At 43.9% G+C, this 72,089-nt stretch overlaps 1 protein-coding gene and 1 long non-coding RNA gene across 4 annotated transcripts; both read right to left on the minus strand.

The window, feature by feature from the left end:
* Positions 1 to 9,705: 9,705 nt before the first annotated feature.
* LOC134483215 (uncharacterized) lies at positions 9,706 to 52,164 on the minus strand. Of its 3 annotated transcripts, none has more exons than XM_063278489.1 (6): positions 13,522 to 13,684; positions 12,330 to 12,489; positions 11,718 to 11,861; positions 10,918 to 11,084; positions 10,094 to 10,199; positions 9,706 to 9,975 (listed from the first exon to the last, which is right to left on the minus strand). In XM_063278489.1, exons 1-5 carry the CDS (start codon positions 13,646 to 13,648, stop codon positions 10,135 to 10,137), a joined length of 663 nt encoding a protein of 220 aa, XP_063134559.1. In that variant the 5' UTR covers positions 13,649 to 13,684; the 3' UTR covers positions 9,706 to 9,975; positions 10,094 to 10,134. The 3 variants fall into 3 exon arrangements, with proteins under 3 accessions (XP_063134559.1, XP_063134561.1, XP_063134560.1); XM_063278490.1 differs by lacking the exons at positions 9,706 to 9,975; positions 10,094 to 10,199; positions 10,918 to 11,084; ... (1 more) ...; positions 12,330 to 12,489; positions 13,522 to 13,684 and adding exons at positions 48,394 to 48,495; positions 48,614 to 48,719; positions 49,431 to 49,597; ... (1 more) ...; positions 50,843 to 51,002; positions 52,035 to 52,164; XM_063278491.1 differs by lacking the exons at positions 9,706 to 9,975; positions 10,918 to 11,084; positions 11,718 to 11,861; positions 12,330 to 12,489; positions 13,522 to 13,684 and adding exons at positions 49,431 to 49,597; positions 50,231 to 50,374; positions 50,843 to 51,002; positions 52,035 to 52,164 and having other exon boundaries at positions 9,982 to 10,199.
* On the minus strand, positions 21,241 to 28,435 carry LOC134483216 (uncharacterized). Its single transcript, XR_010060081.1, has 2 exons — positions 28,253 to 28,435; positions 21,241 to 21,473 (listed from the first exon to the last, which is right to left on the minus strand). It is a non-coding gene; the product is annotated as an uncharacterized LOC134483216 (long non-coding RNA).
* Positions 52,165 to 72,089: the final 19,925 nt, after the last annotated feature.

The following is a 72,089-nucleotide window of genomic DNA, read 5'->3' on the forward strand; positions in this document are numbered from 1 at the left end:
TTTCTCCTGATGGATGTTCTCCGGAGATGAAGGAGGTGTCCTCCATTACTGAGGCCCTGGCTTCTCTTAGTGTCGACCTACGACAACGGAGAAGGATCGATGCAGTGACAACCCCATTACCTAGGTGAGGCAATTAAGTACTGAAAGGAAAACTATGTTGTCTCCTACAGGAAAGTCCTTTACTGCTGAGCACGTATTCTTAGCAGTGTGTGCTTTACTCACGGTTTCTTCTGTTGCGGCCAATGCGAGTTTTCAGGCTTATATTCCTTGTCCACCTTTATTTGAACCTGCTACTTGGCGGGGAAACAGATGTGGTTTTATACACCACCCCAAGCATTTTATCATCTCTTTGGAATAATTTGACCTTTTGAATAGACGTGATGGAGCTTTGTATAATTTTCCTTATGCTGGATTAAAGATGCCTTTGTGTTTAGGAAAGAGACCAGGCCTACAAATGGGTTATTAAAATTGGCGATTACCAGGAATAATTGTTACAGGCTCCAGGATTGACAGCTTGGTCTATAACCAAAATTGGAATAACATTACATTTGTTAGCGAGCCAGTATATCCTATTTGTGCTTGGTTTACTTATGTAGGCTTAAAATATCTCCCATGCAATTGGAAATACTGCCCTGGCATATTTCGAAAAATTATTCAAGATAAATGAATAAATTGGGGTCCTTATGGCCAATTATTAATACATGTTCAGAATGGAATGTTACCACTTGTGATTTGTCAAATGTTACCAGGATGAACTGAGAGGAGAATGAATGCCTTAATGGATGCTTGCTGATGGAGTGTGGAGATGGAGGCATTGCTGATAACCGACTGGCCTCTGTGGAAGATCCTACTGCGTTTCAAGTTCATTTGTGGAAGACTGCCACTGCATTAAAAGAAGTTGTGCTTGCTAATGAAAGCTTTTCTGGGACTGCTCAATCTGCCTCTCAGTATAATTTTATGATGTTTAAGAAAGAAAAGGTTACTACTTGTATTCCTATGCCATATTTGTTTTTAATAGGTAGATTTAATTTTAATAATGGATTTCCTTATATTAACTGTCATTTGTATTCATGTATTAATTCATCTGTTCAGTTTAACATGAAACAAAATTCTATTAATATATGCAACAAAAATATATCTATGGATGCCTGTTAATTTGGGACGTCATTGGTCTCAAGAGCCTCTTAATCATGTGATTATTGTTTTTTTTTTTTTTAATAATCTGCTGAAGAGAAGTAAAAGAATTCTTGGAGTCATTGTAGCGACTATTTTAAGCCTTATTTCTGTTGCTACTTTGGCAGCGATTTCCAGCATAGCATTAAAAACACTTATTGAGACAAAGCGTTTTGTTGAAGACTGGCTTAAAGATTCACATGAGTTATGGATAGAGCAAACTAAAATTGATACTAGACTTCCACATCAAGTAGATGCTTCAAAACAAACAGTAGAATGGCTGGGTCGAATGATGTTATCTATTGAAAAATATGAGGATTTAAGATATGATTGAAATTCCACTACTTTTGTGTCAATAAATATATGGATAATGATACAGAACATGATTGGAAGTGAATTCAAGCCTATATAGAAGGTAATGAAAGTGCTACAAAAGTAAGTAATGCCTTGAAATATGATGTGCGAATGTCTTTTGGTAAACAGCTAGAAGATACTACCCCTATGGAAATAGCTAAATTATTGGCTGATCAATTGACAGGATTAGATCCCAAGGCTTGGCTTCAAAGGATTTTCCATAGCTTGGGAGGAGCTAGTTTTGCCATAATCTTATGTACATTATGTATTATGTTGCTTTATTTTTACATGATTAAACCCCTACAAGGACATTTGGCTATGTTATGGAAAGTGTTTCTTTTAAAACAAAAGAAAAAAGAAGGAATTGTTAAGACATAGAGATGCAGCTCCCAGGCAGGGTCAAGAAAGGCCTGGAGACAGGTGCAAGTAGGGGCTGGAATGCCGCCCTAGAGAAGAAAATGTTTCTCTCACTTGGACTTAAGCTATGTTCTGCTGTGTCCTGTTTCTGTGCAAGTGGTTTTAACGCTGTCTTGGTAATGGTGAGTATATTTTGATTATAATAAGAGAGGTGATTTGTTATATGAATATTTTGAGAAGAAGCTTTTGTTTATTCGTATTTCTTTGTTTAATCTTCCCTCAGTTGTTCCTGTTATCCTGGGAATAATGATCTTATGGTATCTTGGCAAGATGAAAATAGTAGTTATTCATATTCCTAGCTTTATAAGGATTAATAAAGCTTGCAACTGCGTGCAGTTTCTTATGCCTTTGCTCTGCACCCCCTGTGTCCTGGGGGTATGCGACCATACCCAGGGCCCCAACTCACTACACATTGACAATGGGTCACCCCACAAAACACAGAAGCATCTACCTTAGTCAAAAATGTACATTTTATTGAATGCATACACTAATACTGATTGATCATATCCATAGCTAAGATATTATGGGCAAAACTGTGGCCCAAAGTACATTCCTCTAAACTTATAAAGCGAGAGAAAGAAAGAAAGGAAGGAAGAAAGGAAGAAACGAAGAAAGAAAGAGAAAAGAAAAAGAAAAAACACAAAAAACTTTAGCTTCTCATAGGAACTTCACAGGAAGTGTTGTCTGGTGATCAGTTCTGATTGGGCCATTTTAGATAGAACAGTGCATAGTGACACTTAATATGTTGGGTCCTATAGAAAGCTTTCTGCAATATAGGAATTTTAATGAAACTCATACAGAACACAGAGAACAGGAAAGGATGTGATCACCATGTCCTTCCTCTCTATCAGGTTATTTTTCTGTGTCCATGATTGTCCGGCATAGAACAGCAACAATCTGAAATAGCTGGTAGACATGGAAAAAATTGACTAAAATTATAGTTGTGGGTTACACACCTCAACAATGGCTAATGCTGTCCTCAGAGTCCTCGGAGGCTCCTCTTATAAGCCTATCTATTGGAAAGTGGAAGCAGGTTTATCTGAGCTCAAGGTGAACCTGGCCAGCCAGGGAGAGGGCAACATGGGATACTTGAGACCCTCTCTTAAACCAGCATAAAAACCAACCCTTCATTCAAAGCATCATCTATTAATTCTTTATTATTTACCACTTTCTCCCTACCAGTCTTTCGGTCTGGAATGGTAGAAAAGAACTGGGAATGATTTTCAATTCTAATGACCTTGATCTCTCTTTCCTTAGGTGCACATTAAGAATGCATGCAAACGGGTATCACCATCTGAACAACTTAGTATCATCTACTCAGTATATCTAGCCTAACACTGTGCTATGACAATCTCAAGCTTCCTTGAGTTTCGCTGACCTAGCAAGAAGTATGAAGTACTGAGGTCACACCCCAGGGATCCTTTCAAGGGGTTAGAAGAAAGCCATGAGAGATGCTCCACTTCTTTGTCCTTAGATTAAATCACATTGACACAATGTGGGTGGACTATTTAACCAGACATCTTTCTCCCAACCCCACCTTTCTGAGTTCACACCATGGCAGAATTCATGCCACACCACCCTAGATATTGAGTTTAGTGATATGTAATTATTATTTAAACCTATGTATTAAATTTTGTAATTTTGTTAATTTTTGTGGTTTTCACAGTCTTCTTTGATTAACTTTCCTAGTTTTATTAATTTATCTCCTGTGTTCTGTGGTATTTTATCCTTCCCTTCAAACTAAAGTATTCCTTTTAGGATTCTCTACAGAGCTGCCTTACTGGTTATACATATTTTGTTAAATTTATTTTTAGTATGCATTAGTCAGCACAGTAGCTGGGCAGCTGCCTGCCCTCCATGGTATCAGATCTACTTTCCAAACAATAGCACTCAACTCTTACTGACTGTAGCATCTTGGCTGCTCTTTGTTCCCCTTGGACAGCCCTCAGGACCAGGCTCTCCTCTCCCTTAACCATGGCTGCTGTCCTCTTCCTCTCTCCTCTCCATCACACTCGTTCTTCCTTTATTCTCTGGCAGCTTCTTCCTCCTTCTTCCCTCCTCATGATCCTCTCTAGCAAAGCCCTCAAAGCTCACCTCCCCCATCTCTGCTGTGCAGCTGTTGGCTGTTGGCTTCTTTATAATCACAGTTAACCGGGAGCAGGGTCAGTTTTGGGGGGTTAGCCAGTAGTGAGTTCTCCAAATTAGAATTAAAATACAAGAATTAGGCCAATACACTACAGGGGATTCTTTTGTTTTGTTTTGGTTTAATTTTTCTTTTACCTTTTTACTATTTATTTTATTTTTGGCTATTTTATTAATTTGTTATTTTATTTACTTATATTTCAACTGTGGCCCCCTTTCCAGTATCCCCTCATCAAACCGTACTTCCCATTTCTGCTCAGCTTTGCCTATGTGACAGTGCTCCCCGACCACACATATCCATTCCCACCTCACACCTCTAGGATCCCTATTTGGTGGGCAACAGGTTTCACAAGAGCCAAGGGCCTACCACTGCATTAATGCCAGGGAAGTCAATCAATCCTCTTCTACACAGTGACCTAGAACCATAGACCCATCCTTGTATACACTTTGGCTGGCAAAAGTGGTCCCTAGGAGCTGGGGGATTGGTGACAGACAGACTAGTTAAATATTAAAGACCAATGATTGCTGCTTTCCCTTCTTTTTCTGATTGTGGGTGAAATTATGTTTGTGTGCTTGTCTTTTTTTCTTTTTGAAATTATTTCGAGGTGATTAATTTCTTGCTTTTTGGGGGTATAGTTTAGCTCATTGTCTTTGAGTTTTCCTCCTATTATCATCTGTTATGGTGTCTTAGAGAAAAATATTGTTTAAATTTGGATTTGTCATGAAATATCTTGGTTTCTCCATTCATGATGATTGAGAATTATGCTGGGTATAGGATCCTGGGTCTGCATTACATCTGTCCAGGATTTCCTGGCTTTTGGAGTCTCTGTTGAGAAGTCTGGTGTAATTCAGATAGGTCTGAATTCATTTGTTACTGCATATTTATACCTTACCCCTTTTAATATTCTTTCTTTGATCTGTGCATTTAGGGTTTTAATTATTATGTGAATGGAGGAATATTTTCTGGTCTGCTCCCATCTGTCAGATTCTATGGCAGTGGTTCTCAACACTTCTACTGCTGCACACCTGTAATACAGCGCTTCATGCTGTGATGACTCCCACCATAAAATTATTTCAGTACTACTTCATAACTAATATTGCTACTCTTATAAGTCATAATATGCAAGGTATCTGATATACAATCTTTGTGAGTGGTCGTGGCCCAGAGTTTGAGAAACATTGCATTATATACACTTTTATTTATTTATTTTTTTAAAGTGAGGCCTTCATCTAAGAAGGTCCTGATGCAGGTGTAAGAGCAGAGACACCCTGACGTAGTGACAAGTTAGGAGGCCCAAGGCCACTTGCCTTAATGGCAACAGAGATTCCTGGCTAAAGGCACAATCTGAAATCACTGTCCCCAGGACATTTCTTACCTCAGTTTTCCCCATTATACAGTGTGTCTGCTTGGCCATGTCTGTCCAGGAAGCCAGTCCCCGTAGTCTCTAATACAGACAGAATGCTAAAGGCAAGAATGTTTTCCCTCTGTTGGCTCCCAGTCACTTCTATAGAAGTAAGTTCAAATCCCCTGTGGGTAAATGTGTGTCTCACATAATGTGTGATACTTGAAATGTTATCCATTTGAGTTGACAAAAACCAACTCTCACTTCAGATTTACAGCTGACCAACACTTAGTTTCAGGAGAATGAAGAAGCTGGCCAGGCCTGCAGAGTCAGATCCCCTCCCTGCCTGGGACAATCCCACCCACAGCAGACTTCAGCTTCACCTAGCAGCTGTTATCAGAAAATCTGACCTTAAGGTTCTGAAGTCCACACATGCACAAACCCTAACGTTGTCAGATGGTGGATATGGGGTTTTCTCCAATTTAAAATCATTCAGGCCTCTTTTCGCCCCTGGGATGCCCCCTGTTCTCTCTGGTCTGTTCTTCTCCAAAGTCACCTCTCAGAAGGGGCACTTTGCTCTAACTCCTCCTTGGTACCCACCCAGCATTGTGACTGGAGGATCCTATGGAGTTGTAGCTCTGAGCTGGGAGGGGCAGGTCTCACCCTGACTTGAAGAAGCCTGTTTTCGCAGCTGAGCTAGATCTGAGGAACAGGTGCTTTTAAAGAAGCATGTGAAAGTATCTCCTGCAGGAGAGCCCACCCTGCAGGGAAAGTCACACAGGACAGGGAAAAGTGGCTTCCCAACTTTCCCAGGGCTCTCAAACCAGGGAGGGTACCTGATTTCAGAGAGTTAGAGAAAGGCCTCCATCTCCCTGAAAGACTTCCCTCAATCATAAGTCCCACCACTATCCCAGGCTCAGCAAAGCCCTCCACCTGCCAGTTCCCTGCAAATGAAACCCAGTCTGGAGAATTGAGGATAACACTTCTAGGAAAAGGGAGACACAAGCGTCTGGGGGTCCTGGCCTGGAATCTGTCCCTTAGGCTCTCCTCACTTCCCCTAGGTGCCTAGGGCAGAGGCAGGGTCAGGAGAAGGGGGAGGGGTAAGTTCATGGTCAGGGGCAGGGTCAGGGGCAAGCTGTGACCTCCAGCCAAAAGATAGGCTTTGGGTCCATGGAACAGGCAGCAGCAGAGCTCGCCCTGCCCTCCTCCTCTCTGGAGTGGGAAGGCATGGAGACCTGAGTGGTTGGGAAGAGTTGGGGAACTCACAGCTGCTTTTCCTCTGGCTGCAACTGCAAGTGCAGGGCGAAAGAAGCCAGAGATGCTTAGGGGATCCCCCCATTTCCTGATTTCATTGTCCTTGTGGATGTCCAGGATGAAGGCTCTGCTTGGCTGGGCCAGAAGCCCCGCAGACAGGTAGAAGATGCACAACTGGCCTGTGACCTCCCTGGGCACCTACTGGGACCCAGCTCAAGTGGCCACAGACACTCACCACGCACCCTGCCCCAGCCCTAAGCCTGTGCACACCAAGGCCACAGCACCTCTGCTAGTCCCTCCCACCATGAGCACTCACCCTGGCCCCCTGGCTGGCTTACACTCTCTGTAGGGAGCTCCTTGTGTGGTTTAGACACCAGGTTGATTACGGCCTCAGAGAAGGAGCCTAACAATGTTCCATCTCGTCCAATATAGTGGAATAATTGAAGCACTATTGTTATTAGGTCTTCATTAAAAGTCTGATAGCATTCTGCGTTAAAGCCATATGGCCCAGAAATTTTGCTTTTTAATTTTGGGAGGGGCAAACTATACTGACAGTACCTATTTTCTTCTGAGAATTATCCATGTACCTTCCCAGATCTGTGTTTATGTTGGTAATTGTTATCTGTCTAGAAAATACCAATATCAAATAGATTTTCAGTTTTCTGGAGTAAAGGCCTCTGAGGTAAGACCTAATGGTTGTTGAATTTGTTCATTGCCTCATGTTAGATTCCCCCATTCATTTCTAGTTGTGTCAATTTAGGTATTGTCTCTGGTGTGCAGTTTGTTTGAGGAAGGGGTTGCCTCTCTGGTGGATCTTCTGAACAAAAATACAAAAAAAGAAACAAAAAAAAATAAAACAAACAAAAAACCCAACACACAGGACTTGGTTCTCTTGACTCTTTGTATTTTTCATTTTATTTGTAATTGAATGATTTGATTTGAGCCCTGAGTTAATTTCCTGCCATTAAGTCGTACCTGACATTCTATGGGATGAGGTTTGGCCTCATCTTGTTAACAGCAACATGTAACTGCTGAGCTGTTTCTGCTCTCTGTAGTGGTGATGACATCAAAATCTTACTGAAAACCATGCATAGCCTGGTTTAGGCTGTCATAAAGTAGCCCACCAATTCAGTGTTCCCCGCAAGGTGCTATGGGACAGTAGTAGCATGAGTCTGCATGCACCTGGACAGTTTTCACTAGGGAGTACACACACACACACACACACACACACACACACACACACACACACACACACACACACTTTACTGACATGGTGCACATTCTTTGCACACAAAGAAGAAAGTGAGTAGTAATGAAAACACACCAATAATGGAATTGATGGAGGGAGTTGTGGGGAAGCTGGGGCTTAGAGTTACTTAAAGGCCCTGTGCAGGCTCTCCTTTTGTTGGAGGAGAAACTTCAAGTGCAATGTGGTTCTTTATTTTCTTTCTCTAAAGCACAGAGGGCTAGGGTGAAACATAGGGCTTTGAGCATGTTTGGCAAGTGCAGTCAAACTGAATTAAATCCTAGGGCTGGAACCTATTAATCTTCTACAGAATTATAGAGCAGCCTGGATGAAGACTCTCAGCTGAAAAGGTGGACATCTCAAGACAGGCACTGACAATGGCTGACAGACTTGACTGAAGGCTGGAAATGTTTTGCTATCTCATAGGAAAAGAAGGCCCCTCCTACAACACTGTACTCTAAGGACAGTTTATTCAGGTTAGGATGACATGAACTATTGTCTCATGTGACAGATGTCAGCACAAAGTATCCAAGGTATTGTATGCCAATGGTAGCATTAACAGAACAAAGCACACAGTGTCATGAAGACATAAATCATGAGTTTGTGTAGCAAGACCCAGGCCTCTTCCAGGGTCTTAGATAGTAACTGAGAACCTCAAATGCGGTAGTGATGTGATAGTGTGGTGTAAATCTAGTTACAACTAGTTTCTATTGTGACACAGATGACACTTTTTGTGTCATGGTCAGCTTATAATGAATGACTATACCTAAGCTTGAGAATAAGCAAAGACTACATTGCTTCTCTAGCTGCTAAGCTTTTAAAAGCCCTGGGGTGACAGCAAGCTTTTGTGGACATTCTGGATTGGTCCTTCTGTACTTTAACTCTCTGAGTCACCTCCACTCTCAGCAGGTTAGATCAATTCGACAAATTGGAAATCAGTCACCTGGAAAAAATACATTCTCAATACGATCCCAGATTGGCCATGGAAAAAGGGTAGCGTGAACTGTCCCACCTAGGTTCTGGGATTGCACAGGCCTGCTCTCCAAGAGAAACCTGTGTTCACAGCTGCAGGGTACATTTACTATGGATGCTCTGGAGGTTCCTTCCTAAACTGCTTAGATTAAAATAATTTTCTTGCTAGCAATCAAAAAACTGATTATGCCAATTTGGCCTACAAGAAGCTAGTTTCTATTCTGTATTTTATCAGATGTGTATAATACATATGGTCATCATTGATATTAGGTGAAAGGTCTGCTCTAATAGGGACACTAAGTGATGCTGGAGGATGATCCTGACCCACACTGAGCAGTGGGAACACCAGAGCCCTGTAGGGATGCCTGGCAAGCTAACACATTGAGCACGCGCGGCTCAGTAAGTTACCTGTGAATACACATCTCCTGAGATCTCTCTATTTAATTGGAGGTGATCCTGTCCACCTAATACAGCACATCATGTGGAATAACAAGAGCCACCTGCAGGAGCTGTGGTGATGACTCACAGGGTAGAGCATCTGCTGCTCTCTCAGAAGAACCACATGGACCCTAATAATTGGGTAAAGTGTGTCAGTGATTATATCACAAATTGTGTGTCCGAGACACAGCCACATTCTCCACACAAAAGACACTATCACACTGGGTACCCCTTGGTGACTTTGAATTCACTTATTAGCCCAGGCTCCATGGAACATGCAGAGATCCATCTGTAGCTGTCAGTTCTAGGTCCACAGGAAGGGACAGAACCCTTGTGTAAGAATGATGGTCTTAAGAGTCAAGAGATAGAATTCAATTTTTATTCATAACAAATACATTTTTACAACAAAACAGGATTAAAATGAATAAAAATATTTAAAAATATTTGAAAGTAAAAATAGTAACAAGAACATATAAATATGAAACAATAAAAAGAAAACTTCAATTAAAATCATAACAAAAATATTTCTAAAAGCATATTCTTAACGAACATTTAGAAGCACAGACGTATTGCTGTTTCTCCTCTAGCACACATAATGAAAGGCGGTCCCCCAAGTTGTCTCTCAAGTGCTGTGTTCTGAGAAGAAAGTAAGACCTCAATCAGTCAGGCTGGCTTAGTGGTATATAAACTTAGGGTCTCTAAGAAATGACAAATTAACTCTGAGGAAGAATACTCATCCAAAAAATGTTGTTACCATTCAGGATATTTGTCATCAGGGACTCCTGAGAAAGCAACTTATTCTTCAGGAAGCTCTCTTACTGGGGTGTGTCCAATTCCAGCTCTCTTGCACTTTCTGAGACCTGGGAGAGGAAGGGAGTTTTTCAGACACTGATTTGGTGGGGAAATGCAAGCCAGCTGTCAGAATGCTGCCTTCTACCACCTCAGTTCTATTGGACAGTCGACATGGACAGTTTAAGTGATATCATTTTTGCTAACTCTGTGGGCAGGGCAAAATCTCCAGAGAGCCTCACAGTAATGTGGGCTGCCAATATGGGACCAGACTTATACCAGTGCAAACCAAGAACAGGGCAATGGCAAGAGACCTCATCGGGTTGCAGGAAGAAAGGAGATGTCCATATGTCAACAAGGATAAAGCCAATGACAAGTACTAATTTGACATTTGCACTTGGTTCTTATCCCAAAGGTGCTTCCTACACAAGAGGTCACATGACCACAGAGTGTCATTTGTCAAAGAACCAAGAAATTGTTCAAAACTCTACATAGGATCCAATGTATCACATGGAAATGCAATAATGAGGTATGTTATTCATCTGTCACCATTTCTAGACTGCAGCTTCAAAAAGAGCAGCAAAATATGCTTGCACAATAATTCAGTTTCTGAAAAGTGGTTAACTTCCCAGAATACTTGTGCATAGGCAGAGCAATGAACAATTCCACTACATGAGGTGGTTGGCTGGTTGTGAGTGTAAATTAGAAAGGTGGTAAGAGAAGCAAAGATGTATCAAATTGGCAAATTTTATCAGATATTGTTAATCTAACACATCTGCTCGTCCCTACCTGATAATGCTGGTTCTGGCCGTTGATGGTCTTTATCTTTCTTGTTGAAGTCAACCAAATATTTCTGGTTCAGTGCACAATCAAGATGTACCTCCTTGCTCTCCTGCTTCAGTGGGAACAACTTCTTCCTACATGTGTTCTCCATCAGGAGCTGGCTGAGCAGGTTTCTGGAAATACAGTCTGCATAGTAAGATCATGCTGCCCCTTTCTCCCATTCCTACTCCCAAGTCCCACTAACTCTACCAGGTCCCAGATACCCAGGAAGACTTAATAAAATGCATCTTGATACATATAAGGCTGCTGCACAAACCATAAAGAGTTAATTCGGGGAAGAATAAATTGTTTGCTTGGCCTGACACCAATTAGTGTCCACACCTCTGAGAAAGAACATGGATCTACAACTATCCATGAAAGCCCAATGCATGGGGCCAACATCAATTAGTAGTGGGCCAAGACCCTCAAAGGAGGTCAGTAGAACCAAGAGAAGGTCATGCTAACCATGTGGTCCACGCACTGAGTTTTGTAAAACCTGGTGTGACACCATAGGTCCAGGTCAGCCTAATAACCTTCTGCTGACTTCAATCAGTACTGTTCTCTCTAGAGCCTTCTGAAGATGCCTAGACAATCCTGGGATGAGTAACAGTGTTTTGTGGAACTGAAAACTGAGTCCTAATGACCCTGGCACACTGATGGGTAAATAGCACAAGAGATAGAACCAGAGCTGAAGACCGTCCAATCCAGAACAAAGAAAGTCAGAAATGGCCATTCCACAAGTGATAGCCTTTCTGACCAGGACTTACCTAGAGAAGGTCATCTCCTTCTTCAGCTTATGGTTGTTCTCATGGACCTCAGTGTTCTCCATCTCTAAGTTGTGCAGAATTGATATGACCGCCTCCTCCATTCTCTCCAGGTCTTCATAATATGGATTTGGCCTGAAGTGTGGCCTGGCCCCAAATGATAGAATACAATGAACATCGGCATTTAGGAATATATGAACTCAGGGTGTGTCCTATATTACCCCAGGCTGCTGCCTGGATCTTCCAGCACTCAGTCCCCTGCCTAGCAAGTACAGAGACTCACCATAAACTCACTGCAATTACAATCTTGCAAAGCCACCAGCTGTCAAGGGCTTTGCAAATGCACACTGGGAACTCACTCTCCCTGACTTTATCCCTGAATTCTTTATTCAGACCACAAGTTCTGCTTTTCAATAAATGGAAGCAGATGAGTCCATTTTCAATCTCACTCCTCAGGAAGGGTCAGGTTCTGAATCTCCACTATATGGGAGGTGAGGTTTAGCACAGGGTGGTTCGGGAGGCACAGCTTTCTAGAACCCAAAACCTTAATAGGATAAGAAGAAGGTGACTTTGCAGACCCAGGAATGAAACAGGAGCATTTGGAGCGATTCATACCTGTTCTTCATGGATCTCTCGGTTAGAAACTTCAGGCGATCTCTCAGGTCATTTCTCTCCTCGGTAATGAGCTGCAGCTCTTTAATCAGCCTCTCCTTTTCCTTCATGGCCTGATTCTTGCTTAGGTCAGTGCCAGGGGATGATGTTTCTCTCCCAACGTCTGTAGGTAGAAGAACACAAGTGAACCTGCATGGGGAGAATGCATAGAGTGTTCATAGACCTCAGTGAGGCCTAAACAGGAGAACAAGCCAGGAACCCAGTGTCATTGCTAGGCGATTGGTCTATGCTGAAGAGGCCTCCTCAGTGGATCTCAGTTCTCCCACTACTCTATAGAGACCAAGAGACGTAAGCAGCCAGGTGTTCCCTATGCCGGACATCACGTGCTTACATGTACCACGGAGATGGCTTCTCCAGGATTATTATCAGCTGAACAGGGTACAGCTTGGTTTCAGGACCCTCACCCCTGTGGCTTCAGAACTCAGATGATAAATTCACCATCCACAAAACTTGAGTGATTGGAGACACTCAGATGTCCGACCCTGATACTCTAAGCCAACAACTTTGGATTTAAAACGCATTTCCAGGGAGGATATGTTCAACAGACTTATCAGTGTCCCTATGTGAAATACCAAATGCCCCAGAAGTGCGAATAGGTTACAGGCTGAATCTTGTTCTACACTTTCCAAATAGTTTTGGTATTGTAGAAAAATTTTTGTAACATACAACCTCTAATATATAAAGCAAACGATGACCCTGCCAGTTAGAAGAAATCGGAGAAGGTCTAAGAACATAAGGTTATTGCCTGGAGCACAATCTCTCCCTGTTACTACTGTCAGATATCCACTGTATTTAAAGAAGCAATGATAGTGAAATACATTGCTGCCCTGTCTAAACTCAGAAAATTTGGACCCTCCATGACTACTGATGGTGTTATTATATCAATGTAACAGAACAAATGAACTGAAAAGTAAAGACCAGAAGTTCACAGTATAATAGCATTGGCCTTACCATATCCTCCCAGTGGGGATGGGGAAACTAAAGTTCTGAAATCCTGACTTTAAGGAATTGTGATATTCGTGGATATTCAATTCCTTTTCAGATGCTCCAGTTGCTGTGGCCCATTGCTAGAAAGGTCAGCTTAAGCCTTCATCCACCCTGGCAGGAAGCTCAAAATACACTGCCCAGAACTTACTCCACATTCCCCAGAAGTGCTGTCTTTCTCCATCATTACTTTGAGACGAAAGGCCAGACTCCTTCACTCTAGTCTCTCCAGAATCGACGTTCCCCCTCCCAAAACGCTTGCGAAGATGGGAAAACATGTCTTAGCTTGTAACCGCCAGACTCAGACTGAGAGAAACTAGGGCACTGGTTGTCACTACAACACTGGTGACATCACAGAGGATGCCAGAACTCTCTAGGAGACAATAGAATGTCCAAGAAGGGACAGCAGATGTCATGGGGAGCAGACTTTGCATCCCTGCTAATGTTCTCCCTGTACTGAGCATAAGCAGAGGTGCCCTTTCCAGGAGACTTTCCTGGGGCAGAGCCACTGAGCATCTCCTGCTTCCAAAGCCAAATTTTCCTCAAGGCTTGATTATAAAAAACCTTAGTAATTCCTATGCATCTAAATGAATGTTTCCTTTCAAATCTTGCCCAAAAAATGTCTCATCCTAACTCAAATTGTCCACATTCACCAATGTTAGCCATTAAAACTTCCTGAGATTTCACACCAGCTTGAATATGCAGTCAAAAGTTCTCCTGTCTCATTATGTACAGGTGCTTTATATCACATCAAGAAATAGTCTGCATGGTAGGTTACAACATGCGTGTGTATTAGGGGAACACTCACGAAGTCGTGTGCTTAGCAGTCGACAATTGCCAGAAAATTCCTTAGGAGAAAGAGTTGAAGTCTTTATGGTGCTAGGAAAAGTGTGGAGACCAGTTGGCAGAGGAAAATGCAATATTGGAGACACCAGTGAAGGGAACCTCATGCTGCTTGTGGGGTTCTGCTCTTTGCACCAATGTCGCCAAAGGAGCACTGCTCACAGGCCTGAGTAATATATACCATGAGCTTTTATCAGAGAAATAAAATACACAAGAGATATAGAGGGTGGCACAGAAACGTCTAAAATGAGGCTATAAACATCATTAAGTGTATAGAGCAAGGTCCCAGCACCTGTACACTGGGAAATGGCCACCCCACCAAACACAAAAGCATCTATCATAGTAAAAAATGAATACTTTATAGAATGCACCCACTAACACTGATTGATCACATCTGTAGTTCAAATTTTGGGGGCAAATTCATGGCCTTAACTATCTTTGTCTCAACTTATATAGCAAAAAATAAGAAAGAACGAGAAAAGAAAAAGTCGAAACTAAAAGCTCAAGCTTCTCATATGAGGATTGCAGGAAGTGTTATATGGGAGTCAGTTCTGATTAGGCCATTTTAGATGGACCAGTGCATAGTGACCCTTACTGTGATGGGCCCTATATAAAGCTTTTTGCAATATTGGAATTTTAACAAACCTCATCCAGAATGTACGGAAGAGGCACCATGTGATCAGCATGTGATCACCATGTCCTTACTCTGTATCAGGTTATTTTTCTGCATCCTTGATTGTCAGGCATATAACAGCAACAATCGGAAATAGCTGGTAGACATGGAAAAACATGGCTAAAACTATAGTTGTGGGTTACACACCTCAACTGTGAAAGGCTAATGCTGTCTGCACAGTCCTTGGAGGCCACTCTTTTAAGCCTATTAATTACAAAGTGAAAGGAGGTTTATCTGAGCTCAAAGTGATCCTGGCCAGCCAGGTAGAGGGCAACATGTGATACTTGAGACCCTGTTTTAAAGGAGCACAGAAATCCACACTTCATTCAAAGCATCATCTACGAATTCTCGATTATTTACCATTCTCTCCCTACCAGTCGTTCTGTTTGGAATGGTAGAAAACAACTGGAACTGATCTTTCTATTTTAAGGACCTTGATCTCTCTTTTTTTAGGTGCACATTAAGAGTGCATACAAATGGACATCACCATCTGAACATCTTAGTATTATCTACTCTGTATATATAGCATAATACTGTGCCTATGACAGTCTTAAGCTTCCTTGAGTGTAGTTGCCCCATCAAGAAGTGTGAAGTTCTGAGTTCAAACCCCAGTGATGCTTTAAAGGGACTAGAAGAAAGCCATCAGAGATACTCCACTTCTTTGTCCTTAGATTAAATCAAGTTGACACAATGTGAACCTGGTGGGCTATTTAACCATGCATCTTTCTCCCAACCCCTCTTTTCTGAGTTCAGTCCATGGCAGAATTCATCCTCCACCATCCTATATATTTCTTTGTATATTTCTACAAGAGCCAGGTTTCTTTTTTTTTAATAGAATTAGTTGTAGTCAATCAACTGCTGCCCTATGTGAGAAATGATTAGTATCTATTGCAACTTACCACAGTGTATTTGTGTATACAAGTACATTATTGGAAATCCAGCATTACTGAGGGATTGGAAACCAGTGCTGTGACCTTGCCTTTCTGTGCCTCTTCCTGGCTCACAGGCAGCAGGGGACAGACCTTGAGTTCCTCTGAAGGGACAGAGTGATGTTGAATGGGCACTGAGCAGGCAGAGAAACACAGCTGAGGCAGCTCCTTTCAGTTATCAAACACATCATCTCCTTCCCATCTTAAGGGCTACTGCTGAGGTCTTGCCCCTGTACCTACCTTAATAGCAGCGAATTTGTTACACAGCAGCCAGCTCTTTCCTATTGTTCTGTAATATGCCTCCACATCATGGATGCCAAGAAAAACACTAACAAAGAACAAAAAACTCTGACGTTGAACTGTGTGGTGCTGGTCACATACCCTGTTATGTTCTGTATGTTATGAGGTTTGTTAATCTTAACAAGTTCCCCAAGTGTATTCTTCACATAGGACCCAATAGATTCAAGGAAAATAGGAACAATTATGTGTAAAATGGCCTGAGTCAGGGCCCATAGACCGAAACATTTCCAACACTTGTGCATGAGCCCATGTGGATTTTGCAATGAGCTGGGCCTAGCAATGTCCAGTACACAGTTGTGAGCTGTTGCTCTGGTTGAACTGTATTGGTGTGTGCGTTAATAAACTACACCTATTTAAATGAATTCAGTGTTCCTGTAGTTTGAATCTAGACCCCTTGACACCAGATCTTCCCTTCTGTAGCACTTGGGAAAAAGGCTAAGTTTAGGAAAGGTGACGTCTTGTCATAAGTTATGTGACAAGAGGGATGGTGAATGATCCCTTGAGATAAGAATCAAGGTTTCCTCTGTGGTATTTAGGTCTATACTGGCCCTGTGCAACAGCTTCAAGAACCCATTTCTGATTTTCCTTGGGATTCCCGTGATGATGCACTCAGACATGATTGGAAACAACCAAAACGGTGGTCAGACTTGATTTATAAAATGTAGGTAACATTGCAAACTTATGTTGTAGGATATTTGATCATATTGTCATCCCCAATATTGTGTTATTTACTTAGAAAAATACCTTCTGGCTGTGTAGTTCAGCACTAGCACCAATATTTCACCCTAGAGCTATTTTTGTTTGTTTGTTTGTTTTTTGTTTTTGTTTTTGGATGAACAAGTACTTTCCTATTTTGTGGCCCAGCCCTAGCTCTTACTTCTTTGCACAGTCATAGAGAGCCCTCAAACATATACTCAGACAAAGCCAGGGGAGTGTATAAAAGGGCCTAAGGCAATACCACATAATGACATTGAAAGTGGGCTCTCTTCTTGATCCACGCCTCCAGCTCTCCTGACATCTACATGAATTATAACTCCTAATGCAGTGTAAATGATGTCTGCGCTATTGCTGAAGGAATCATGAGAATAACAACTGTAAACATTCCACCATGGATAGAATTTGTGGAAAGAGGTGACTGGCAGCCAACAAGAGGGCTCTACAGTTAAAGGGGCTTGCTGTCAAGTGTGATGAGCTTGACTCAATCCCCAGGACCCACGTGGTAAAAAGGAGAGAACCAAGGGCCAAGCTGTCCTCTGGCTTCCACTCATGTGCTTACATGTATGTGAGTATGTATGTATATGTCTTATGTACGTGTGGATATGAATGTGTGTATGCATGTATGTGTATACGTGTATATGTATATGTGTGTATATGTCTGTCTATATGTGTGTATAGGTGTATTTGTATGTGTGTATATGTATTGTATGTGTGTGTATGTGTGTATGTATATGTGTATGTGTGTATGCATGTATGTGTGTATGTGTGTGTATGTGTGTGTATGTGTGTATGCATGTAGGTGTGTATATATGTGTATGTGAGCATGAATGTATAGTCATGTATATGCATGTGTTTTCATGTACGTGTATTCCTGTATATGTACGAATGTATGTGTGTATATGTATGTATGGACACACAAACACACACAATGTTAAAACATAAAAAGCTCCTTGGAGTATTCACCGTGCCTGGATAAGTGGTGACCATGTGGGGGAAACACATGTCCATGTAAGCACACCTGTTCACATGCGCTGAGCAATGCCCAGCCTGGTCTTGAGCTCACTACCTGCCCAACGATGAGTTTCTGCCCACCTGGTCTTCTCAGAGCCAGGCGACGATTGTTCCTGCCATTCCAGTTCTGTTCCAGTTTCTCATGTCGCAAACCTTCTAGCTTGAATCTCACCTACTGATGCAGGAACCTAACAGCCTCCAACCCAGTGAAGTAAGTAAACTTCTTCCTGACATCCTCAGGCTTGGTGTCCCCATGAGTCACAGGGAGGAAGGATGGCATGCACCAAGGAGAAGGGCCATGGGCAAGGAAGACAGGATCATAAGTCAGTCATCACTGACACCAGCAAAGTGTGTGCTTCAGAGCTGGCTCTGCTCATTCTTGTCCCAGTGGCAGGACTTAAGAGTGGTGCATACCTGTCACCCAGCACTCAGAGACGTCTGAGGCATGAGAACCAGGAGTTCATGGCCATCTTAACTAATGGTGAGATCAAAGCCAGCCTGGGCTGCATGAGACTCAGTCTCAAAGCAGGCAAGGAGGAACTTGCTATATTTGAGCAAGGAAGCTGGAATCCTCCTGCGTTCTTAACTATCGCTGCAATACAGAAAGATGCTAGGGCTAGTGTGGCAGAAAGTAGGAGACAGAGAAGCCAGGTTAACCCCCACTATTCTCCTCATGCTGTGTGAGCAATGAGGAGAAGGTGCCCTATACACTGTGGACAGGATGGTCTCTCAGACGGTTCAGAAAGCAATGGTGGCCTCCAGCAATTCTCCACTTGGGTGTGACTTGAGTATTATACATGTGTGTTTACAAGCCAAAATATAAAATCCATAGGTGACTGTGTAAATTCAACATGGTCCAGCCATTTGCTGGAGTATTATTCAGCCTTACATAGGATTCAGATTCTGACCCTTGAACAGGAATGAGAATGGTAGCCATTCTCCTAAGTCAGACCTCCAGGCAGTGCAAAGACAAACTAACACTGTATGACACCACTGAGGGCTGCCGTGTCACCAATTATATAAAAACAGAAAGCAGGAAGGTCTATAGAGCTCCAGGGGTGACAGGGGGTTGGGAGGTTGGAGGGTAGGTGTGTAAGTGGGACTGAGCCTCAGAGGAATCAGACATGGCTGCAGAATATGCCTGTGGCTGCCTCCCATACCTGTGGGTCCTGCCTCCTCAGAAAGGCAAATACAGCAAAAGAAAGGACCAGAGGGGACAGGCTCTGACCTCCTGTAGACACACACAAATGACGTGACAGAATGTGCACACTGCTGCCTTGCTGCAGGAGCAGTTGAGCTTCCAGAAGGGTTGAAAGAGCCTGGAAGGGCTGAGCATGGCACTGAGTTCAAGGACATAGCTTTAGGTCCTGGGGAACCTATGGTGCCCAGGTCCCATCCTGCTGATACTGAGGGACACAGCTCACATACATGGTGATGGCTGGGCTGGGCTGGGGAATAGGTGTCCACTCTCACCTGCCTCAGCTTGAAGATGCGCTGGGTGAAGTAGGACTGCAACTACTTGTTGGATTCATTGATGCAAATCTGCTGGAAGCTATTCTGTTCAAAGTCCTCAAATCTGAGTATGGCCAAGACACCAATGGGCAAGCACTGTGAGACAAGGTTTGGTTATAGCCGGGGCCTCCTGGGAAGACCAGCCGTCCTGAGAGGAGTTGCAGCAGAGGGGGGTGTGTTTTCCTGACCTGTTTGGTACCCAGTGTTTTTTTGCCAAGGGTCCCTTTATTACTTCTTGATGGAACCAGGCCTGCACATATCCAGTAAGCATTGGGGTGGAACCTGGGCTTGGTGCCCACATGCTGGCATCGCTGAGGGTGAAGCCTAGCCTATCAAACTTCCAGACACCGAGTACAGATGCCTGGGTTCCTATAGAATGGCGGTTCTTACCCTTCCTAACACTGTGACTCTTTATTTCAGTTCCTCATGTCGTTGTCATCCCAACATAAACTTATTGGAGAGCTACTTCATGAGTGTAACTTTGTTACTGTGAGGAATTGTAGTGTAAATGTCTGGTGTGCAGGAGCTCTGATGTAGAACCCACAGATTGAGAGCAGCTGCCGTAGAGGATCAGAGTTCTCTGCCAGCCCTGGTGTTTGCAGAGATCCCGTGGGTTCCCAGTCTCCATGGCTTTTCCCAAGGACAGGGTTTATTATTGGCCTTCTCAGGGCCCGGAATCTCACAGTAACAGCCTCTCCCATGTCCTTCCTGTTGAGGAGAGCGTGGTTGGTCCTCAGCACAGTCCAGTCAAACAGGGCCCTGTATAGACACTTGGCCAGGGGTCTCCTGCAGTTATGGCCTCTGGACAGAGGGGTTTCTTACCTGGGTGGGGCAGCTGTGCCAGGTACAGACTGTGATGCTCAGAGTCAAGACCTCATTTTGTCTTATTTTCATAGACAAAGTTGCCCAGGCTGGCCTCGAACTTGCCGTGTAGCCAAGGATAATTAAACAACTGATCCTACTGCCTCTACCCACCATGGGCTGAGATTGCAGATGAGTGTCACCAGAGCTGGCTTGTCACAGCTGCTATACGGCTCTAAGTCAGGTGCCTCATGCGCAGGTGTGTTATGACTGTGCTATCCCCACCCCGCAACCAGGGTTTTCACCTTTCTCCTGCTGAAGTCTGCTTAATCCTACCCTGGACCCAGGACACAGCAGCTGTGGGAGACTCAAAGCCTGGGGCTTCAGCTCAGCATGGGTACACAGCATGGCATGCAGGATGTATGGTTGTGAAAAAGCCAAGGAACTGCTTCTCAGCTCACCCCCTGCAGGAGTGTCTAGTCCATCCTTCTCTCCATGGACACAGACATCTGCTTCCAACTGCCCGACATGTCTCTCTGGTTTTGACTTTCCTGGATGCCATGTCAATGCCACCACACAGAGTGCTGCCTCTACTGGGGACACTCACACAACCTCTCTGGGGGACATCTGAGCCAAGCAGGGATTGGGTGCACTGCAGAGAGGTCAAGTCATGTCGTGAAGTACCTTGTCCCACAAAGGCTCACTGTTCAGTGAGTTGACTGGAAAAGTAAGCTTATGCCCCTGGGCAGGGTCCCCATAGGGAGTGTCCCACACCCTGCTATCAGGTCTATTCCTGGTGCCATGCAAATTCAATTTGCAAGACCCAATGCTCTGGAAATGTCAAGAGCTAACGGAAATGTACCAGGAAGTGCACACCATAGCAAAGGGAGAGGATGGCACAGAGACCTATGCTATGGGTTAAGGGGCACAGAAAGGCCACCTCGAGCACAGGGGTCAGTCACCTCTTTCACAAACAAGGCAAAAGGTCAATGCTCTCAGCTCTGGGAGCCTAAAGGGCTCTGTGGCTCCTAAGCCCTGCAGCTGCAGCCAGAAGCAGCACTGAACAGGATGTAAATGCTGAGGATGGCGATGTCAATAAAACTTTATTTACAAAACCAAATTGGTGGTGGTGCTGGTGGTGGTGGTGGTGGTGGTGGTGGTGGTGGTGGTGGTTGCGGACTGGTTCATTTCAAAGCATGCTGGAGTGGCATGGCCACTGAGCATCGGGAAACACAGAAAGGAATGCGACCGGACGAAGGGCTCCCAACACACTAGACGTTGACCTTTGGCACTGGAACAGGGTCCCTGAAGGTAAGTCTGGACAGTCAGATAAGGTAAGTACATTTTATTACAAGGAAATGGGACAAGATAAATCTTCTTTTCATCTTGCTATGCTTAAGCATCTTTAAGAGTGCAGGGAATTCATGTCTATCAGTCTGGTTTAGAAAAGTGTTTAGAGACAGCAAGAGTACACTCTTTGGTTCCCTGACGAGGGTTCCAGGGATTCTGATATCTGGGTCAAAGTGAAAGTTAAGGTGAAAAAGGCTGTCAGGCAGGGCAAAAAGATTCCAATTTCTGGTCTCTTTGGGCTGTAATTTTTACTGTGTTCAAGGCCATGAATGCACACAGGGTAATAACGAACACAGAACAAGAAGCTAGAGCTTCATTAAGACAAAACGAAAGTAAAAGTTTTGCCCTCTGCACCACTGCCTGAAGCAGGTTTTTCTAAGTCGTTTCCTGAGGATGGCATGTTGACCATTAGATTCACACGATGATGATGACAAATTCACCTGCTTTTTCTTTTCCTATACTTAGGCTAGCATCGATTCAAGGTGTGGCCCAACCGACTTATTATAAAGGATGATACTGGTTGGTTGAAAAAGGTAGTAGCTTTCTATGAACCATGTATTAAGTTTTTATGTATATTAAAATTAACATTGGAAAGAACAATGGTAGGAGAGGAAGCTGGAGGACAACTGCTGCAAATGCTTGCTTTTGAAAATGCTAATGAAGAGTACAGGAGAGCATTATTACCTATAAAGGAGGCTGGGGATATTAATGCTTATATGAAAGCATGCAAGGGTATCTTTTCTGAAAATGGAAAGATGCATATTTGGCATGTATTGATCCAGATAGAGTTATTAAATTATGTTTAAATACTCTTGAATATCCTACAGGCACTTTCGCTCAGGATGAGTTGCCTTTAGAATGGGTTTATATTAAATAAAACTCTAACCAAACATTAACAAATTATGAGGAACAAATTTCTTTAATCATTCAGCAAGGCATACAAAGACCTGTTACTCTGTGGGGATATGATTGTGCTGCTATTGTTTTCCCATTAAGCAAAGATAAAGGGGAATATTTAATGCAGATGTCTGAGGTTTTTCAATTAGCCATGATTTCTTACACTGGAAATATTGAATTTCATCCTCCCCATAGTAAATTGTGGGATTGCTTTAAAAAACAAAAAAAAATTTTGATAAATACACTAATTTCTGTTGATCCATTACCATCAGCCTTTACTGTGTTTACAGACGGCTCTAAGACCAAGATGGCTTATTGGACCAAAGATTAATTTTGGGGACAAGAATCTTCTTTTGGGTCAGTACAACAAAATGAATTATTAGCGGTAATTAATGTATTCCAGGATTTTACTCATGATGTAAAAATATTATAGGTGAGTCCGCTTATGTTGTAGGAGTAGTACAGAATATTGAGACTGCTATTGTTTCTACATCTAAGCCTATATTAAATGTTATTCTCACATATTAAAGGCCTATTGTTATTATGAAACTCTAGAATATTCATTACACATACTAGATCACATTCAAATTTTCCAGAATCTTTAACACTTGGCAATCATATGGTAGATCAATTAGTGGCATTTGCTACCCTAGAAGAACACAGTCATAATCATGCCAATACAGGATATTTACATATTAAATATAAGCTTCCCTATTCTCAAGCCAAACAAATTATTGCTAATTGTCCTATGTGTCAGTCTTCACGTATAAAATGTATTCCATCTCAAATTAATCCCAGAAGGATGCAACTTAATACATCGTGTCAGATCGATATAACCCATATTTCTGAGTTTGGTCGCCTTTCACATATAGATGTAAGCATAGATAATTTTTCAAAATTTGTGTGGGCTACACCATTGCCAGGAGTACGCACTGCTCATGTTATACAGCATCTATTGGAAACGTCTGCTGTTATGGGACCGCCTTCTAAAATTAAAATTGATAATGGACCAACATATATTTCTTATCAATATAAACAATTTTGTCAACGATATCATATTGTACATATTACTGGTACAGAACACAATACACAAGGACAAGCTTTTGTTGAAAGAATTCACCATACCCTGAAATGACAAATTATAAAATTAAAAAGGGGGAAAAGAGATGGCCTTATTCAACCTGAATGGAGTTTGCAGACCAGTCCCAGAGCTATATTGGCACAAGCATTATACGTTATTAATTTTCTTAATTTACCACAAGGTGAAGTTATATCAATAGCCGATAGACACTTTGTTGAACTTCCCCCCAGAAGGCATGGAACAGACAGTATGGATAAAAATTGTCCGGGATGCTGAATGGCAGGAAGGGACATCATTGTATATAGGGGAGAGGGTTTTGTCTCATTACAGGATGGGAGACTATTCTGGTTACCCGGGAGATGGATCCAAGCACAGAATAATAAGAACTGCTCCCTACCCTCAAAGGAATCCAGTTAAACCAGCTACATTTTCTCCTGATGGATGTTCTCAGGAGATGAGGAGGTGTCCTCCATTACTGAGGCCCTGGCTTCTCTTAGTGTCCACAAACAACAATGGATAAGGATCTGTGCAGTGACAACCCTATTACCTGTGGGGTCAGGTGAAGCGATTAAGCACTGAAAGGAATAATTTTGTCCCCTTCAGGAAAGTCCTTTACTGCTGAGCACTTATTCTTAGCAATGTGTGTTTTACTCATGGTTTCTTCTGCTGCGGCCAATGCCAGTTATCGGGCTTATATTGCTTATCATGATGAAATCCTACTACTTTTGTGTTAGTAAATATATGGAAAATGACACAGAACATGATTGGAAGTGAATTCAAGCCTATATAGAAGGTAATGAAAGTGCTACAAAAGTAAGTAATGCCTTGAAATATGATGTGCGAATGTCTTTTGGTAAACAGCTAGAAGATACTACCCCTATGGAAATAGCTAAATTATTGGCTGATCAATTGACAGGATTAGATCCCAAGGCTTGGCTTCAAAGGATTTTCCATAGCATGGGAGGAGCTAGTTTTGCCATAATCTTATGTACATTATGTATTATGTTGCTTTATTTTTACATGAGGTCCTACAAGGACCTTTAGCTATGTTATGTAAAGTGTTACTTTAAAACAAAAGAAAAAAGAAGGAATTGTTAATACATAGAGATGCAGCTCCCAGGCAGGGTCAAGAAAGGCCTGGTGACAGATTCAAGTAGGGGCTGGAATGCCGCCCTGGAGAAGAAAATGTTTTTCTCACTTGGCCTTAAATTATGTTCTGCTGTGTCCCGTTTCTGTGGAAGTGGTTCTAATGCTCTCTTGGTAATGGTGAGTATATTTTGATTATAATTAGAGAGGTGATTTGTTATATGAATATTTTGAGAAGAAGCTTTTGTTTATTCATCTTTCTTTGTTTAATCTTCCCTCATTGTTCCTGGTATCCTGGGAATAATGATCTTATGGTATCTTGACACAATGAAAATTGTAGTAATGCATATTCTTAGCTTAATAAGGATTGATAAAGCTTGCAACTGCGTGTAGTTTCTTCTGCCTTTGCTCTGCACCCCCTGTCCTGGGGGTATGCGACCATACCCAGGGCCCCAACTCACTAGACATTGACAATGGGTCCACCCACAAAACACAGAAGCATCTACCTTAGTCAAAAATGGACATTTTATTGAATGCATACACTAACACTGATTGATCACATCAATAGCTAAGGTACTAGGGGCAGATCCGTGGCCCAAAATACATTCCTCTAAACCTATAAAGAAAGAAAGAAAGAAAGAAAGAAAGAAAGAAAGAAAGAAAGAAAGAAAGAAAGAAAGAAAGAAAGAAAGGAAGGAAGGAAGGAAGAAGAAAAAACACAAAAAACTTAAGCTTCTCATAGGAACTTCGCAGGAAGTGTTGTCTGTCGGTCAGTTCTGATTAGGCCATTTTAGATGAAACAGTGCATAGTGACCCTTAATGTGATGGGCCCTATATAAAGCTTTTTGCAATGTTGGAATTTTAACAAACCTCATCCAGAACATACAGCAGAGGCAAGGATGTGATCACCATGTCCTTGCTCTCTATCAGGTTATTTTTCTGTGTCCTTGATTGTCAGGCATAGACAGCAACAATCTGAAATAGCTGGTAGACATGGAACAAAGTGGCTAAAACTATAGTTGTGGGTTGCACACCTCAACTGTCAATGGCTAATGCTGTCCTCAGAGACCTCGGAGGCCCCTCTTGTAAGACTGTCTATTGGAAATGGAAGCACTGACTTCAAAGTGAACCGGGCCAGCCAGGGAGAGGGCAACATGGATACGTGAGACCCTGTCTAAAACCAGCACAAAAACCAACCCTTCATTCAAAGCATCATCTATTAATTCTTTATTATTTACCACTTTCTCCCTACCAGCCTTTCAGTCTGGAATGGTAGAAAAGGACTGGGAATGTTCCTTCTATTCTAAGGACCTTGATCTCTCTTTCCTTAGGTCCACATTAAGAACACATGCAAATGGGTATCACCATCTGAACAACTTAGTATCATCTACTCAGTATATCTAGCCTAACACTGTGCTATGACAATCTCAAGCTTCCTTGAGTTTCGCTGACCTAGCAAGAAGTATGAAGTACTGAGGCCAACCCCAGTGATCCTTTCAAGGGGTTAGAAGAAAGCCATGAGAGATGCTCCACTTCTTTGTCCTTAGATTAAATCACATTGTCACAATGTGGGTGGACTATTTAACCAGACATGTTTCTCCCAACCCCACCTTTCTGAGTTCAGATCATGGCAGAATTCATGCCCCACCAACCTAGATATTGAGTTTAGTGATATGTAATTATTATTTAAACCTATGTATTAAATTTTGTCATTTTGTTAATTTTTGTGGTTTTCACAGTCTTCTTTGATTAACTTTCCAAGTTTTATTAATTTATCCCCTGTGTTCTCTGGTATTTTGTCCTTCCCTTCAAACTAAAGTATTCCTTTTAGGATCCTCTACAGAGCTGTCTTACTGGTTACTCATATTTTGTTAAATTTATTTTTAGTGTGCATTAGTCAGCACAGTAGCTGTGCAGCTGCCTGCCCTCCATGGTACCAGATCTACTTTCCAAACAATAACGCTAACTCTTACAGGCTGTGTAGAATCTTGGCTGCTCTTTGTTCCCCTTGGACAGCACTCAGGACCAGGCTCTCCTCTCCCTTAACCATGGCTGCTGTCCTCTTCCTCTCTCCTCTCCATCACACACGTTCTTCCTTTATTCTCTGGTAGCTTCTTCCTCCTTCTTCCCTCCTCATGATCCTCTCTAGCAAAGCCCTCAGAAACTCACCTCCCCCATCTCTCTGCTGTGCAGCTGTTGGCTTTGGCTTCTTTATATTCACAGTTAACTGGGAGCAGGGTCAGTTATTTGGGGTTAACCAGTCTTGGTTTTACAAACTAGCAGCAGTGGTGGTGTGACATTCTCACCTAGGAGAGCCTATGCCTTTCTACCCCAGTTCCAACTCACCTCAGGCCCGGGCCTTCCCCCCATCCACTTCCCACGGAGCAGGGAGAGAAGCACCCACTAGAAATAAAAGGGAAGCCCTTGGTCCTGCCAAGAGTGAACCCCCAGTGAAAGGGATTGTTGGGGGGAGGGCGGTAATGGGAGGAGGATGAGGAGGGGAACACCCATAGAGAAGGGGAGGGGGGGTTAGGGGGATGTTTCCCTGGAAACCCAGAAAGGTAATAACAATTGAAATGTAAATAAGAAATACCCATTTAATAAAGATGGAGAAAAAAGAGAAAAGTGTCACACATTTAAAACAGAAGAATATGGACCCTAATTTTAAAGCACAGCTCTGTCAATTAACTATATCTTTAAGGAAGCTCAGAAAATCAGGCCAAACAATATTTTCTCGGTTTATGTATCTGTAATGTCACATAAATAATAATCTTCGTTTCTTGCTATTGTGGGGGGAATTAAATAGTTAATATGTAATCATGGAAATTTTCAAGTACCATCCATTTTTCTGTTCATTAAATCAATCTTCCTCATTTCATTGATCAAGTATGTATGTTTTCTTTTCATAATTACATGTATAATAAAACCAGCATAAAAACCTTCAGAATTGTATAAGCTTTCACTTTAACAAATTAAATTAGTTGTTCTTTGTATTTCTGCTGAACATTTAAATGTTCTTTATATGTCCCAATGCGAGTTTATTAGGTACCTATAAACTTTAAACTCTTTGCCTGAGAGCATGAGTACTATTTAATTATATAGTAACTACATTCAGGCTGTCTTTGTATTAGAACCAATTATAACAGACTCTAAGAAAAATTACTATTGCGTAAAAGTTTGAGTGTGTATGAGTGTGAGTGTCTGTGTGTGTGTGAGTGTGAGTGTCTGTGTGTGTGTGAGTGTGTGTGTGTGTGTGTGTGTGTGTGTGTGTGTGTGTGTGCAGCACATGACCAAATAACTTTCAGGAGCCATTTCTCTCCTTCTGTCATGTGGGTCCCAGGATGTAACCCAGATGTTTGACTTTGGCAATAAATAATATTACCAACTAAATAAATAAATAAACAAACAAAAAACAAGCCACCAATCAACTTTAAAAGTAAAGGCCAGAAGTTCACAGAATAGTAGCATTGGCCTTACCATATCCTTTCTTTGGGGATGGGAAAATTAATGTTCTGAAATCCATGACTTTCAGGAATTGTGATATTCATGGAAATTCAATTCCTTTGCAGATGCTTCAGTTGTTGTGGCCAATTGCTAGAAAGGTTAACTTAAGCTTGCAGGACCCCCACCATCCCTCCCCCCGCCTCCACAGAAAGCTCAAAAGACACTGCCCAGAACTTACTCCACATTCCTGAGAACCACTTTCTTTGTCCATCATTTCTTTGAGATGAAAGGTCAGACTCCTTCACCCTAGTCTCTCCACAATCGAAATCCCCCCTCCCAAAACACTTCTAAGACTGGAAAACATGTCTTAGGATGTATCTGCCAGACTCGGGCTGAGACAAACTAGGGCACTGGTTGTCACTACAACACTGGTGACATCACAGAGGATGCCAGAACTCTCTAGGAGACAATAGAGTGTCATAGAAGGGACAGCTGATGTCACGGGGAGCAGACTTTGCCTCCCTGCTAATGTTCTCCCTGTACTGAGCATAAGCTGAGGTGTCCTTTCCAGGAGACTTTCCCAGGGCAGAGCCACTGAGCATCTCCTGCTTCCAAAGCCAAATTTTCCTCAAGGCTTGATTATAAAAACCTTAGTAATTCCTATGCATCTAAATGAATGTTTCCTTCCAAATCCTGCCCAAAAATGTCTCATCCTAACTCAAATTATCCTCCTTCACCAATATTAGCCATTAAAAATTCCTGAGAAATAATACGAGTTTGAATATGCAGTCAAAATGTTCTCCTGTCTTATTATGTACAGGTTCTTGAAATCACATCAAGAAAGAGCCTGCATGGAAGGTTGCAATATGGGTGTGTGTTAGGGGAACACTCATGAAGCCTTGTGCTTAGCATTCAACGGTTGCCACAAAATTCCTTAGGAGGAAGACTTGAAATCATTACGGTGCTAGAAACAGTGTGGAGGCCAGTTGGCAGAGGAAAGTGAAACATTAGAGCCACCAGTGAAGGCTCCTGTTGGGCCCTACCTTGGTGTTTCCCTCCAGCCTCGCTGAGCCTTTCAGCCTGCTATAGCAAGAAATTGTTTACACCTTTGACAGCTGCTCTTAGCCCCTGATTTGGGGCTGGGATTTTCCATGGCACCCTTCCTCCCCACTGAGCTTTCCTGCTTCTTATTTTTAAGAAGCTGTTTATGCCCCTGATTGGGCTGGAACTTTCAACACACAGACTTGTCCTATTTTCCTGGTTGGGGATTTTCACCTGCCTTGTTGTTTTTCCACAGCTTTTGCCTCTGGTATATAAGGAGATCTCAGTAAAGCCTTGGTGGCACTGGCTAAAAAGGGGTGACCCGTGTACGTGTTTTCTTTCAACCCCACAAACCTACACCCAATATTCACACACTGTCGGCGCAGGCACTGACAATAGGTATCACAATAGAAACTAGTAACTAGATTTAACCAAACTATCACATTAATGATGTGTTTGGTGGTATTTTTTGCTCTCTTAGGACCTGGAAGAGGCTTGGGGTTTTCTAATCCTACTCATAATTTATTATCCTTCCCAACACGATGGGCTTTGTTCTGTTAATGCTAACAGCGCCATCCAATACCTAGGATATTTTCTACTGACATGTGTGACGTGAGACAAAACAGTCCCTGTCATCCCTCACCTGAATAAACTTCCTTAGAGGAGAGTGTAGTTGGAGGGTCCTTCTTTCCTCTCCAAGATCGAGAAACATTTCCAGTCTTCAGACAAGTGTGTCAGCCATTGTCCAGTGACTGTCTTGAGATGTCCACAATGTCAGCTGAGTGAGGGCAGGGCAGGGTAGGGCAGGGCAGGGCAGGGGATTGGGGGAGGGCAGGGCAGGACTGGGCAGTGGTTTGGGGCAGGGCAGGGGTTTGGGGCAGGGCACAGCAGGGCATTGGGGCAGAGCATTGGGGCGGGGCAGAGCATTGGGGCGGGGCAGGGCAGGGCATTGGGGCAGGGCATTGGGGCGGGGCAGGGCAGGGCAGGGCATTGGGGCGGGGCAGGGCATTGGGGCGGGGCGGGGCGGGGCGGGGCAGGGCAGGGGATTGGGACAGAGTCCATGAGATGTCAGTAGGCAACAGGCCAGCTGGGGCTAGTGTGGGTACAGGGCTTCTTGTGTGGGTGTGAGAGGAGGAAATTAGGAATGGTCAGATTCTGATGTACCATATAGGCGGGAAGGAGCTTAGACCATCTCAGTGCCATATAGGGACATTGTAGACCCTGATGGGCAGTGTGGGGATGGTAGGGTCCCATATAGTGCTCTCTGCAGGTGTCAGGAGAGCATACAGTGGCTCTGTCAGACTTATGACAATCAGGCAGGCACTGGTGTAAGTGAGAATCATGGGACAAGCCCTGTGTGCAGCCTGGTTTTGGGACATTCCCAGGTGCCCCATGGACTGCAAATTAAAGGCAAAGGACACAGGGAAGCCAGCAATTCCCATGCACAGGACATAAATACCTGTAGATCTTTCTAGAATTTCCATAGACTATCTGTCACTAGTCCTCATTATAGAAGGCACCAACATTCTGCCCTCTACTTCAACTTGGTGAGACAGCTATTCTAACTCCAGCAGAAAGGCCTCAGGGAAGACAGTAAGAAGTCGCAGGTGACACCTTTTACTATTGAAACAGGATCTTCCTATGGAGCCCAGAGTGGCCGTAGGGTCCTAATGCTCCTGCCTCACAGTGACTAGAATTCCAATCCACCCTCAAGAGCAGTTGATTCATCGCTAGATCAGACAAAGACATCTAAGGCCCCAGGGTGCTAGGATTACCAGGGTCCTAGTAAGTTTCTGCAGCCTAAATTACAACCTGAGTCGGTGCTGCTATTTGGGACACCGCCCGATGCCCAGTGACATCACACCTTGGAACTCTTTGTCAAGCATAAGCTGTTATGGGAATGAAGTGCTAACACAATAAAAACTGGACTGAATACTCCTAGGTCAAGAATCCCCTGTTGGAAATGCCTTGGACCGCAAATTTTTAAATTCTAGATCCTCCTGGCTTTTAGAAGATTTATAAATACAAAAAAAGAAAGATGGGCATAATAATTTAAGCCAGTGATCCCAGTCATGGGAAACTGAGTCAGGGTGATGGAAGACTGTAAGTTCCAGGGCAACCTGTGTTTCAAGAAAAAAAAAAAGGCATGGTGAAGATTCCACTCAAGTAGAAAACAAAAGGGTTTCACATGGGCCTTGCCATCCACTGGTCAGCACTCTCATCACCACAGCCACAGGCAGACACTGGGGAACATTTCCCACTGTCTCTCTTTGGGATGCAATCCACCCCATGATTCTATGTGAAGAATCCCCCAAAGGTTGCATCATGTGAGGGACCTAGAAAGTTCCAGGATTGGGAGAATTTAGGAGTTTATGATTAGGGATGATCTACAGCTGTGGCAAAGCCTTTTCCCAGCACATGGCAGCCCTAGGTTTGTCCCCAACAGTAAAAATAAAATCCCCCAAAATAATTCAAACAAAATGTCTTGAAGCCTGCGCACTGACCAGTCTCCTCAAAAGTGCGCAGGAACCTGGGTCCACATTTAGGACCCAGCACGGCCTCTGTGACCCGTGAGAAGGGATCTAATATGGGAATTAGTACAGTATGACTTATCCTTGTGGATACCTTTGGTGACAATAACCAACTGACCCCTGAAAACCCATCTACCTGGGGGGCTCAGCACTCATGTCACCCAAAAAGCCCAGATGTCAGCATGGGCAGGTGGTGAAGAAAGTTTGTCTCTCGTGAACATCAGTTGCTGCTCCTGATCTGACTCTATCCTCAGGAGACAATGTCACTCCAGAAAGTGTGGGTGTCAATGGCTCTTCCCAGGCCAAGGCTGGAATACTGCTTAAGTTCCACAATGCACAGCAGTGCTCACTCTAGAGCTAAATGTTCTACAGCTGAAAGGGGTGGGTGCTCTGCTGGCCACGCCCCTCCCCTGCAGTATTTAGTGCACTCAGAGTGGTGCTTCAGATGTGAGGGACTTCTTGAGGCTACTCCCATGGAGAATGGCAGATTCATCAGAACGGGGCACAGGGTGAGTTCAGAGCACAGCTGGGAGGAATTTAGGGATGCCAAGCCATGACTAAGACCAGATCCTGGGCTGACAGGCAGTTGAGCTGGAGAACTGGCATCCAAAGTGTGACTGCCTGAATTCCTCTTAGACCAAAAGCCCTGGATCTGAGCTACTTTGGTGCGTGCTCCTAAGTGGGGTCCCAGACACAGCTCAGAATTGGGGCTGTGCATGGACTTTGGTGCTGGCAGCAGGTGGCTTAGCCATAAAGTCCCGAGCTTTCCCATCTGTGCCCACTCAAACTCCTCTGTTTCATTTTAGGTGTGTTTGGTATAGTTTTGAGACAGGGTATCTTGTAGCAGCCCAACTCGCTTTGAGCAACACTGTAACATAAAAATAACCTTGAGTTCAAGATCCTCCAACCCCTCTGTCCCAAGTCCTGGAATTAAGACCTCCAGCTATGACCATTTTACTGTAGCATAGGATCCATCTGTATTAGAGTGAGCTTTGGAAATACTGGAGCTCCGACTGTTCCTTAGAATTCAGGTTTCCTTAATTCTTAGCAGGAGTTTTGTGATGATGCTGATGAGAGAGTCAGGAGTTACACTGGGAGAGGTAACAGTCCTGGCAGCCCTGAGTGCTCAGTGAAAGTCAAGACAGAAGCCTGCTGATTAGCACCTGAGTGAAAGTGGGAGGATTCAGAGTTCAAGAACAGACTCAGCTACATACCTAAGACCATATTGCAACATTTTTGTTTCATTTTTGGCTTGTTTTCTTTGAGACAAGGTGTTAATTTATAGCCCTGGCTTTCCTGGACCACACATTGCCTCTGCCTCCCAATCCATGGAATTAAAGGCATGTGCCAACATGCACTGCCACTAGATAATTTTTAATTAAACATGGTGGCACAATCCAGTAATCCCAGGGCTTAAGAGGCCGAGGCAGGCAGATATCTGGTTTCCTGACAAGTCTGATCTACAGAGAGCATGTCAGAATAGCCAGGGCCAAACAGAGAAACCCTGTCTCAAAAAATAAACAACAAAATGTATTTTTTAAAGAAAAGAAGAACGATTTATCAGAGAATTAGAGGCAGAGATTCAAAAGGTATTGGGCACTTCAGAGTGTAGCTTCTGAGATGAAACTGGACACCATGGGGTTAGGGAGGGAATTCTCATCTTGGACTGGTAGACAGAGGGTGGCTTCAGGGATGGAAGGCTCAGTCAGTCATTAGTCAGGATTCTCAATCAAGAGGATGTTGTAAGATCCAAAATGTGTGAACAGTGTTGTGCATGAGACCAGAAGGGCCCGCCTTCCAATACAAAACAGCTAATGAAGGGTAATCATAAGCATATGTCTGGAGGTCCACAAGAGGTTAATGTCCACCTTAGTGTGGATTATTCAGAACACAGGTGGAGAGAAATAGAAGAGCTGATGGTGGCTGAGGCAGGAGAGGAGTCAGGTGTGAATTTGAGCCAGTAAAGGAGCTTGTAGGTCGGGCAGAGCAATGAGAGGTCTAACAGCATAGCTGTTGAGATCCTTCAGATTAATTTGTCTTAAGAGCCTCATGCCATAGCCAAGGACAGGAGTAGATCTGACTATTGGGTGGCTGGGCTCACATAGCCCAACAGGTTTGGCCTTGCATCTGTGAGATTCCAAGTCTCTACCTTTACACACAGCCATGGAGAAGGTGTAGCAGTGAAGGTGCAGATGGCTTTGCAATGCTTGGCTTATGGTGTTGAGTACTTCATGCTCCACAGAGCTAGGGAATGTCCTAGAAGCCAGGGAGGCTGAGCCATGAGGAAGACAGGTCTCCAAGATTGAGAAATGATAACCAAAGTCACTAAGAACTTCCTGAATCACAGTGTCTGTTAACCATATATTTTATTTAGTTATTTTATGTGCCCGAGTGTTTCACCTAATAAATATTTGTGCACCATGTGGTATGTGTGGTGCCCGTGAAGTCCAGACTGATTCCCTAGAACTGCAATTACAGCCTAATAGGAGCCACCATGTGGGCACTGGGAACTGAACCTCGGTCTTCTGCTCTTGGCCACTAAATCAACCATCTCTTCAGCACCCCCCCATTGTATTGTCATTAAGATTTACCCATTTAGCCTTCAGTATTTGAATTAATACAGATATGACAAGAGTTATAGTTAACATGATGGTTCAGGCATAGACAGGCAGGTATCTCATTGTATACAAATATAAGTCCTTCCTTCCTTTCTTTCCTTCTTTCTTTCTTTCTTTCTTTCTTTCTTAATTTCTTAATTTCTTAATTTCTTAATTTCTTTCTTTGTTTTACTCTTGGAGACAGTGTTGTTTTTTGTGTAGCTGACCTGGAACTAGCTCTGTGTAGGAAGCTGGCCTATAATTCACAGAGCTCTGTCTGCCTCCGCCTCCCAAGTGTTAGGATCAAAGGTGTACACCACCACCACCACACATCATTCTGTTTTAAAGGAAAAATGTAGCCCTACATGGCAGCACCAGTTTAGTCCCAGTATAGACATTTTTCTAGAGTTCCTGAAGGGCTTGCTGCCTTCCCCTTTAGGCCTGGCTAACATGAGAGCTCCACACCTATGGGGTTTGCTTCATAAGAGTCTGGAGGATGAGGGTCACAGGCTGATGTAACTGTGTACAGCAAAGGATGCTTGGTGAAGGTCAAGTGGGTATCACAGCTCAGCAGGTAAAGGCTCTGCCACCCAGCCTCATGGCCTCAGTTTGATCATCTGGTGAAAGTAGAGAACTGAGTCCACATTGTGTCCTCTGCTCTCCATGTGCATATCATGGCACAGGAACACCACAAACTACATAAAATGTAAAATGCTGAAATGCTGAGAGAAGAGGCCTATGGTAGGCGCCTCCTACACCTGAGACTTCCAACGCCGAAAAGCAGGGGGTAGAGAGTGAGGATGCACAGTGCACACAGGTCAGGACAAGGCCATGTTACTGAAGCCTCCATGAGTGGTGAGCAGGCTCTGGGGCACCATGAGGGACATCAGGAGCTTCTGCACTTTGTAGAATTACAGGGTTCCATGTTGTCTCACATGCCCACGTTTTGCCCCCTACTGCAGGGAGAAGCCAACACTAGAAGCCTCCAGCTCCCAGCCCTGCTTTTGCCATGTAGGTTTATCCAGAAGAGGTTGGAAGTCCCTGGACCTGGAGTCTCAGGTGGTTGTGAGCCACCTGACCCGGGTGCTGGAGACTGAACTCAAGTCTTCTGCAAGAGCAGCAAAGACCTGTGCGCTGCCTGGCCCAGCCTGGGCTGTGAAATTGGATTTATTTTCATCTGAACAAGCCCAACAACAGTTTAGGTCCCTAGAAGCCACATGAACCTGGATGCAGTAGTGTCTGTCATCCAGTCCTTCCCACAGGGAGATAGGAGCCTAAAGTGGACAGTCTCTAGGATTAGGGGGAAGGGCTAGCCTAGCATACATAGCCATGGACGAGAGGTAGAAGGTGAGGACCTGTGCTCAGGTTGTCCCTGACCTTTACACAGGCACATGAGTACCTGCACTCCCAGAAACGCCATACAGACATACGTGAGTAAAGAAATAAAACAAACAACATTGAAAATACAATATACTGGGGGCTGGAGGGATGGCTCAGTGGTTAAGACCACTGACGGCTATCCCAGAGGATCTGAGTTCAATTCCCAAAAACCATGCTGTGTCTCAAAATCATTTCTAATCTCATCTACTACCTTCTACTGTCTGAAAACAGGGACAGTGTACTCATATGGATTAAATAAATAGTTTTTTTAAATCCTTTTCTAAAAAAAAAAAACCCTCTTCTGTGACACAGGAACATTGTGTGATTCCAGATGTCGCTAAGTCAGTAAAGTCCTATTGCTACATGGTCACCAGTTGGGTCAGCCTTGGTAGTAGAGTGGCACAGTTGAAAAGATGCTGGTCACAGTGACCAGGCAGCCTAGAAAGCTAACCATGTGCAGAGAAGGCTGTGCTGTGTCCTAGTCCTCTACCCCACACTGCCACCTCATCCCTACGAATAGAGCAAAAAGAACAGATGAGGAATGTTCCAGGATTCTTTCCTATTTGATTGCCTTACTAACCTAGCCCTGTGCTACATGTAACCTTGTCACATCCTCTGTCCCATCCCTAAGCCCTCATACCTGTCAGATAAGACAGGGATCTTGCTTTGGGGGGAAGCTCTGGTCTCTCTCTGTCCTAAGAGGCTCTGAGCCATCGCTGAAAGAGTCCTCTGAGGATTGAGGGAAGTCCATAGCCAGTGCTCTGACTTCCAGGAAGGTTCGAGGAAGGTGGTCCTCTTCTTGTGGTGCCTCTAGTAGGAGCAGCCCACACTTAGGCCCAGCTCCCACTATCAGGAAAGACAGGTGGCTCTGGTCTTTGCACAGCTCCAGCGGAATGAACAGTGCATCTCTCCTCTCTCTCTTGCAGGAAGTCTCAGCCTCTGGTGCAGGTGATGTTCCCAAGGCAAAGGAAAGGAAAGTGCAAAGTGAGGGTTCCCAGGATCCTTTTTAAAAAATGTCTGCATTGTCTTCATTAATGTTTCTGTTTAATTTTTTATTCCATGTGTATTGATCTCATTGTAGGGGTGTGCATGCCAAAGCATGAGTGTTGAAGGTAGAGGAAAAAGCCATGGGAGTCACTTTATCCTACCGTGCGGGGTCCCAGGCTCTGAACCAGGTCGTTGAGCTCGGCTACAAGGAGCTTTCAAACTGAATTTCCTGCTGGCTCTGATTTCAGGGAGAGCGTCTCATAGAGCCCAGACTGGCCAGTAAACTACTGATCCTCCTGCCTCAAGTATTGCCATCTAGTTCATGAAAGGTTGAGTTATTGACATGAGGAAGTGGGGATGGGCAGAGGTGCATGACTGAGGCTATCTCTGCTCAGTGGCATGCCTTTGGGGACTGATAGTTTTCATCACTGAGGTGTCATTTGACTGCACAGGTCCTCTGGAGAGATGGAGTCTCTTTTGCCAGGGCATCAGGCTCTCAAGAGAGGCCTTGAAGGTGGAGGTCTGGAGGCCAGGCCTGCATTCCTCTTCAGAAGCTGCATTGCCCACTCTGGACAGTGCTATAGCACAGGGTCACATATCCAGTTCCACCCTGAGAGCTGGTGATAAAGAATGTCCATCCTGGGACTAAACTCATGCTGCCATGTAGGGCTACATTCTTCCTTTAAAACAGAAGGATAAGCAGTGGTGGTGGCACATACCTTTGATCCTAACACTTTGGTGGCAGAGGCAGACAGATCTCTGTGAATTCTAGGCCAGCTTCCTCTACAGAGCCAGTTCCAGATCAGCTACACAAAAGAAACCCTGTCTCCAAGATTAAAACAGAGAAAGAGAAAGAAAGAAAGAAAGGAAGAAAGAAAGGAAGGAAGGAAGGAAGGAAGGAAGGAAGGGAGAGAGAGAGAGAGGGAGAGAGAGAGAGAGAGAGAGAGAGAAAGAAAGAAAGAAAGAAAGAAAGAAAGAAAGAAAGAAAGAAAGAAAGAAAGAAAGAAAAGAAAGAGAGAAAGAGAGAAAGAAAGAAAGATGTCACTGACACTGGGCGGCTGAAGGCTCTTGCTGCCTTCAGTTTGTTGTCCTATTAACCTGGTAGCTTCATTTCTTGAGAAGCTTGGGCGCATGAGGTGTAGAGGAACAAGGTCCAGCTGAGAGGAGGGATCTAGAGTGTTCCGTGGTTGGCAAACAGGCTCTGAGATCTGGCCTGTGCACTCAGGCCAGTGTGCCTGTTTGTCTTAGCTCCAGGCTCAAGAGGCTTGAATTGACCCAGGATCAGAATACCACAAGTGGCCTGTGTTTTCCGAGCTTTCTCATGGTTGCAAGCTCTGGGTAGACTCACGTGTGCTTTTCCATCATTCCCTGAGCTCTAGGTGACTCAGATGAATCATGGAGAGATCTCTAAACCTATGCCAGCACAGCAGTGGCATCATGGCAGTATCCTGTAGGGTTCCAGGACTGGATCTTTTTTTTTCCTTTCTCTGCTGATATAAGGAATAAGACATTGTATAAAACAGTGCCAATCCTTCCTAGAGTTGAAGCCCAGAACACACAAGACTCCCCCAGGGATGGGCCCATCCAAGAAGGTGTGGGATGTTTTGTGGCTTAGGTTGTTTCACGGTGAGTGAGAAGTGTCTAAGACACACACATGTAGCTGCTTGGGAGCTGGAGAGGCCATAGGACCCCCTAGATCTGATTCTGCAGATGACTGTGAACATCCATGTGCTGGGATCTGAACTCTGGTCCTCAATCACTGAGCCATCCCACTGGCCCCTGGCTGTCCCTTCCTAGAATGTTTCTGTATTTCCTCCTACTTGATGCCTTGATGCTGGCTCCTAGCCCAATGGCCTATATACAAGATGAATTCTATAAATGTCTTATAAACACTAAGTATCCTGTGAAGGGTACTAGTGCCCTGTTCATAGCAGGAATGCTGAGGAATCCAGTCTGCAACAAAGAGAAGGCTGGGTGCTTTTCCTGTCATTCAGCATGAAGGGCCAGTCATGTTTTCATTGTAGCGTCCTGGTTATGCTCTGGGTCTTCCTGGTGCAGCAGTCCTGTTCTGTGACAAATGATGTGTCTCCTGCAGGAGGAAGAGTGGTCGAGTCACAGTACCTGCAATATGACAAGAAAACTAAAAAGGTGATGACGTCCTTGACTCCAAGAGCCACTGGGAGTGGGTGAGGTGGAGGGCAAGTAGGGAGACAGTGGAATCCTGGAGGACACTGTTGGGGCCTTTACCAGGTGCCACTGTTACATCCCGGCTTGGACACAGGGATGAGTCTGGGTATCTAGCATCAGCATATATCAGTCTCCATGGTCTACGGCCCCTGCACCTCCTCACTGCTCCTCTGGCTTTGAAGACCTCAATTTTGCCAAGCCTTTTCTTCAGGACCATCCCCTGGATCATCCAGGTGGCTCCTAAGAGACAGGCACTGACAGCAGACATTTGGTATGGATCACAGGCGAAATTGTTATGGGGCTTTGTGCCATCCTACCCAGAATGCTGTGAAAGGCCCCACTTTGGTGGTGGTCACTTCTGGAATATCCTGTGTGATAGTTTCAGCTGTGAATAACAAGGCTAGCAGTTTCTACTGCTGCCCAAACAGGCCTCCAGCACCCTGAAAGCTGCAGTGCTCACCTAGAAGGAAGCACATTCAGGACAGGGAGTGCCCTGAGGAGCTCAGTCAGCTTCCTGGTCATCCCTGCAGGGACACCTCACCCCTGCAGTGTGGTCATCCCCACAGTGACACCCCACCCCTGCAGTGTGTGGTCATCCCTGCAGTGACACCTCACCCCTGCAGTGTGTGGTCATCCCTGCAGTGACACCTCACCCCTGCAGTGTGTGGTCATCCCTGCAGTGACACCTCACCCCTGCAGTGTGTGGTCATCCCTGCAGTGATACCTCACCCCTGCACTGTGTGGTCATCCCCACAGTATTGCCTTACCCCTGCAATGTGTGGTCATTATCCCCTGCAGTGTGTGGTCATCCCTGCAGTGACGCCTCACCCCTGTAGTGTGTGGTCACCCCTGCAGTGATACCTCACCCCTGCAATGTGTGGTCATCCACCCCTGCAGTGTGTTGTCATCCCTGCAGTGATGCCTCACCCCTGCAGTGTGTGGTCATCCGTGCAGTGATGCCTCACCCCTGCAGTGTGTGGTCATCCCCACAGTATTGCCTCACCCCTGCTGTGTGTGGTCATCCCTGCAGTGACACCTCACCCCTGCAGTGTGTGGTCATCCCTGCAGTGACACCTCACCCCTGCAGTGTGTGGTCATCCCCGCAGTGACACCTCACCCCTGCAGTGTGTGGTCACCACTGCAGTGATACCTCACCCCTGCAATGTGTGGTCATCCACCCCTGCAGTGTGTTGTCATCCCTGCAGTGATGCCTCACCCCTGCAATGTGTGGTCATCCCTGCAGTGACACCTCACCCCTGCAGTGTGTGGTCATCCCCGCAGTGACACCTCACCCCTGCAGTGTGTGGTCACCCCTGCAGTGATACCTCACCCCTGCAATGTGTGGTCATCCACCCCTGCAGTGTGTGGTCATCCCTGCAGTGACGCCTCACCCCTGCAGTGTGTTGTCATCCCTGCAGTGATGCCTCACCCCTGCAGTGTGTGGTCATCCCTGCAGTGACACCTCACCCCTGCAGTGTGTGGTCATCCCTGCAGTGATGCCTCACCCCTGCAATGTGTGGTCATCCACCCCTGCAGTGTGTAGTCATCCCTGCAGTGACACCTCACCCCTGTAGTGTGTGGTCATCCCTGCAGTGACACCTCACCCCTGCAGTGCAGGCGTTTGTTCCTGTGGCCTTCAGGTTCCAGATTATCTGTTAAACTCAGTTTATAATCAGAATGTTTTATTTTCAGCCTCTGCCTGGACTGTACCCCAAGAAGAGTAGCGGGGTCCAAGGGTTTCTGGGGCATCACTTGGTGACCAAGCCTTAATGAAGAGATTCCCACATCACCCTGCAGGCAGATTCCCATAGTCATCCCTAGTCCATTTAAGCTGCTGCTGAAGATGCCACAGCGACCCCGTGTGTTCAGAGGTGATGTTTTCGTTCAGGAACCTGATGCTGAGTCTTCTCCTAACCCAGCAAGCGGTCCCTGCATCAGGCTGGAGTTTTGAGTTTCTGAGTTGTCCTGATAACACCTGCTGTGTTCTCCTGGGGCAGAATGGATCTCAGAAGGTCTGGGCCAGTCTCACTGGTTGAGGATTCTTGCAAGGCCTCATCTCCAATTCCTGAGGGAAGGTGTAGGTTAGGAGAATGCCTGGATTTGAAATTCAGTGTTTTCAGACTTCAGGATTGGATGAGGGGTACTCAGCATGTTCATGTGTCCATGTCTCTGTATGCATGCACATGCAGGCCAGGGATGGACACCAGCAACCTTCCTCAGTCACCCTACGCCTCTCACACAAACAAGCTCTCACACAGAAGCTGTGGCTCACAGATGAGGCTGGTCAGGCTTAGAGTCCCAGAGATTCTTCTGCTGTGCTTCAAAACTTTGAATATGTGTGTGTGTGTGTGTGTGTGTGTGTGTGTGTGTGTGTGTGTGTGTGTGTGAGAGAGAGAGAGAGAGATAGAGAGAGAGAGAGAGAGAGAGAGAGAGAGAGAGAGAGATTCTACCAGCTTGTACAACCATGCATGCACATATGGATGCCAGAGGGAAATATCCGGTGTCTTCCTTTTCGAACAGGGTCCTAATCAACTATCAGGTCTCTATATCTTAATATGTAGCAGGGGTCCCAGCGTGAGCATAGCCAGGGAATACACATGCTTGGCTGTCAGGCAGGCAAGAGGCAGAGATCTTGTTCTATTCTTCATGGTTAATGCTCTCAGTGCCCTTGAGGGCCTGGCTGACACCTGCCTGGAGACTGCTGGATCTGATGCTGGCCTAGACAGCCAGGGCTATTGATGATGGATGCCCAAAGTGGCCCTCATTCTTGGCAAACTTCTCTCTTCTAGTCTGAATGTGCTTGGGTGTTTAATGCAAGGACTGGGTTTTAGTTTTCCTCTTCCATCCTGCTGCCTCCTTGTTTTCTCCAGCGGGTCACCTGCCCTAGTGAGGAAAGAGAAGTGTGTGAACCACAGCACCACCCTCCCATGCTTCTGCTTGCTGGTCTGTGGTATCTGTTGATGGAGACCCGTTCCTGTGGCGGTCCCGTTGCTGTTTGTGAGTTTTGAGGATTTACGTCAGTGTAGTAATGTGCACAGTCATCCTGGGAAACCCCACAGGAAGTTGGTCCCCAGGTTTCAGCACACAGAAGCACAGGCCAGAAGAGATGCCCAGGTGTTGAAGGAGGTCCAGTAGATGTGCTGTTAGTTTCCTGTGTCTGATGTATGATTGTCCTTTGCTTAATAAAATGTATACACAAAACTCTTTAAGTGTCCCACTGACCTCTGAGAAAGAACATCAATGGGAAGATGGCTTTGAACTCTTAACTCCCTGTTCCTGTCCTCATAACAGGTTTCTGTAGCAGCCAAAGGAGAGAAGCCACCTGAGGGAAGGAAGTCCAAGACAGTGCCTAGGAGCAGAAGTAGGGTCTGGCTGTAGAGGGGACAAGTGGCTGGGTATAGGGACTCTAGGATCAGAAAAGAGGCTGTCTGGCATCTCCCAGAGCAGTGAACACAGCCACGCATAGTCATGCTCAAAGGCCAGTCTGATCCACACAGTCCCTCACTTCCCAGGTGATTATAGATTGTGTCAGGTAGCAGTTGAAAACTGGCCATCAGGGCATGATTCAAGTGTTTATTAAGGTATCATGGCATCAAGGGTTTATGAGGGAATAGCCATATGTACACAGAACGACTTGCAGATCCAGAGAGCAGGGAGGGAATAGTCAGGAGCTCCTGCTTGCTGCTGCCTTAGGGGTTCTACAGAAATCCCAGTGGCACTTGGGAAGTGGAGGCAATATCAATTAGGGATTGTGGCCACATGGGGAGATTGAGACCAGCCATGTGCTGTGGCATCAGAACACTGACCAGCGATGACAAAATGGAACATAAAACACTGGTTGCTCAGCTTTGATACTGCTGACTGCTGACGTGGCCAGGGGCCATCCAGTTCACCAAAGGCTCAGCCAACAGTTGTCTCTCCACTCACCAAAAGTCAAAGAGTGGCCCAGCTCCACAACCAAATGTGTGCCCACATTGCAATGGCTCCGGTACTGTTTCACCTCAGCTGCGGAGATCTCAGGATCCATGAGTGTCCAGCACGCACACACCCGAAAGAGACAGTCTTAGGGGTCGTAGGCAGCACTGAGGGTGGTGAGCCTCTGCCTCACGGCTCAATGGCCCTGACCTTAGCATTGTTTGGGCACAAGAGAGCAAAGTGATGGGGACAGACAACCTGCAGTCTACCATGCTGGAAGGGCATGACTAACACTGATTGACCACATCCATGTGACTACTGAAGCTTTTCCTGCTCTCTGTAGTGGTGACCTTACAGAAACCATGCACACCCGGTTTAGACTGTATTAAAGTAGCCGCCATTTCAGGGTTCCCTGCAAGGTACCATGGAACAGTAGGAGCATGAGTCTGCATGTATCTCGACAGTTTTCACTAGGGACTACACACACACACACACACACACACACACACACACACATAAACACACACATACACACACACACTTTACTGACATAGTGCACATTCTTTGCACACAGAAGAAAGTGAGTAGTAATGAAAACACACCAATCATGGAATTGATGGAGGGAGTTGTGGGGAAGCTGGGGTTTAGAGTTACTTAAAGGCCCTATGCAGGCTCTCCTTCTGTTGGAGGAGAAACTTCAAGTGCAATGTGGTTCTTTATTTACTTTCTCTAAAGCACAGAGGGTTAGGGTGGATCACAGGGCTTTGAGCATGTTCGGCAAGTACAGTCACACTGAATTAAATCCTAGGGCTGGAACCTATTAATCTTCTACAAAATTACAGAGCAGCCTGGATGAAGACTCTCAGCTGACAATGTGGACATCTCAAGACAGGCACTGGACAATGGCTGACAGACTTGTATGAAGACTGGAAATGTTTTGCTATCTCAGAGGAAAAGAAGGCCCCTCCGACTACACTGTACTCTAAGGACAGTTTATTCAGGTAAGGGATGACATGAACTATTGTCTCATGTCACAGATGTCAGCACAAAATATCCTAGGTATTGTATGCCAATGGTAGCATTAACAGAACAAATCACACAGTGTTGTGAAGATATAGAATATGACTATATGTAGCAAGAACCAGGCCTCTTCTAGTTTCTAAGATCATACCTGAGAACCTCAAATATAGTAATAATGTGATAATGTGGTATAAGTCTAGTTACAACTAGTTTCTATTGTGACACAGATGACTCTTTTTGTGTCATGTTCAGCTTATAATGAATGACTAGACCTAAGCATGAGAATAACCAAATACTACATTGCTTCTCTAGCTGCTGAGCTTTTAAAAGCCCTGGTGTGACAGCAAGCTTTTGTGGACATCTGGATTATTCCTTCTGTACTTTAACTCTCTAAGTCAACCCCACTCTGAGTAAGTCAGTTCCATTTCATAAGTTGGAAATCAGTCAACTGGAAAAAAAATACTTTCTCAATACAAACACAGATTGGCCATGGAAAAAGGGCAGCTTGAACTGTCCCACCTAGGTCCTGGGCTTGCACAGGCCTGCTCTCCAAAAGAAACGTGTGTTCACAGCTGCAGGCTGCATTCACTATGGATGCTCTTGAGGTTCCTCCCTAAACTGCTTAGATTAAGATAATTTTGTTGCCGTCTATCAAAAGAATTCATTATGCCAAACTGGCCTTTCTTCTGAACCTTCTGTTCTGTGGGCAGGGCAAAATCTCCAGCAACCCTCACAGCAATGTGGGCTGCCGATCTGGGACTCAGAATTATACCAGTGCAAACCAAGAACAGGGCAACTGGAAGAGACCTCATTGGGTTGTAGGAACCTTCTGTTCTGAGTCACTTCTCAGAAGGGGCGCTTTGCTCTAACTCCTCCATGAGACCCAACCAGTACTGGTGCCTGAGGATCCTTAGGTGTGGCAGCTCTGAGCTGGGAGGGGGAGCTGGCACACTGACACTGAGAAGTCTGTTTTCACAACTGATCTGGATCTGAGGAGCAGGTGCTTTTAAAGAAGCATGTGAGAGTACCTCCTGCAGGAGAGCTCACTCTGCAGGGAAAGTCACACAGGACAGCGAAAAGTGGCTTCCCAACTTCCACAGGTCCTGTGACCCCAGGGAGGGCACCAGATGGTCCAAGAGTTTGAGAAAAGCCTGCATTTACCTGAAAGACTTCCCTCAACCATAAGTCCCACCACTGTCCCAGACTCACACCTGAGGATCAGCAAAGCCTGCCACCTGCTGGGGTCCCCACAAACTGAACCCAGAATGGAGAACTGCGGGAAAGCACTTCCGGGGAGGGGGAGACACAAGTCTCTGGGGCCAGGCCTGGGGTCTGTCCCTTAGGCTCTCCTCACCTCCGTTAGCCTCCTAGTGCAGAGCGCTGCAATCCGGGATCTCAAAAGTCTTGGGCTGAAGAAGTGGGAGAAGGTAGCAGCAGTGGCGGTGGGGTCGACAGGGGAGTCGAAGACGGAATGGTAGCAACGCAAGTAGCAGCGGTGAGGGCACAGGCGGGGGTGGGGGGCGAAGGAGAGGATGGGTGTGGGGGGGTCGGGGCGGGGGCAGCGTAGGGGTGAGGGCAGGCTGGGGGCGGGGGTTGGGACGGGTCTGAGTCGAGGGCGGTGGTGGGGCTGGGAGGGGGGGATGGGTCGGAGGCGATGTCGAGTGCGGGTGTGGGGCGTGGGCGTGGGCAGGGGCAAGAGCAGGGGCGGGGGCGGGGGCAGGAGCAGGGGCAAGCAGAGCAAAACCCAGCCCTGTCAGCTGGCAGATACCCTCTGGGGCGGGACAGACTCGCCCTGCAGCTCTATTGATGGGGTGACAATGGAAGAAGCAACAGACTCAGGAATTCTAGGTAAAAAGAGAAACTCAGAGAAGGGGTTTGGCAATGTTCCTTCTCTTTCAAATCAGAGGAATAATTGAAGCACTATTGTTATTGGGTCGTCATTAAACGTCTGGTAGAAAGGCTGCATTAAAGCCTAGTGGCCCTCATATATATTTTTTAATTTTTGTAGTGGCATCGTTTAAATACTATCTATTTTCTTATGAGAATAATCTTATGAGTTAAATCCCACATTTGGATTTAACTTGGTATTTGTTATCTGTGTAGAAAAATTACCAATATCAAATAGATTTTTCACTTTTCTGTAGTAAAGGACTCTGAAGAAGCCCTAATGATTGTTGAATTCACTCACATGTCTATTGCTTCATCCCCCTTTTCATTTCTGATTTGATAATTTAGGTATTGACACTGTGGTGTGTACTTAGTTTCAGAAAGGGGTTGTTTCTCTTATGGATCTCCTCAAAAAACAGCTCTTGCTTCCTATGATTCTTTGTATTATCCTCTTCGTTTGTAATTGAATGATTTTAGTACTAAGTTTATTTCCTGCCATCAAATCATACCAGACTCTCTGTAGGATAAGGCTTTGCCTCATCTTGGTAACAGCAGCATGTGATAAATGAAGCTTTTGCTGCTCTCTCTAGTGCTGATGACGTCACAATCTCTGTGTAAACCATCCACAGCCTGTTTCTAGGCTGTATTATAGTAGACCACCATTTCAGTGTTACCTGCCAGGTGCCGTGGGACACTAGTAACACACGTCTGCATGCACCTCGACAGTTTTCATTACAGTCTTCTAAGTCATTTTATGAAAATTGATAGTGAGTTCATGGATGAACATACACAAACACCTGCACAGAAACACAAACAAACACAAACTCTCTCTCTCTCTCTCTCTCTCTCTCTCTCTCTCTCTCACTCTCTCTCTCTCTCACACACACGCACACACACACACACTTTACTGACATGGTACACATTCTTTGCACACCAAAAATAAAGTGAGCAGTAATGAAAATACACCAATAATGGAGTCGATGGAGGGAGTTATGCAGAAGCTGGGACTTAGAGTTACTTAAAGGCCCTATGCAGGCTCTCCTTTTGTTGGAGGAGAAATTTCAAGTGCAATGTGGTTCTTTATTTTCTTTCTCTAAATCACACAGGCTATGGTGGAATGTAGGGCTTTGAGCATGTTTGGAAAGTACAATCACACTGAATTAAATCCTAGGGCTGGAACCCTATTAATCTTCTACAAAATTACAGAGCAGGCTGGATGAATACTCCCAGGAGACAATGTGGACATCTCAAGACAGGCACTGGACAGTGGCTGAAGACTTGTCTGAAGACTTGAAATATTTTGAAAATTCAGAGAGAAAAAAAAGGCCCCTCTGACTACACCGTACTCTAAGGACAGTTTATGCAGGTTAGGATGGCATGAACTATTGTCTCATGTCACAGATGTCAGCACAAAGTATCCAAGGTATTGTATGCCAATGGTAGCATCAGCAGAACAAAGCACTCAGTGTCATGAAGACATAAATTATGAGTTTGTGTAGCAAGACCCAGGCCTCTTCCAGGTTCCTAGATAGTAACTGAGAACCTCAAATACGGTGGTGATGTGATAGTGTGGGGGTGAATCTAGTTACAACTAGCTTCTATTGTGACACAGATGACTCTTTTTGTGTCATGGTCAGCTTATAATGAATGACTAGACCCAAGCATGAGAATAACCAAATACTACATTGCTTCTCTAGCTGCTGAGCTTTTAAAAGCCCTGGGGTGACAGCAAGCTTTTGTGGACATTCTGGATTGGTCCTTTTGTACTTTAACTCTCTGAGTCACCTCCACTCTCAGTAATTTAGTTCAATTCCATAAATTGGAAATCAGTCACCTGGAAAAAATACATTCTCAATATGATCCCAGATTGGCCATGGAAAAAAGGTAGCTTGAACTGTCCCACCTAGGTTCTGGGCCTGCACAGGCCTGCTCTCCAACAGAAACCTGTGTTCACAGCTGCAGGCTGCATTCACTATGGGTGTCCTTGAGGTTCTTCCCTAAACTGCTTAGATTAAAATAATTTTCATGCTAACAATCAAAAAACTCATTATGCCAATCTGGCCAACAGGAAGCTAATTTCTATTCTGTATTTTGTCAGATGTGCAGAATACATATGGTCATCATTGAAAATAGGTGAAAGATCTGCTCTAATATGGACACTAAGTGGTGCTGGAGGATGATCCTGACCCACAATGAGCAGTGGGAACACCAGAGCCCTGTAGGGATGGCTGGCAAGCTAACACATTGAGCATGCACAGCTCAGTAAATTTCCTGTGAATACACATCTCCTGAGATCTCTCTATTTAATTGGAGGTGATCCTGTCCACCTAATACAGCACATCATGTGGAATAACAAAAGCTACCTGCAGGAGCTGTGGTGATGACTCACAGGATAGAGCATCTGCTGCTCTCTCAGAAGAACCACATGGACCATAACAATTGGGTAAAGCATGTCAGTGATTACTTCATAAAGTGTGTGTCGGAGAAACAGCCACATTCTCCACACAAAAGACACTGTGACACTGGGTACCCCTTGGTGACTTTGAATTCACTTATTAGCCCAGGCTCCATGGAACATGCAGAGATCCATCTGTAGCTGTCAGTTCTAGGTCCACAGGAAGGGACAGAACCTTGAGTAAGAATGATGGTCTTAAGAGTCAAGAGATAGAATTCAATTTTTATTCATAACAAATACATTTTTACAACAAAACAGGATTAAAATGAATAAAAATATTTAAAAATATTTGAAAGTAAAAATAGTAACAAGAACATATAAATATGAAACAATAAAAAGAAAACTTCAATTAAAATCATAACAAAAATATTTCTAAAAGCATATTCTTAACGAACATTTAGAAGCACAGACGTATTGCTGTTTCTCCTCTAGCACACATAATGAAAGGCGGTCCCCCAAGTTGTCCCTCAAGTGTTGTTTTCTGAGAAGAAAGTAAGACCTCAATCAGTCAGGATGGCTTAGTGGTATATAAATTTAGGGTCTCTAAGAAATGACAAATTAACTCTGAAGAAGAATACTCATCCAAAAAATGTTGTTACCATTCAGGATGTTGGTCATCAGGGACTCCTGAGAAAGCAACTTATTCTTCAGGAAGCTCTCTTACTGGTGTGTGTCCAATTCCAGCTCTCTTGCACTTTCTGAGACCTGGGAGAGGAAGGCAGTTTTTCAGACACTGATTTGGTGGGGAAATGCAAGCCAGCTGTCAGAATGCTGCCTTCTACCACCTCAGTTCTATTGGACAGTCGACATGGACATTTTAAGTGATATCATTGTTGCTAACTCTGTGGGCAGGGCAAAATCTCCAGAGAACGTCACAGTAATGTGGGCTGACAATATGGGACCCAGACTTATACCAGTGCAAACCAAGAACAGGGCAATGGAAGGAACCTCATTGGGTTGCAGGAAGAAAGGAGATGTCCATATGTCACCAAGGTTATGACAATGACAAGTACTAATTTGACATTTGCACTTGGTTCTTATCCCAGAAAGGTGCTTCCTACACAAGAAGTCGCATGACCACAGAGTGTCACTTGTCAAAGAACCAAGAACTTGTTCAAAACTCTACATAGGATCCAATCTATCACATGTATATGCAATAATATGATATGTTATTCATCTGTCACCATTTCTAGACTGCAGCTTCAAAAAGAGCAGCAAAATATGCTTGCACAATAATTCAGTTACTGAAAAGTGGTTAACTTCCTAGAATACTTGTGCATAGGCAGAGCAATGAACAATTCCATTACATGAGGTGGTTGGCTGGTTGTGAGTGTAAATTAGAAAGGTGGTAAGAGAAGCAAAGATGTATCAAATTGGCAAATTTTATCAGATATTGTTAAGCTAACACGTCCCTACCTGATAATGGTGGTTCTGGCCGTTGATGGTCTTTATCTTTCTTGTTGAAGTCAACCAAATATTTCTGGTTCAGTGCACAATCAAGATGTACCTCCTTGCTCTCCTGCTTCAGTGGGACCAACTTCTTCCTACATGTGTTCTCCATCAGGAGCTGGCTGAGCAGGTTTCTGGAAATACAGTCTGCATAGTAAGATCATGCTGGCCTGTTTTCCCATTCCTACTCCCAAGTCCCACTAACTCTACCAGGTCCCACATACCCATGAAGACTTAATAAAATGCATCTTGATACATATAAGGCTGCTGCACAAACCATAAAGAGTTAATTCGGGGAAGAATAAATTGTTTGCTTGGCCTGACACCAATTAGTGTCCACACCTCTGAGAAAGAACATGGATCTACAACTATCCATGAAAGCCCAAAGCATGGGGCCAACATCAATTTGTAGTGGGCAAACACCCTCAAAAGAGGTCAGTAGAACCAAGAGAAGGTCATGCTAACCATGTGGTCCACGCACTGAGTGTTGTAAAACCTGGTGTGACACCATAGGTCCAGGTCAGCCTAATAACCTTCTGCTGACTTCAATCAGTACTGTTCTCTCTAGAGCCTTCTGAAGATGCCTAGACAATCCTGGGATGAGTAACAGTCTTTTATGGAACTGAAAAGTAAGTCCCAATGACCCTGGAACACTGATGTGTAAACAGCACAAGAGATAGTACCAGAGCTGAAGACCGTCCAATCCAGAACAAAGAAAGTCAGAAATGGCCATTCCACAAGTGATAGCCTTTCTGACCAGGACTTACCTAGAGAAGGTAATCTCCTTCTTCAGCTTATGGTTGTTCTCATGGACCTCACTGTTCTCCATCTCTAAGTTGTGCAGAATTGACATGACCACCTCCTCCATTCTCTCCAGGTCTTCATAATATGGATTTGGCCTGAAGTGTGGCCTGGCCCCAAATGATAGAATACAATGAACATCAGCATTTAGGAATATATGAACTCAGGTTGGGTCCTATATTACCCCAGGCTGCTGCCTGGATCTTCCAGCACTCAGTCCCCTGCCTAGCAAGTACAGAGACTCACCATAAACTCACTGCAATTACAATCTTGCAAAGCCACCAGCTGTCAAGGGCTTTGCAAATGCACACTGGGAACTCACTCTCCCTGACTTTATCCCTGAATTCTTCATTCAGACCACAAGTTCTGCTTTTAAATAAATGGAAGCACATGAGTCCATTTTCAATCTCACTCCTCAGGAAGAGTCAGGTTCTGAAACTCCACTATATGGGAGGTGAGGTTTAGCACAGGGTGGTTAGGGAGGCACAGCTTTCTAGAACCCAAAACCTTAATAGGATAAGATGAAGGTGACCTTGCAGACCCAGGAATGAAACAAGAGCATTTGGAGTGATTTATACCTGTTGTTTTTGGATCTGTCTGTCAGAAACCTCAGGCGATCTCTCAGGTCATTTCTCTCCTCAGTAATGAGCTGCAGCTCTTTAATCAGCCTCTCCTTTTCCTTCTTGGCCTGATTCTTGCTTAGGTCAGTGCCAGGGGATGATGTTTCTCTCCCAGAGTCTGTAGGTAGAAGAACACAAGTGAACCTGCATGGGGAGAATGCATAGAGTGTTCATAGACCTCAGTGAGGCCTAAAGTGGAGAACAAGCCAGGAAACCAGTGTCACTGCTAGGCGATTGGTCTATGCTTAAGAGACCTCCTCAGTGGATCTCAGTTCTCCCACTACTCTATAGAGAACAAGAGATGTAAGCAGCCAGGTGTTCCCTATGCCGGACATCATGTGCTTACATGTACCCTGGAGATGGCTTCTCCAGGATTATTATCAGCTGAACAGGGTACAGCTTGGTTTCAGGACCCTCACCCCTGTGGCTTCAGAACTCAGATGATAAATTCACCATCCACAAGACTTGAGTGATTGGAGACACTCAGATGTCCTACCCTGATACTCTAGGCCAACAACTTTGGATGTAAAATGCATTTCCAGGGAGGATATGTTCAACAGACTTATCAGTGTCCCTATGTGAAATACCAAATGCCCCAGAAGTGCGAATAGGTTACAGGCTGAATCTTGGTCTACACGTTCCAAATAGTTTTGGTATTGTAGAAAAATTTTTGTAACATACAACCTCTAATATATAAAGCAAACGATGACCCTGCCAGTTAGAAGAAATCAGAGAAGGTCTAAGAACATAAGGTTATTGCCTGGAGCACAATCTCTCCCTGTTACTACTGTCAGATACCCACTGTATTTAAAGAAGCAATGATAGTGAAATACATTGCTGCCCTGTCTAAACTCAGAACAGGTGGACCCTCCATGACTACTGATGGTGTTATTATATCAATGTAACAGAACAAATGAACTGAAAAGTAAAGACCAGAAGTTCACAGTATAATAGCATTGGCCTTACCATATCCTCCCAGTGGGGATGGGGAAACTAAAGTTCTGAAATCCTGACTTTAAGGAATTGTGATATTCGTGGAAATTCAATTCCTTTTCAGATGCTCCAGTTGCTGTGGCCCATTGCTAGAAAGGTCAGCTTAAGCCTGCAGCCACCCTGGCAGGAAACTCAAAATACAATGCCCAGAACTTACTCCACATTCCCCAGAAGTGCTGTCTTTGTCCATCATTACTTTGAGACGAAAGGCCAGACTCCTTCACTCTAGTCTCTCCAGAATCGACGTTCCCCCTCCCAAAAAGCTTGCGAAGACGGGAAAACATGTCTTAGCTTGTAACCGCCAGACTCAGACTGAGAGAAACTAGGGCACCGTTGTCACTACAACACTGGTGACATCACAGAGGATGCCAGAACTCTCTAGGAGACAATAGAATGTCCAAGAAGGGACAGCAGATGTCATGGGGAGCAGACTTTGCCTCCCTGCTAATGTTCTCCCTGTACTGAGCATAAGCTGAGGTGCCCTTTCCAGGAGACTTTCCTGGGGCAGAGCCACTGAGCATATCCTGCTTCCAAAGCCAAATTTTCCTCAAGGCTTGATTATAAAAAACCTTAGTAATTCCTATGCATCTAAATGAATGTTTCCTTTCAAATCTTTCCCAAAAAATGTCTCATCCTAACTCAAATTGTCCACATTCACCAATGTAAGCCATTAAACCTTCCTGAGATTTCACACCAGCTTGAATATGCACTCAAAAGTTCTCCTGTCTCATTATGTACAGGTGCTTTATATCACATCAAGAAATAGTCTGCATGGTAGGTTACAACATGCGTGTGTATTAGGGGAACACTCATGAAGTCATGTGCTTAGCAATCGACAATTGCCAGAAAATTCCTTAGGAGAAAGAGTTGAAGTCTTTATGGTGCTAGGAAAAGTGTGGAGACCAGTTGGCAGAGGAAAGTGCAATATTGGAGCCACCAGCGAAGGGAACCTCATGCTGCTTGTGGGGTTCTGCTCTTTGCACCAATGTCGCCAAAGGAGCACTGCTCACAGGCCTGAGTAAGATATACCATGAGCTTTTATCAGAAAAATAAAATACACAAGAGATATAGAGGGTGGCACAGAAACGTCTAAAATGAGGCTATAAACATCATTAAGTGGATAGAGCAAGGTCCCAGCACCTGTACACTGGGAAATGGTCACCCCACCAAACACAAAAGCATCTATCATAGTAAAAAATGAATATTTTATAGAATGTACCCACTAACACTGATTGATCACATCCGTAGTTCAAATTTTGGGGGCAAATTCATGGCCTTAACTATCTTTGTCTCAACTTATATAGCAAAAAATAAGAAAGAATGAGAAAAGAAAAAGGCAAAACTAAAAGCTCAAGCTTCTCATATGAGGATCGCAGGAAGTGTTATATGGGAGTCAGTTCTGATTAGGCCATTTTAGATAGAACAGTGCATAGTGACCCTTAATGTGATGGGCCCTATATAAAGCTTTTTGCAATATTGGAATTTTAACAAACCTCATCCAGAACGTACGGAAGAGGCAAAGATGTGATCACCATGTCCTTACTCTGTTTCAGGTTATTTTTCTGCATCCTTGATTGTCAGGCATATAACAGCAACAATCGGAAATAGCTGGTAGACATGGAAAAACATGGCTAAAACTATAGTTGTGGGTTACACACCTCAACTGTGAAAGGCTAATGCTGTCTGCACAGTCCTTCGAGGCCACTCTTATAAGCCTATTTATTACAAAGTGAAAGGAGGTTTATCTGAGCTCAAAGTGATCCTGGCCAGCCAGGTAGAGGGCAACATGTGATACTTGAGACCCTGTTTTAAACCAGCACAGAAATCCACACTTCATTCAAAGCATCATCTACGAATTCTCGATTATTTACCATTCTCTCCCTACCAGTCGTTCTGTTTGGAATGGTAGAAAACAACTGGAACTGATCTTTCTATTTTAAGGACCTTGATCTCTCTTTTTTTAGGTCCACATTAAGAGTGCAAACAAATGGACATCACCATCTGAACATCTTAGTATTATCTACTCTGTATATATAGCATAATACTGTGCCTATGACAGTCTCAAGCTTCCTTGAGTGTAGTTGCCCCAGCAAGAAGTGTGAAGTTCTGAGTTCAAACCCCAGTGATGCTTTAAAGGGACTAGAAGAAAGCCATCAGACATACTCCACTTCTTTGTCCTTAGATTAAATCAAGTTGACACAATGTGAACCTGGTGGGCTATTTAACCATGCATCTTTCTCCCAACCCCACTTCCACGAGTTCAGTCCATGGCAGAATTCATCCCCCACCATCCTAGATATTTCTTTGTACATTTCTACAAGAGCCAGGTTTCTTTTTTTTAATAGAATTAGTTGTAGTCAATCAAGTGCTGCCCTATGTGAGAAATGATTAGTATCTATTGCAACTTACCACACTGTATTTGTGTATACAAGTACATTATTGGAAATCCAGCATTACTGAGGGATTGGAAACCAGTGCTGTGGCCTTGCCTTTCTGTGCCTAGTCCTGGCTCACAGGCAGCAGGGGGCAGACCTTGAGTTCCTCTTCAGGGACAGAGTGATGTTGAATGGGCACTGAGCAGGCAGAGAAACACAGCTGAGGCAGCTCCTTTCAGTTATCAAACACATCATCTCCTTCCCATCTTAAGGGCTACTGCTGAGGTCTTGCCCCCCTACATACCTTAATAGCAGCGAATTTGTTACACAGCAGCCAGGTCTTTCCTATCGTTCTGTAATACGCCTCCACATCATGGATGCCAAGAAAAACACTAACAAAGAACAAAAAACTCTGACGTTGAACTGTGTGGTGCTGGTCACATACCCTGTTATGTTCTGTATGTTATGAGGTTTGTTAATCTTAACAAGTTCCCCAAGTGTATTCTTCACATAGGACCCAATAGATTCAAGGAAAATAGGAACAATTATGTGTAAAATGGCCTGAGTCAGGGCCCATAGACCGAAGCATTTCCAACACTTTTGCATGAGCCCATGTGGATTTTGCAATGAGCGGGGCCTAGCAATGTCCAGTACACAGTTGTGAGCTGTTGCTCTGGTTGAACTGTATTGGTGTGTGCATTAATAAACTACACCTATTTAAATGAATTCAGTGTCCTGTGGTTTGAATCCAGACCCCTTGACACCAGATCTTCCCTTCTGCAGCACTTGGGAAAAAGGCTAAGTTTAGGAAAGGTGACGTCTTGCCATAAGTTATGTGACAAGAGGGATGGTGAATGATCCCTTGAGATAAGAATCAAGGTTTCCTCTGTGGTATTTAGGTCTATACTGGCCCTGTGCAACAGCTTCAAGAACCCATTTCTGATTTTCCTTGGGATTCCCGTGATGATGCACTCAGACATGATTGGAAACAACCAAAACGGTGGTCAGACTTGATTTATAAAATGTAGGTAGCATTGCAAACTTATGTTGTAGGATATTTGATCATATTGTCATCCCCAATAGTGTGTTATTTACTTAGAAAAATACCTTCTGGCTGTGTAGTTCAGCACTAGCACCAATATTTCACTCTAGAGCTATTTTTGTTTGTTTGTTTGTTTGTTTTTTGTTTTTGTTTTTGGATGAACAAGTACTTTCCTATTTTGTGGCCCAGCCCTAGCTCTTACTTCTTTGCACAGTCATAGAGAGACCTCAAATATATACTCAGACAAAGCCAGGGGAGTGTATAAAAGGGCCTAAGGCAATACCACATAATGACATTGAAAGTGGGCTCTCTTCTTGATCCACGCCTCCAGCTCTCCTGACATCTACATGAATTATAACTCCTAATGCAGTGTAAATGATGTCTGCACTATTGCTGAAGGAATCATGAGAATAACAACTGTAAACATCCCACCATGGATAGAATTTGTGGAAAGAGGCAACTGACAGCCAATGAGAAGGCTCTACAGTTAAAGGGGCTTGCTGTCAAGTCTGATGAGCTTGACTCAATCCCCAGGACCCACGTAGTAAAAAGGAGAGAAACAAGGGCCAAGCTGTCCTCTGGCTTCCACTCATGTGCTTACATGTATGTGAGTATATATGTATATGTCTGTATGTACGTGTGGATATGAATGTGTGTATGCATCTATGTGTATATGTGTATATGTATATGTGTGTATATGTCTGTCTATATGTGTGTATAGGTGTATTTGTATGTGTGTATATGTATTGTATGTGTGTGTATGTGTGTATGTATATGTGTATTTGTGTATGCATGTATGTGTGTATGTGTGTATGTGTGTATGTATATGTGTATGTGTGTATGTGTGTATGTGTTTGTATGTGTGTGTGTGTGTATGTGTGTATGTGTGTATGTATATGTGTATGTGTGTATGTGTGTATGTGTTTGTATGTGTGTGTGTGTATGTGTGTATGCATGTAGGTGTGTATATATGTGTGTGTGAGCATGAATGTGTATAGTCATGTATATGCATGTGTTTTCATGTACGTGTATTCGTGTATATGTACAAATGTATGTGTGTATATGTATGTATGGACACACAAACACACACAATGTTAAAACATAAAAAGCTCCTTGGAGTATTCACCGTGCCTTGATAAGTGGTGACCATGTGGGGGAAACACATGTCCATGTAAGCACACCTGTTCACATGTGCTGAGCAATGCCCAGCCTGGTCTTGAGCTCACTACCTGCCCAACGATGAGTTTCTGCCCACCTGGTCTTCTCAGAGCCAGGTGACAATTGTTCCTGCCATGCCAGTTCTGTTCCCGTTTCTCATGCCACAAACCTTCTAGCTTGAATCTCACCTACTGACGCAGGAACCTAACAGCCTCCAACCCAGTGAAGTAAGTAAACTTCTTCCTGACATCCTCCGGCTTGGTGTCCCCCATGAGTCACAGGGAGGAAGGATGGCATGCACCAAGGAGAAGGGCCATGTGCAAGGAAGACAGGATCATAAGTCAGTCATCACTGACACCAGCAAAGTGTGTGCTTCAGAGCTGGCTCTGCTCACTCTTGTCCCAGTGGCAGGACTTAAGAGTGGTGCATACCTGTCACCCAGCACTCAGAGACATCTGAGGCATGAGAACCAGGAGTTCATGGCCATCTTAACTAATGGTGAGATCAAAGCCAGCCTGGGCTGCATGAGACTCAGTCTCAAAGCAGGCAAGGAGGAACTTGCTATATTTGAGCAAGGAAGCTGGAATCCTCCTGGGTTCTAAACATTCACTGCAATACAGAAAGATGCTAGGGCTAGTGTGGCAGAAAGTAGGAGACAGAGAAGCCAGGTTAACCCTCCCTAATCTTCTCATGCTGTGTGAGCTATGAGTAGATGGTGCCCTATACACTGTGGACAGGATGGTCTCTCAGACGGTTCAGAAAGCCAGGGAGGACTCCAGCAATTCTCCACTTGGGTGTCACTTGAGTCTTATATGTGTGTGTTTACAAGCCAAAATATAAGATCCATAGGTGACTGTGTAAATTCAACATGGCACAGCCATGTGCTGGAATATTATTCAGCCTTACATAGGATTCAGATTCTGACCCTTGAACAGGAATGAGAATGGTAGCCATTCTCCTAAGTCAGACCTCCAGGCAGTGCAAAGACAAACTAACACTGTATGACACCACTGACTGAGGGCTGGAGTGTCACCAGTTATATAAAGACAGAAAGCAGGAAGGTTTACAGAGCCCCAGGGGTGACATGGAGTGGGGAGGTTGGAGGGTAGGTGTGTAAGTGGGACTGAGGCTCAGAGGAATCAGACATGGCTGCAGAATATGCATGTGGCTGCCTCCCATACCTGTGGGTCCTGCCTCCTCAGAAAGGCAAATACAGCAAAAGAAAGGAACAGAGGGGACAGGCTCTGACCTCCTGTAGACACACACAAATGACGTGACAGAATGTGCACACTGCTGCCTTGCTGCAGGAGCAGTTGAGCTTCCAGAAGGGTTGAAAGAGCCTGGAAGGGCTGAGCATGGCACTGAGTTCAAGGACATAGCTTTAGGTCCTGGGGAACCTATGGTGCCCAGGCCCCATCCCGCTGATACTGAGGGACACAGCTGACATTCAGGGTGATGGCTGGGCTGGGCTGGGGAATAGGTGTCCACTCTCACCTGCCTCAGCTTGAAGATGCGCTGGGTGAAGTAGGACTGCAACTACTTGTTGGATTCATTGATGCAAATCTGCTGGAAGCTATTCTGTTCAAAGTCCTCAAATCTGAATATGGCCAAGACACCAATGGGCAAGCACTGGGAGACAAGGTTTGGTTATAGCCCGGGCTTCCTCGGAAGACTAGCCGTCCTGAGAGGAGTTGCAGCAGAGGGGTGTGTTTTCCTGACCTGTTTGGTACCCAGTGTTTTTTGCCAAGGGTTCCTTTGTTACTTCTTGATGGAACCAGGCCTGCACATATCCAGTAAGCATTGGGGTGGAACCTGGGCTTGGTGCCCACATGCTGGCATCGCTGAGGGTGAAGTCTAGCCTATCACACTTCCAGACACCGAGTGCAGATGCCTGGGTTCCTATAGAATGGCGGTTCTTACCCTTCCTAACACTGTGACACTTTATTTCAGTTCCTCATGTCGTTATCATCCCAACATAAACTTATTGGAGAGCTACTTCATGAGTGTAACTTTGTTACTGTGAGGAACTGTAGTGTAAATGTCTGGTGTGCAGGAGCTCTGATGTAGAACCCACAGATTGAGAGCAGCTGCTGTAGAGGATCACAGTCCCCTGCCAGCCCTGGTGTTTGCAGAGATCTCGTGGGTTCCTACTCTCCATGGCTTTCCCAAGGACAGGGTTTATTATTGGCCGTCTCAGGGCCCGGGACCTCACAGAAACAGCCTCTCCCATGTCCTTCCTGTTGAGGAGAGTGTGGTTGGTCCTCAGCACAGACCAGTCAAACAAGGCGCTGTATAGACCCTTGGCCAGGGGTCTCCTGCAGTTATGGCCTCTGGACAGAAGGGTTTCTTACCTGGGGTGGGGCAACCATGCCAGTTACAGGCAGTGATGCTCAGAGTCAAGACCTTGTTTTGTCTTATTTTCATAGACAAAGTTGCCCAGGCTGGCCTCGAACTTGCCGTGTAGCCAAGGATAGTTAAACAACTGATCCTACTGCCTCTACCCCCCATGGCCTGGCAGTGCAGATGAGTGTCACCAGAGCTGGCTTGTCACAGGTGCTATACGGCTCTAAGTCAGGGGCCTCATGTGCAGGAGTGTTATGACTGTGCCATCACCACCCTGCAACCAGGGTTTTCACCTTTCTCCTGCTGAAGTCTGCATAATCCTACCCTGGCCCCAGGACACAGCAGCTGTGGGAGACTCAAAGCCTGGGGCTTCAGCTCATTATGGGTACACAGCATGGCATGCAGGATGTATGGTTGTGAAAAAGCCAAGGAAGTGCTTCTCAGCTCACCCCCTGTAGGAGTGTCTAGTCCATCCTTCTCTCCATGGACGCAGACATCTGCTTCCAACTGCCCGACATGTCCCTCTGGTTTTGACTTTCCTGGATGCCATGTCAATGCCACCACACAGAGTGCTGCCTCTACTGGGGACACTCACACAACCTCTCTGGGGGACATCTGAGCCAAGCAGGGATTGGGTGCACTGCAGAGAGGTCAAGTCATGTCGTGAAGTACCTTGTCCCACAAAGGCTCACTGTTCAGGGAGTTGAGTGGAAAAGTAAGCTTATGCCCCTGGGCAGGGTCCCCATAGGGAGTGTCCCACACCCTGCTATCAGGTCTATTCCTGGTGCCATGCAAATTCAATTTGCAAGACCCAATGCTCTGGAAATGTCAAGAGCTAACGGAAATGTACCAGGAAGTGCACACCACAGCAAACGGAGAAGATGGCACAGAGACCTATGCTATGGGTTAAGGGGCACGGAAAGGCCACCTCGAGCACAGGGGTCAGTCACCTCTTTCACAAACAAGGCAAAAGGTCAATGCTCTCAGCTCTGGGAGCCTAAAGGGCTCTGTGGCTCCTAAGCCCTGAAGCCGCAGCCAGAAGCAGCACTGATCAGGATGTAAATGCTGAGTATGGCGATGTCAATAAAACTTTATTTACAAATCCAAATTGGTGGTGGTGGTGGTGGTGGTGGTGGTGGTGGTGGTTGTGGTGGTGGTGGTGGTGTTTGCGGACTGGTTCATTTCAAAGCATGCTGGAGTGGCATGGCCACTGAGCATCGGGAAACACAGAAAGGAATGCGACCGGACACAGGGCTCCCAACACCCTAGATGTCGACCTATGGCACTGGAACAGGGTCCCTGAAGGTAAGTCTGGACAGTCAGATAAGGTAAGTACATTTTATTACAAGGAAATGGGACAAGATAAATCTTCTCTTCATCTCGCTATGCTTAAGCATCTTTAAGAGTGCAGGGAATTCATGTCTATCAGTCTGGTTTAGAAAAGTGTTTAGAGACAGCAAGAGTAAACTCCATGGTTCCCTGACTAGGGTTCCAGAGATTCTGATATCTGGGTCAAAGTGAAAGTTAAGGAGAAAAAGGCTGTCAGGCAGGGCAAAAAGATTACAATTTCTGGTCTCTTTGGGCTGTAATTTTTACTGTGTTCAAGGCCATGAATGCAGACAGGGTAACAACGAATACAGAACAAGAAGCTAGAGCTTCATTAAGAGAAAACGAAAGTAAAAGTTTTGCCCTCTGCACCACTGCCTGAAGCAGGTTTTTCTAAGTCATTTCCCGAGGATGGCATGTTGACCATTAGATTCACACGATGATAATGACGAATTCACCTGCCTTTTCTTTTCCTATATTTAGGCCAGCATCGATTCAAGGTGTGGCCCAACCGACTTATTATAAAGGATGATACTGGTTGGTTGAAAAAGGTAGTAGCTTTCTATGAACCATATATTAAGTTTTTATGTATATTAAAATTAACATTGGAAAGAACAATGGTAGGAGAGGAAGCTGGAGGACAACTGCTGCAAATGCTTGCTTTTGAAAATGCTAATGAAGAGTACAGGAGAGCAATATTACCTATAAAGGAGGCTGGGGATATTAATGCTTATATGAAGGCATGCAAGGGTATCTTTTCTGAAAATGGAAAGATGCATATTTGGCACGTATTGATCCAGATAGAGTTATTAAATTATATGTTTAAATACTCTTGAATATCCTACAGGCGCTTTCGCTCAGGATGAGTTGCCTTTAGAATGAGTTTATATTAAATAAAACTTTAACCAAACATTAACAAATAATGAGGAACAAATTTCTTTAATTATTCAGCAAGGCATACAAAGACCTGTTACTCTGTGGGGATATGATTGTGCTGCTATTGTTTTCCCATTAAGCAAAGATAAAGGGGAATATTTAATGCAGATGTCTGAGGTTTTTCAATTAGCCATGATTTCTTACACTGGAAATATTGAATTTCATCCTCCCCATAGTAAATTGTGGGATTGCTTTAAAAAACAAAAAAAAAATGTGATAAATACACTAATTTCTGTTGATCCATTACCATCAGCCTTTACTGTGTTTACAGACGGCTCTAACACCAAGATGGCTTATTGGACCAAAGATTAATTTTGGGGACAAGAATCTTCTTTTGGGTCAGTACAACAAAATGAATTATTAGCGGTAATTAATGTATTCCAGGATTTTACTCATGATGTAAAAATATTATAGCTGAGTCCACTTATGTTGTAGGAGTAGTACAGAATATTGCGACTGCTGTTGTTTCTACATCTAAGCCTATATTAAATGTTATTCTCACATATTAAAGGACTATTGTTATTATGAAACTCTAGAATATTCATTACACATACTAGATCACATTCAAAATTTCCAGGATCTTTAACACTTGGCAATCATATGGTAGATCAATTAGTGGCATTTGCTACCCCAGAAGAACACAGTCATAATCATGCCAATACAGGATATTTACATATTAAATATAAGCTTCCATACTCTCAAGCCAAACAAGTTATTGCTAATTGTCCTATGTGTCAGTCTTCACGTATAAAATGTATTCCATCTCAAATTAATCCCAGAAGGATGCAACTTAATACATCGTGTCAGATCGATATAACCCATATTTCTGAGTTTGGTCGCCTTTCACATATAGATGTAAGCATAGATAATTTTTCAAAATTTGCGTGGACTACACCATTGCCAGGAGTACGCACTGCTCATGTTATACAGCATCTATTGGAAACTTTTGCTGTTATGGGACTGCCTTCTAAAATTAAAATTGATAATGGACCAACATATATTTCTTATCAATATAAACAATTTTGTCAACGATATCATATTGTACATATTACTGGTACAGAACACAATACACAAGGACAAGCTTTTGTTGAAAGAATTCACCACACCATATAATGACAAATTATAAAATTGAAAAGGGGGAAAAGAGATGGCCTTATGCAACCTGAATGGAGTTTGCAGACCAGTCCCAGAGCTATATTGGCACAAGCATTATACGTTATTAATTTTCTTAATTTACCACAAGGTGAAGTTATATCAAGAGCCGATAGACACTTTGTTGAACTTCCCCCCAGAAGGCATGGAACAGACAGTATGGATAAAAATTGCCCTGGATGCTGAATGGCAGGAAGGGACACCATTGTATATAGGGGAGAGGGTTTTGTCTCATTACAGGATGGGAGACTATTCTGGTTACCTGGGAGATGGATCCAAGCACAGAATAATAAGAACTGCTCCCTACCCTCAAAGGAATCCAGTTAAACCAGCTACATTTTCTCCTGATGGATGTTCTCAGGAGATGAGGAGGTGTCCTCCATTACTGAGGCCCTGGTTTCTCTTAGTGTCCACAAACAACAATGGATAAGGATCCGTGCAGTGACAACCCTATTACCTATGTGGGGTCAGGTGAAGCGATTAAGCACTGAAAGGAATAATTTTGTCTCCTTCAGGAAAGTCCTTTACTGCTCAGCACTTATTCTTAGCAATGTGTGTTTTACTCATGGTTTCTTCTGCTGCGGCCAATGCCAGTTATCGGGCTTATATTGCTTATCATGATGAAATTCTACTACTTTTCTGTTAGTAAATATATGGATAATGACACAGAACATGATTGGAAGTTAATTCAAGCCTATTTAGAGGGTAATGAAAGTGCTTCAAAAGTAATTAATGCCTTGAAATATGATGTTCGTATGTCTTTTGGTAAACAGCCAGAAGATACTACCCCTATGGAAAAAGCTAAATTATTGGCTGATCAATTGACAGGATTAGATCCCAAGGCTTGGCTTCAAAGGATTTTCCATAGCATGGGAAGAGCTAGTTTTGCCATAATCTTATGTACATTATGTATTATGTTGCTTTATTTTTACATGACTAAACCCCTACAAGGACCTTTAGCTATGTTATGTAAAGTGTTATTTTAAAACAAAAGAAAAAAGAAGGAATTGTTAAGACATAGAGATGCAGCTCCCAGGCAGGGTCAAGAAAGGCCTGGTGACAGATTCAAGTAGGGGCTGGAATGCCGCCCTGGAGAAGAAAATGTTTTTCTCACTTGGCCTTAAATTATGTTCTGCTGTGTCCCGTTTCTGTGGAAGTGGTTCTAACGCTCTCTCGGTAATGGTGAGTATATTTTGATTATAATATGAGAGGTGATTTGTTATATGAATATTTTTAGAAGAAGCTTTTGTTTATTCGTCTTTCTTTGTTTAATCTTCCCTCATTGTTCCTGGTATCCTGGGAATAATAATCTTATGGTATCTTGACACAATGAAAATTGTAGTAATACATATTCTTAGCTTAATAAGGATTAATAAAGCTTGCAACTGTGTGCAGTTTCTTATGCCTTTGCTCTGCACCACCAGTGTCCTGGGGGTATGCGACCATACCCAGGGCCCCAACTCACTACACATTGACAATGGGTCACCCCACAAAACACAGAAGCATCTACCTTAGTCAAAAATGGACATTTTATTGAATGCATACACTAACTCTGATTGATCACATCCATAGCTAAGATACTAGGGGCAGATCCGTGGCCCAAAATACATTCCTCTAAACCTATAAAGAAAGAAAGAAAGAAAGAAAGAAAGAAAGAAAGAAAGAAAGAAAGAAAGAAAGAAAGAAAGGAAGGAAGGAAGGAAAGAAGAAGAAAAAACACAAAAAACTTAAGCTTCTCATAGGAACTTCGCAAGAAGTGTTGTCTGGTGGTCATTTCTGATTAGGCCATTTTAGATAGAACAGTGCATAGTGACCCTTAATGTGATGGGCCCTATATAAAGCTTTTTGCAATATTGGAATTTTAACAAACCTCATCCAGAACATACAGCAGAGACAAGGATGTGATCACCATGTCCTTGCTCTCTTTCAGGTTATTTTTCTGTGTCCTTGATTGTCAGGCATAGAACAGCAACAATCTGAAATAGCTGGTAGACATGGAACAAAGTGGCTAAAACTATAGTTGTGGGTTGCACACCTCAACTGTCAATGGCTAATGCTGTCCTCAGAGACCTCGGAGGCCCCTCTTGTAAGACTGTCTATTGGAAATGGAAGCACTGACTTCAAAGTGAACCGGGCCAGCCAGGGAGAGGGCAACATGGATAATTGAGACCCTGTCTAAACCAGCACAAAAACCAACCCTTCATTCAAAGCATCATCTATTAATTCTTTATTATTTACCACTTTCTCCCTACCAGCCTTTCAGTCTGGAATGGTAGAAAAGGACTGGGAATGTTCCTTCTATTCTAAGGACCTTGATCTCTCTTTCCTTAGGTCCACATTAAGAACACGTGCAAATGGGTATCACCATCTGAACAACTTAGTATCATCTACTCAGTATATCTAGCCTAATACTGTGCTCTGACAATCTCAAGCTTCCCTGAGTTTCGCTGACCCAGCAAGAAGTATGAAGTACTGAGGCCACACCCCAGTGATCCTTTCAAGGGGTTAGAAGAAAGCTGTGAGAGATGCTCCACTTCTTTGTCCTTAGATTAAATCACATTGACACAATGTGGATGGACTATTTAACCAGACATGTTTCTCCCAACCCCACCTTTCTGAGTTCAGTCCATGGCAGAATTCATGCCCCACCACCCTAGATATTGAGTTTAGTGATATGTAATTATTATTTAAACCTATGTATTAAATTTTGTCATTTTGTTAATTTTTGTGGTTTTCACAGTCTTCTTTGATTAACTTTCCTAGTTTTATTAATTTATCCCCTGTGTTCTCTGGTATTTTGTCCTTCCCTTCAAACTAAAGTATTCCTTTTAGGATCCTCTACAGAGCTGTCTTACTGGTTACTCATATTGTGTTAAATTTATTTTTAGTGTGCATTAGTCAGCACAGTAGCTGGGCAGCTGCCTGTCCTCCATGGTACCAGATCTACTTTCCAAACAATAACGCTAACTCCTACTGACTGTGTAGCATCTTGGCTGCTCTTTGTTCCCCTTGGACAGCCCTCAGGACCAGGCTCTCCTCTCCCTTAACCATGGCTGCTGTCCTCTTCCTCGCTCCTCTCCATCACACATGTTCTTCCTTTATTCTCTGGCAGCTTCTTCCTCCTTCTTCCCTCCTCATGATCCTCTCTAGCAAAGCCCTCAAAGCTCCCCTCCCCCATCTCTCTGCTGTGCAGCTGTTGGCTGTTGGCTTCTTTATAATCACAGTTAACTGGGAAAGGGGTCAGTTATTTGGGGTTAACCAGTCTTGAGTTCTACAATTAGCATTAAAATACCAGCAGCATTAGGCCAATACACTACAGGGGTTTTGTTTGTTTGTTTGGTTGGTTTGGTTTAATTTTCATTTACCTTTTTACTTGTTATTATATTTTTGGCTACTTTTTATTAATCGGTTATTTTATTTATTTACATTTCAACTGTTGTCCTGCTTTCCACACTCCCCTCATCAAACCTTACATCCCATTTCTGCTCAGCTTTGCCTATGTGACAGTGCTCCTGCACCCACACATATCCATCCCCACCTCACACCACTAGGGTCTGCATTTGGTGGGGCTACAGGCCTCACTTTGAACCATAGAGCATCCTTGCATACACTTTGGCTGGCAGTTTGGCCCCTGGGAGCTTGGGGATTAGGGAAAGAGGATCTGGTCAGATATTAAAGCCAATGATTGCTGCATTCTCTTCTTTTTCTGGTTATAGGTGAAATTATGTTTGTGTGCTTCTCTTTTTTTAAATTATTGAGAGAAGATTAATTTCTTGGTTTTTCTTGGGTATAGTTTAGTTTATTGTCTTGGAGTTTTCCTCCTATTAGCCTCTGTTGTGCTTTCTTAGAGAAAAGAATTGTTTAAATTTGGTTTTGTCATGAAATATCCTGGTTCCTCCTTTTATGGTGATTGAGGATCATGCTGTATATAGGAGCCTGTGTCTGCATTACATCTGCCTAAGATTTTCTGACTTTTAGAATCTCTGTTGAGAAGTCTGGTGTAATTCAGAGACGTCTGAATTTATTTGTTACTAGATATTTATACCTTACCCCTTTTAATGTTCTTTCTTGATCTGCGCATTTAGCGTTTTAATTATTATGTGAATGGAGGAATTTTTCTCGTACAATTATTTTGATGTTCTGTAGGCTTGTTGTACCTTTATGGCCTTTTCTTTCTTTACCTTATGGAAGTTTGCTGCTATGGTTTGTTGAAGGTGTTTACTGGATCTATGAACTAGAAATCTTAATTCTCTTCTCTATCTATTATCCTTAGGTTTCAACATTTAATTGTGTCCTGAAATTCATGGATGTTTTGGATTCAATAAACCATACATGTTTATCTGAGATGGGTGTTTTGTGCTTTGTGGGATGACCTCCTTGACCCCAGGCTGCATGAAGAATCTCAGCTGACAATGGGGACATAAATTATGAGTATATGTAGCAAGACCCAGGCCTCTTCCAGGTTCTTAGATAGTAACTGAGAACCTCAAATACAGTAGTGATGTGATAGTGTGTTGTGAATCTAGTTTCTATTCTCTATTTTGATATAGATGACTCTTTTTGTGTCATGGTCAGCTTATAATGACTAGAAGACCTAAGCTTGAGAATAACCAAAGACTACATTGCTTCTCTAGCAGCTGAGCTTTTAAAAGTCCTGGTGTGACAGCAACTGTTGGTGGACATTCTGGATTATTCCTTCTGTACTTTAACTCTCTGTGTCACTTCCACCATCAGTAAGTTAGTTCAATTCCATAAATTGGAAATCCATCACCTGGAAGAAACACTCTTTTTTTTAAAGATTTATTTATTTATTTATTTATCATATACAAGTACACCGTGACTGTCTTCAGACACACCAGAAGAGGGCATCATATCTCATTACAGATGGTTGTGAGCCACCATGTGGTTGCTGGGATTTGAACTCAGGACCTCTGGAAGAGCTGTCAGTGCTCTTAACCACTAAGCCATCTCTTTAGCCCAAGAAATACTTTCTGAATATGATCTGAGATTGGCCATGGAAAAAGGGTAGCTTGAACTGTCCCACCTAGGTTCTGGGCCTGCACAGGCCTGCTCTCCAAAAGAAACCTGTGTTCACAGCTGTTGGCTGGCTAAGAAAGATTTCACGAGACGTGATACACAGCCCTCGGACTTCTGCTCCAGTCATCTGCACAATTTTTCCCGGACGATATCCTCATACCTCCAGCAGGCGGGTGATGAAGCTGTCCACTCTCAGCTCCCCTTCAGTCATCTTGTGGGCACCAGACTCTCCTCCCTGCAGCAGGAACAAGGGCTTCTCCATGGTGACTGCAGCAGCAGTGGTGGTTTGGCATTCTCACCTAGGAGGCCCTATGCCTTTCTACCCCAGTTCCAACTCACCTCAGGCCCGGGCCTTCCCCCCATCCACTTCCCACGGAGCAGGGAGAGCAGCACCCACTAGAAATAAAAGGGAAGCCCTTGGTCCTGGCAAGAGTGAACCCCCAGTGAAAGGGATTGTTGGAGGGGAGGGCGGTAATGGGGGGAGGATGGGGAGGGGACACCCATAGAGAAGGGGAGGGGGTGTTAGGGGGATGTTTGCCTGGAAACCCAGAAAGGTAATAACAATTGAAATGTAAATAAGAAATACCCAATTTAATAAAGATGGAGAAAAAAAGAGAAAAGTGTCACACATTTAAAACGGAAGAATATGGACCCTAATTTTAAACCACAGCTCTGTCAATTAACTATAACTTTAAGGAAGCTCAGAAAATCAGGCCAAACAATATTTTCTCGGTTTATGTATCTGTAATGTCGCATACATAATAATGTCCGTTTCTTGCTATTGTGGAGGGAATTAAATAGTTAATATGTAATCATGGAACTTTTGAAGTACCATCCATTTTTCTCTTCATTAAATCAATCTTCCTCATTTCATTGATCAAGTATGTATGTTTTCCGTTTCATAGTTATATGTATAGTAAAACCAGTATAAAAACCTTCAGAATTGTATAAGCTTTCACTTTTAACAAATTAAATTAGCTATTGTTTGTATTTCTGCTGAACATTGAAATGTTCTTTATATGTCCCAATGCTAGTTTATTAGGTACCTATAAACTTTAAACTCTTTGCCTGAGAGCATGAGTACTATTTAATTATATAGTAACTACACTCAGGCTGTCTTTGTATTAGAACCAATTATATCAGACTCTAAGAAAAATTACTATTGTGTAAAAGTTTGTGTGTGTATGAGTGTGAGTGTCTGTGTGTGTGTGTGAGTGTGTGTGTGTGTGCAGCACATGACCAAACAACTTTCAGGAGCCATTTCTCTCCTTCTGTTATGTGGGTCCCAGGATGTAACCCAGATGTTTGACTTTGGCAATAAATAATATTACCAACTAAATAAATAAATAAACAAACAAAAAACAAGCCACAAATCAACTTTAAAAGTAAAGGCCAGAAGTTCACAGAATAGTAGCATTGGCCTTACCATATCCTTTCTTTGGGGATGGGAAAATTAATGTTCTGAAATCAATGACTTTCAGGAATTGTGATATTCATGGAAATTCAATTCCTTTGCAGATGCTCCAGTTGTTGTGGCCAATTGCTAGAAAGGTCAGCTTAAGCTTGCAGGACCCCCAACAGCCCTTCCCCCCCTCCACAGAAAGCTCAAAAGACACTGCCCAGAACTTACTCCACATTCCCCAGAACCACTTTCTTTGTCCATCATTTCCTTGAGACGAACGGTCAGACTCCTTCACCCTAGTCTCTCCACAATCGACATCCCCCCTCCCAAAACACTTCTAAGACTGGAAAACATGTCTTAGGATGTATCTGCCAGACTCAGACTGAGACAAACTAGGGCACTGGTTGTCACTACAACACTGGTGACATCACAGAGGATGCCAGAACTCTCTAGGAGACAATAGAATGTCCAAGAAGGGACAGCTGATGTCATGGGGAGCAGACTTTGCCTCCCTGCTAATGTTCTCCCTGTACTGAGCATAAGCTGAGGTGCCCTTTCCAGGAGACTTTCCTGGGGCAGAGCCACTGAGCATCTCCTGCTTCCAAAGCCAAATTTTCCTCAAGGGTTGATTATAAAAACCTTAGTAATTCCTATGCATCTAAATGAATGTTTCCTTCCAAATCCTGCCCAAAAATGTCTCATCCTAACTCAAATTATCCTCCTTCACCAATATTAGCCATTAAAAATTCCTGAGAAATAATACCAGTTTGAATATGCAGTCAAAATGTTCTCCTGTCTTATTATGTACAGGTGCTTGAAATCACATCAAGAAATAGCCTGCATGGAAGGTTGCAACATGGGTGTGTGTTAGGGGAACACCCATGAAGCCTTGTGCTTAGCATTCAACGGTTGCCACAAAATTCCTTAGGAGGAAGACTTGAAATCATTATGGTGCTAGAAACAGTGTGGAGGCCAGTTGGCAGAGGAAAGTGAAACATTAGAGCCACCAGTGAAGGCTCCTGTTGGGCCCTACCTTGGTGTTTTCCTCCCCCCTCGCTGAGCCTTTCAGCCTGCTATAGCAAGAAATTGTTTACACCTTTGACAGCTACTCTTAGCCCCTGATTTGGGGCTGGTATTTTCCATGGCACCCTTCCTCCCCACTGAGCTTTCCTGCTTCTTGTTTTTAAGAAGCTGTTTATGCCCCTGATTGGGCTGGAACTTTCACCACACAGACTTGTCCTATTTTTCTGGTTGGGGATTTTCACCTGCCTTGTTGTTTTTCCACGGCTTTTGCCTCTGGTATATAAGGAGATCTCAGTAAAGCCTTGGTGGCACTGGCTAAAAAGGGATGACCCGTGTACGTGTTTTCTTTCAACCCCACAAACCTACACCCGATATTCACACAAGGTCGGCGCAGGCACTGACAACAGGTATCACAATAGAAACTAGTAACTAGATTTAACCAAACTATCCCATTAATACTGTATTTCGTGGTATTATTTTTTTTTTTTTTTGCTCTCCTAGAACCTGGAAGAGGCTTGGGGTTTTCTAATCCTACTCATAATTTATTATCCTTCCCAACACTATGGGCTTTGTTCTGTTAATGCTAACAGCGGCATCCAATACCTAGGATATTTTCTACTGACATGTGTGACGTGAGACAAAACAGTCCCTGTCATCCCTCACCTGAATAAACTTCCTTAGAGGACAGTGTAGTTGGAGGGTCCTTCTTTCCTCTCCAAGATCGAGAAACATTTCCAGTCTTCAGACAAGTGTGTCAGCCATTGTCCAGTGACTGTCCTGAGATGTCCACATTGTCAGCTGAGTGTCGTCATCCAGCCTGCCCTGTAATTGTTGTAGATGATTAATAGGGTTCCAGCCCTAGGATTTAATTCAGTGCTACAGTACTTGCCAAACACACTCAAAGCCCTAGCTGCCACCCTAGTCCTGTGTGCTCTAGAGAAAGAAAATAAAGAACCACATTGTCTATCAAGTTTCTCCTCCAAAAGAAGGAGAATCTGCATCGGGTCTTTTAAGTAACTCTAAGCCCCAGCTTCCCCACAGCTCCCTCCGTCGATTGCACTATTGGTGCATTTTCAGTAATTCTCACTTTATTTTTGGTGTGCAAAGAATATGCACCATGCCAGTAAAGTGTGTGTGTGTGTGTGTGTGTGTGTGTGTGTGTGTGTTCATCCATGAACTCACTATAAATTATTATCAAATGACCCAGAAGACCGTGGAGAAACCTGTCGATGTGCATGCAGAATTATGTTACTACTGTTCCATGGCACCTTGCAGGGAACACTGAAATATTGGGCTGCTTTAATAGAGCCTATAACCAGGCTATGCATGGTTTTCGGTGAGATTGTGATGTGCAACACCACAACATAGATCAGCAGAAGCTTCATTTATTCCATGCTGCTGTTACTAAGTGAGACAAAGCCTCATCCCATAGAGAGTCTGGTAGGATCTGATGAAGGGCAATAAACTCAGGGTTGAAATCAAGCCTTTAGAAACAAAGAGAAAAATACAAAGTCAAGGAAAGCAAGAGCTGTCTTTTTCTTTTCTTCCTCTTTTTTTTTTTTTGAGAAGATCCACAAGAGAGACAACCCCTTCCTCAAACTAACAATGCACAAGAGAGACAATACATGAATTAAAAATCAGAAATGAAATGAGGGACATAACAACAGACACCGAGCAAATTCCAAAATCATTAGTTCTTACTCCCGAGGACTTTACGCCAGGAAACTGAAATATTTATTTGATATTGTTGATTTTCTAGACAGATAACAATTACCAAAGTTAAATCCAAATCTGGGAAGATATCTGAAAAATACCCCTAAGAAAATAGATACACTCATTAAAGGTTGCCTATATTATATATTATATTGCTTTCTTTTTGCATGATAAAACCCCTTTGAGGACATTTAGCTGTGTTATAGACAGTGTTACTTTTAAAACAAAAGAACAAAGAAAGAAATTGTGGAGTCACTGAGATACACTTCCCAGACAGGATCAAGGAAAGACGGCTGAGAGATGCAAGCAGGGGCTGCAATGCTGCCCTTGAGAAGGAAATGTTTTCCTCACTTTACCTTACACTATGTTGTACTACGTCCTATGTTTGTGGAAGAGGCTCTCATGCTCTCTGGGTTATGACAAGTATATTGTGATACTAGGAAGAGGGGTGATTTGCTATACAGATATTTTAAGAAGAACCTTGGCTTAGTCTTACTTCTTTGCCTAGTCTTGCCTCGGTTGTTCCTGGTATCATGGGAATAACGATCTTATTATATCTTGCCAAAAGGTAATGTGAGGTAATCCATATTCATGCCTGTATAAGGGTTAATAAGCTTGCAGCTGCATGCAGTTGCATCTGCCTTTGCTCTGCATCCCCTGTGTCCTGGTTATTTGTGACCGTACCTGGGCCCCCAATGCACTAGA

Source organism: Rattus norvegicus, chromosome 19 (genome assembly GCF_036323735.1).
Source record: "Rattus norvegicus strain BN/NHsdMcwi chromosome 19, GRCr8, whole genome shotgun sequence".
Taxonomy (NCBI): Eukaryota; Metazoa; Chordata; class Mammalia; order Rodentia; family Muridae; genus Rattus; species Rattus norvegicus.

Bases quoted from the DNA above. Each gene is read 5' to 3' on its own strand.
- LOC134483215 (XM_063278489.1), bottom strand. From the start codon at position 13,648: ATGTTTTCCCATCTTCGCAAGCGTTTTGGGAGGGGGAACGTCGATTCT. The intron at 11,085-11,717 runs GTAAGTCCTGGT...CTGTATTTCCAG, and splicing joins AAGGAGATGACCTTCTCTAG to AAACCTGCTCAGCCAGCTCC. The intron at 10,200-10,917 runs GTAGGGACGAGC...TTCCTCTCCCAG, and splicing joins GCCAGAACCAGCATTATCAG to GTCTCAGAAAGTGCAAGAGA.